This window comes from Bidens hawaiensis, unplaced genomic scaffold (genome assembly GCF_021521415.1).
Source record: "Bidens hawaiensis isolate Kalapana, Puna unplaced genomic scaffold, B.hawaiensis_p1.1 tig00006990_1, whole genome shotgun sequence".
Taxonomy (NCBI): Eukaryota; Viridiplantae; Streptophyta; class Magnoliopsida; order Asterales; family Asteraceae; genus Bidens; species Bidens hawaiensis.
This window is the reverse complement of record NW_027491479.1, coordinates 866,698-937,894: the sequence shown is the minus strand read 5'-3', so window position 1 is coordinate 937,894 and position 71,197 is coordinate 866,698. Positions and strand designations below refer to the sequence as shown.

Here is a 71,197-nt window from a genome sequence, read left to right as displayed (position 1 = left end):
AAAATAAATAAAAAACAATGCAATGATTAAAAAGAACAAAAACAAAATTGACTAATTTTTATTTGCAATCCAGCAAAATTAGTGATATAAATTAAGATTCACAATGTAAAAACACATATGCTTACAACACTTGATAATTGTATATATATAAATGCAGACTTTCAATTGATCAAAGCATATTGCAAGGTAAAAGGTTGGTTAGCAATCTAGTTTATGGGTTAAAAGATCAACATTAACTTTATAGATGGCAAGTGTTTGCTTTGGTTAAAGTAGGGAACAAACTAAAATCAATAGTCAATTAATTTCTTTACACTTTACAGTTTATATGAAAAGATTTTTGACACTGGAACATGGTCTGGTTATGACTTATGAAACTTAGGTCCCATGAACAAATCAAAACCATTTTGATACACCCTTTAAAATTTGATTAATGTCATTTATTTTGGTTCATACTAAACTAATGCACATGTTTGATCAATGTCGTTTTTTCGGTCAATACTAGACTGGGATACTATTAATTTGGACCCTTCTACGTTCATACTCAGCATTATTCTTTCTCGGGTTAGAGTAAAAGTGTGTGCACTTTTGATTACAATGATGAAATACATAAAAGAGATCCAAATATGGTATGTGGTGGCATGAATTTGTTAGCCCGTAATCACATTTGGGTTTGGGCCGACCCATCTGAGCCCATAGGTGGGCCGTGATCAGGTTTAATGGAGCGCAATATCGCGTGGTTGAATCGATAATGATATACTTGTTTTTGATTAGTTAGTGAGATATAATCCTAGTCAATTTAGGCATTGTAATGGTGATCGAATTAGCGTTTTTATCAAGTCTTGTAATCATTATATATACTCGAGCATTTGGGTTGTAATTCCTAAATCGTGTATGTTTTCCCAGTGCATGTCTGCTCATATTCAAATATACTTGCTGGAGTAATAGTTATTAGCTTCAAATATAATTATCTAACATGGAATGATTAGTTGAGAAAGTTACTTACAGTAAATGGTACCAAGGAAAGAAAAATCAATTTCTTTCCCTCATAAGACTTATTTTGTGGAAGTGTCACCCACATATACTTTTGTTTATTTAGTATTAACAATCATCATAGATACATACATGTCACATTTAGGGATATTATGGCACCTTAGGTAAGTCCCAATGCCAAACCTCAAATACCATAAATGTGTTTTTCTGTCATTAGTTATTGATGAATGGAGAACTTATGATTAATGTGTTTCGGTGGAATCAATTCAGGACGGGTGACAATAGGGAAATTTTCATTCGTGCAACCAAAAACAAATTGTTGAGCTCATTATGATGGATTACCTCTTAGGAAGTTTGCGTTTGGGTGACAAATCAAAGCTTAATTTCCAAATGTAAGGATTGATCCTTTCTGATGAGTTATATATTTTCTGACATTATGGTGGTGTTTATGCATTTGCCAATTATATTCATGGCCTTTGGCACTTTTTGGAACAAAAAATATAAATTTTTAGCAGAATTCATAGATGGATACAAAATTTTGGAACAACAACAACAAACGTACCCAGTAAATCCCACAAATAGCAAAAGCTATTCGTAGGGTCTGGGAAGGGTGTGATGCAGGCATACCTTACCTCTATTCATAAGGATAGAGAGGCTGCTTCCAGAAAGACCCTCGGCTCCAAAGCATGCAACATATAAACACACAAGTACCAATAACAAACTTATAGTGATAAAGTGGCACAATCAAATACCAACACATATGAAATCATAGAATCCAAATAGCTATACCAACGCAAGAACAAATATAAGCAAAATCTGCCTAAAATGTAGAAGGGTCTAAGCCTATACGCTAAAACTAAGATACAAAAATGACCTTCTCTAAAAGTCCTTAACCTTAATTCTACGTCTCCATGAACACCTATCATGGATTATGAGGTGCAACTCTAGCAAATCCTGCCTAATCCGCTCCTCCCAAGTCAATTTGGCTCGGCCTCTACTCCTCCTTCCATCTACATTGAAGGTTTCCACTGCTCTAGTTAGCGTTGTTTATTGTCGTCTCTTCACATGCCCATACCATCTCATGCCCATACAAAATTTTGGAACAAAAAAGTTAAAAGGAGAAAAAGGGAAAAAAAACAAAAAATCAAGATTCATATTAAATATTGGTAAAAATATTTGTTGCAGATTCTTAATATCAAATCCCATACCTGCTACCTTTCAAAAGCTCTGGCACTGAACATGTCTTCATGCGTTGTAGTGATGTTTTGAGAGTGTGGTTCTCTTTAGCTTCAACTTGTATCTCACACAAAGCTACACCAGCATCAGGGACCACAAAAAAGACCCAATATATATTACAAAATTGTGTCTCTCTTATGCATAAGCTTTAAACTCAACACACGGTGTTATAGTTCAAAGTCATTATAATCGGTTAAGAGATAGAGCTAGATAGAAGAACTTTACTCAAATCGTCGATAATCATTCTCTCCAACGACCTTTGCGTGCATATACATACGATTAGACTATGCACTAGAACTCTAGAATAATCAGCATTTGCATTTAACCCCCTTTACTTATCTGACATGTAACACACGGGCTCTTCATTCTAACCACTCCCGCATATCTTTCGAGTGCCTCAACAGTTAAGAATAGACGCACACACACACACTTCTTCACACCGCACTAGTCGGGAGGTAGACCATTCTCCTTATGAACACCAGGCAAGACAAAATCAGTAAACCTGATCATACCCGAGATTACACTACAACTACAACAGTAAGCCATGAGACGTTTCCGTGCCATTTAACTCTTTATTTTAAAACAACCCAGCATTGATTTCATATACTCCAAGAATAATAGAGGTGGGCAAATAAACAGGTTAACCGAACTAACCCGAAACTGAACCGGTTTGAAACCGATTATGTAGAAATCGGTTCGAACCTATTGAAACAATATGTTCAAAACCAGTTCCAAACCGGTTAACCGAACGGAAATCGGCCAAAACCTGGACCAAAACCGATCATAGCCTTGTCCAGAAACAGGTTTCAACCCGAACCAAAACCGATAATAAACCGGTTTTGACTTTTGTTGATGATCAAACCAAACCGATTTTGAGTTTTAAACTAGTTTGTGCAGCTTTAGAAAATAAAGAAATAGAATGAAACTAAATATCCTCCTCCCTAATAATAAGGAACACACATAATATTATGTTGATATATCTGTTTTTACCGTTATATTAAGGAAGAAGAAAGGAAAGAAAATATGCCGTCCTGTCCTGTGTCGTGCGGCTGGTTTGGCCCACCATCACCATCATCCCAGCACACAGGCAGACCACCCAAATAATAATCCATAATAATAATAATCTCAACAAACAAACCCACTTTCCTCTCAATTCCAATTCCAATTCCAATTCCAATTTAATCCCAATTCAATCAACCCCTCTCAAGGGTTCCACCCATTTCAATTATGGTCACGAGAGGGGTCAGATCCGATAAAGTCAGAAAAATCTTCCATCAATTCGATTTCAACCGAGATGGTGGTCTTAACAGAGATGAAATGTCTGCCCTAGTTGTCGCCGTAAACCCTAGGGTTAAATTCAGTGACGAACAGATTACCGCCATACTCGATGAGGTTTTCCGTACGTACGCCGACTTTATCGACGGCGACAAGGGTCTTACGTTCGACGGCTTGTTGCGTACGTACGATGACGGTGCCGGTGACGTCGACCGCGATTTTGAAGCCTTGGGGATTCATTTAAAACTCGAGGACGATATCGAAGCTTCGGTTGCGTTGGAAGAAGCTTCGACTTCGTCCGCGGTGGACCGGGTTTCTTCTGCGGGTGCGGGCCCGCAGAAGAAACACCGGACGGCCGCGTGGGCCGCGTCTCCTAACCACGGGATTATTTTTGATGATACGTGGAAGCTTGTTGATGATTTGGAGATATTGATTAAGCGGTTGAAGTCGAAGCAGGCGAAGGACGGGAAGTCGAAAGGCGAAAATGTGGATGTTTATTCGGATCCCGGGTGGTCCCGAGAGCTTGGCCCGTCTTCGGAGATTGAGAAACGGGTTGTGTGGGAGGAGTCGGGGCATGATTACGCGGTTTTCGTTAAGGAGTTGAGCGGGTTGAGGTCTCGGGCTGATGGGTCGAGATCACGAGAGGAAGCGTTTGACGGGCATATGGCGTTGGGTCGGGTTTTATACGATCAGCAGTTGTTTAAAGAGGCGTTGGTTTGTTTCAAACGGGCCTCGGAGCTGCAACCAACGGATGTTCGTCCACATTTTCGGTCGGGGAACTGTTATCATGTTCTTGGTAACCATACGGAAGCGAAAAGCGAGTTCGTTTCGGCTCTTGATGCAGCCGAAGCTGGAGGTAATCAATGGGGTTATTTACTTCCTCAAATTCATGTGAATTTGGGTATTGCACTTGAATTTGAAGGTATGGTTATAAGTGCCTGTGAACATTACAGAGAGGCTGCAATTCTTTGTCCAACTCATTTTAGAGCTTTAAAGCTTTTAGGCAGTGCGTTACTCGGTGTCGGGGAGTATAAAGCAGCGGTTAAAGCGTTAGAAGAAGCGATTTACATGAAAAACGATTACGCGGACGCACATTGCGATTTAGCTTCGGCTCTACACGCGATTGGTGATGATGAGAATGCGATTAAGGAGTTTCAAAAGGCGATTGATTTGAAACCGGGCCATGTTGATGCTTTGTATAATCTTGGTGGGCTTTATATGGATATGGGTCGGTATCAACGGGCTTCAGAAGTGTACACGCGGGTGTTGGGTGTGTGGCCAAATCATTGGCGGGCTCAGCTCAATAAGGGGGTGTCGTTGTTGGGTGCGGGTGAAACCGAAGAGGCTAAAAAGGCTTTGAAAGAAGCATTGAAAATGACTAACAGGATTGAGTTATATGATGCAATTTCTCACTTGAAACAGCTTCATAAAAAGAAAATAACTAATGGGAGCGGGAACGGGGACGCCGCGTTTGTAGTTGTGGAACTGTCACGGTTTAAAACCGTAGGTGAGAAGACGACACTAAGGCAAGAACTTGCTACAGCGCTTAACATTAGAGGGTTTCAAAGAACCACAAGGTTGACCCGATGCGATGTTGACCTTTTAAAGAAGGAAATGAACGAAAACGAGACCCCGTTGTCGTATTCAGGTAACGGGCCACCAGAAAAGGCTATACGTAAGGCGTCTCTAGAGGTTGTGCTTAGGCGGTTGCTTAGTTTTCTAAAGCCCGAAACGTTTGTAGGAGCGGTGAAGGCGATTAATTTAAAAATCCTCACGGTTTTAGATGAGTCGGAATCGGGCCGGGTCGATTTGGGTATATTTTTCGCGGTTCTGGCTCCATTATGTGGTGGTACACCAGATAAACGAAAACGTGTCGCGTTCGATTCGCTTCTATGGCGGACCGTTCCTGAACAACAAGGGGTTAGCGGGCCAGCCCAGATAAAAAAGATCGACGCGTTACGTTATGTTAAGTTATTGCGTGCAATTTACATCCCAACACAAGGTGCAAGTGAACTGTTGGAGATTCATGGAGAAGTCGATACTTCAATGGTGTCGTTTACCGAGTTTGTTGTTATGTTTGATGATCCCGATTGGGGTTTCGGTATCATGTCAACTCTTTTAAAGCTTGAAGTTTGTGATAGGAACCGACATGGTAAACAGTCGTGTGGTGTGTGTCGGTACCCGATAATTGGGTCACGGTTTAAAGAGATGAAATCGCAGTTTAGTCTTTGTAGTCAATGTTATAGTGAAGGGAAAGTGCCGCCGAGTTTCAAGAACGAAGAGTATCGATTTAAAGAGTATGCGAAAGAGAGTGATGCAGTGAAAGATAAGTGCTTGTGGTTTAGTAAAACCTCTTCAGGTACCACTACAGATTAAGGTATAAAAGCCTGTATATTATTCTTTTAGTTGTTTTGTGTGTGATATTATAACTTTGGAATGTGTTGATAATGCTCTAATGCCATGTGTATGTATAATAAATCTTGTATTCTTTGTGTAACAAGTTTTAACATATTCTTTCTCTTGTTTTTGACCCATAAAAGTTTGAATAACGGAACGGGCCGGGTCGGGTTAGGGATGACTTGTGTAAAGGGTTTGTGTTTAATTTTGGTTAGAGGTGACAATTTCTACTTAAAATAGGGCATTTGGTGACATACTAAAGTGGTTATATCTTGTCAATTTGTATATGGTCCAAATAACTAAGGACATATGCAATAAATGAAAAGAGCAGTCTAGATGGAGTACAATTTTTAATGCAAGTTGTACAAGTGGGAAGGTTACTAGGTAGCCAAGAAAAAACAGGAGCATTAATAACAAAGATAAATAACAACCTGTTCCTGTTGGTTTGGTTGGGTCATTTAAAATAAGAATTGTTGACTTGTTGGTAGGGAATGGTACAAGTTTGGTTGCATGATGCACCACAGGATCATATATAAAGATTAAACATGGTGGTTGGCATGATCATGATCATGATCATCTACATTGGTTGGTGATAGTTGATTAGTTTAAACAGAGTCTGACCCACTATTTAATGGGGCTGTATAACAACATTTTATGATTAATTAATCATTATTTAAATGTTAAACCTACCATTATTGATTGTTTATGGTAACAAGGGTCCATATTTGCTTGTCATGGTTGCCGACAACAAGCCACAAGCCAGTACCACAACCATTTTGGAAGGGCACATCATCCTAGTCTGAAAATAGTTTAGAAAGCGGTTTGAATGCAACCGGTCATAATCCAATTGTCAATTTTGGAAAATATATGTTGAAATAGGTATGACACCAAACCAAATTAAATCGTTTAAAACCGAAATACCAAACTAATACTGAACCAGATTATTTTCTTCAAAAACCGGTTTTAAATCTAAACGGGTTTGGGTTGATGCGGTTTTGACTTTGACCAAATTTAACCTAGGCTGAGCAGGTTTTTGACTTCCTGAGACCAATTCTAAACCGATTTGGGATGATCCGGTTTTAATTTTACTTGATCAATCCTAAATCAGTTTAGACTGATCTAGATTTGACTTCCTTGAACCAAATCCGAACCTATTTTAAAACCGAAGTGGTTTGTGCCCACCTCTACCATTTATCAGTATTCACGCATATTTCACCCTAAAAAATGAATCCATCATATGCATGTATTTGTCTTTAAATACATATTTAGATTTTGCTTGTAATGCAGCGCCTTATTCAACGGTTCATATTTAAAATCGTACAAAATTTAAAAGTGCATATGAAAATGAAATATTACATAAGATGAATGGAAGATGGGCCAGTAAAAGCAGCAACTTTCTGAGCTTGTTGAGCTTCACTCTTGTATAACCCCTTCAAATCCTTTTTAGCCCGTCTTGCCTCTCGTTTTTCCTCCTTCACTGCAGCCTGTATCAATAGAATGTCAATAAAACTTGTATAAACCAAACAATTTAAATAATAAAAATATATACCTTTCGCTCTTTTTTTTCTTCCTTTGTTTCTTGACCAAGTTTCTTCCTCGGAAGTGGAACATTCTTAGGTTTAATCTTATCATTAGCAGAAGTCTTACTGTGAGGCAAAAAGTCAACTGGGATCTTTTCTTTTCCTTTAAGAGCAATCACATGAGTTGGATTATTAAACGCATTGTTGACCGTTTCAGTCAACTTCTTTCTCCTACCACCCGGGGCCTCAATCTTCCCAGGGTGGTTATCAAGATTTGAGTAAGTAGTTATAATAGTCTCGCAATCCCACTTTTCAGATTCGTCACTGCTTTCTTCTAGTAGCACGTCCTCTTTGTCATTGTCATTTTCATTTTCAAACTGTTCTGCATATTGCATGCATCGAGGCCTCAGATCAGCTGCGGTTTCTAGTGTAATGGGCTCCTCTTCTATGTTTTTGTCGTTTGAAAGAAGTTTATATTTTCCATCTATTTCTAAAGGTACAGGATTTAGCTTTTCTGCAAGAGCGTCATGACACTCATAATCATCATCATCATATTCAGATGCTGCATCATTATCATATGCAGATTCATCATCTGTACCATATTCCTGAAGCTCGAGCTGTAAAAAAAAGGTAGTCAGCAAGTTTATATATTTAAATGAAAATAAATACCATAAAAAAGGAAAAATATATAAGAAAATATCACCAGATCGAACTGTTCATCCAAGGGTCGACGCTCTCTAGGCTTTGCAGCAACAAAACCGTTATTATGTGAGTGTTTTGCATAATATTCATCTTCTTTGTTGTTTGCAATTGTGGATTCTGAAGTTAAGTTGTTAACGGGTTGAACATCTTCTGATGCATCTGGAAGATTTGCATTGATAGCAAAATTATCTAAAAAGTCTTCAACATCTGAGCCAAAACCTGACTGGTCACTATCGTCTAGCAATGCATCCACTTCGGGATCGATTGCTTTCTGAATTCTTACAGGAACAGTATTGACTGCAATTCCGTAGATTGAATTTTTCACTGCGTCTTCATCATTTGCTTTAGAGACATTGACTCTAGATGCATCGTATGCCTAGAAATGGAAAAAAAATAACTTACCTTCTATATTTCTATGTAACAAACGATAAGTGAAAAATATACCAACAAAGCTGCCTCCGTAAAAAAGAATACTCACAGCTTGCAAACCAAGAAAGTTCTAGGAAAATGTGAATCTATTATTAAATAACCAATTAACCAAACCATAACCAACTTAACCAAACAAAAAAAACTAAGCGATGGTTCTAGTGTTCAACTAAGCAATAACCAATTACTGTAAGCTATGGTTTAGTTATGAGGCACAACCGAACCGATTATACATAAAGTTATTCAAATTTCAAAGTATGTATTGTTCCCCATGGCTTCTATATATGTAATGTTATTCATGGTATCTTACTTTTGTGTGTCAAACACATCAGATACAAATAACCCACAAGTCCACAATCATGCTACCCTCCACCATGCTAGTTCTCTCTATGTTTGCCACATGTCCATATTACTAAAGTGGAAATTCAAGATTAATAAATACAACACCCTAATTATTAACATAACATTATATCTAATACCACAAAGTTTTCAACTTAATGCTAGCTGATCTCTATCCATGCAGACAGGTGAACATGGTGAAAAGGGCATTCTTTTTTAAAAGGAATGCAATGGGTTTTGGGGGTTTGAGCGATGCAATGGGTATTACCAAACCCATAAGTTAATAAGTCACAAGATCATCACTTATAAAAACTCCTTATTTAGCCTTGTTGATAAGTCAAAATCTAGCATTATGGTTGCCAAACACTTTATAAACCTAAGCACTCAGTCCCTTGGTTAGAATATCGGTACCAATAATATTGGCGATATTGGACCGTTATATCACCGATATTCCCGTTTTAAGTATTAATTATCAATTTTTTAGCGTTCAATGTTAGTATTTTAAGTCTTAATCAGTTCCTACTTGCTAGGATTGTTAGTGTTTTGCAAGTTGCAAAAGGTTAATTTATTAATAGTAGGAGAGTATACTAAATTACTAGCGTGAAATTGCTATATATTTGAATTTTACATGATATTAAAATTACCAGTATCTCAACCAATATCTCAGATATCGGTCTGATATTTTTCAGCATTAACTGCTTATTTATAAACCTAAAAGAACTTTTATAAACATGCATACCTTATCAAACACCCCCAAAGTATATGTTTGCAAGGGTATGTATAACTATAAGTATAATCCCTATTGGCTATGCAACTTGCAAGTAAAATCCATAGTCTAAATTAACATAAAAATAAAAACTTGGATTCAAAATAAATTCTTAATTAGCATAAAAAACAAACCTTGACATCACGAGGCAGCTGGTTCAAACTGGCCTTAGGATTCTGATAAAACGAAGAGCCACCACCAGCAACCCTAATCTCCCTCAAATGAGCCAAATAATTATACCCATCATCCGGAAACCCTAACTCCACTATCTCACGCCTCACATCATCCGGCAACCGACCCGCCCGGCCGTCAATTTCGTCGCCGCTGTAATCGTCGGGAGCGTCGTCGAATATTCCGTTACCGTCATCATCAGCCTGCTCGTCGAAAAAGGGTGTCTCTGAGTTGCCGTCAACTCTGACGAATACGCGGTCGCCGGAGGGTGATTCGGAGTAATTGGGGTCGGAGGAGTCGCGTGAGATCAGTTGGAAGGTGGCGGCTTTCTTCTTGTCGATGAATTTCTTCTTCTTCCCCATGATGAATTTGGTGGATTTGCAGAAGAGGAGATTTTAGGAGTATGTATAATTAGGGTTTTAGGGAAATGAATTGGGCTTATTATCTCCAACTCATGGGTCGGGTTTATAATTATAGTCTCGGACTCTCGGCTTTGGTTCAAGTGTGTCAACCCATACTCGAATGTGCCCGATTATGCTTTATTAGATCTCTGTGTAATGGGGCAACATGTGGGAGTTTTTTGGGCGTCATTCGGCTACAACACCGCCCGACGATATAGATTTGTCGCCAGTTACATGTTGAAAATAATAATAATTATAAATTAAAAGGGGGGCGATTTTAGGCTTGAACATCACTATACTACTAAAATAAAAAGCGTCCCTATACTGAAGTGATGCCACGTGTCGAAAATCCCCCTCTATTTTGTAGCCCTTCACTATACATAGCCTAAGACCCTAGTCATTCAAACAAACAAAAAGTAAAATAAAATTTATTAAGGCACTACGAGTGCTTCTCTAAAGTACCAATCCTTCACTCTCATAGTAGGGATGGGGAAATGACCCAAGCCCGACGGGATACCCGAAACTCGAAATATCTGGGACGGGTATGCCCGAAGACCGACAGGTATTGGGATGATATGGGGTTAGTTTTGAAAAAATTTCGCTGATACAGGCCAGGTACGGGATTTGGTGATACCCGAAAATTTTAATTATTAATTTCATTATTTCTTAACCTTTAATAACACTTTATTTTCGTAGGTTCACTATATGAAAAAAATTTATTTTATATTTAAGATTTGTATTTAAAAATATTATTTATGTTTGATATGTTATCAAGCTTATAGATAAAGATATAAAAATTATAATTATTTATTTATGATAACGTTTCTATGTATGTAATGTCATATTTTAATTTGTGATAGTTTATATTTAAATAAAAACTAGTGGGTTTACTCGCGCTTCGCGGCTTGGGCGCTAAATTGACGGTTATCGGTACATGTTATTGGCTTGTTCGTTAGGTTACATCCGTAACTAAATTTCGCAAATCCGTAGTGTATTTTCAAACAATAACTACTAACATTATTATTGTATGTCTTCTTTATTTCTTACAACCGGTCCCAATTTATCTCCTTATTATTTCACCATATTAAGAGTAAAATTAACCTCTTGGTAAAAATTTAAACAAACAAATCGAGACGAACCAAATGACAATGAAACAAAAAAGATGCAATGAAAATTACAAGAAACACACAAATGAAAATTTTGAAAGAAATGCAAATTACACTGAAAATTACAACATACAAATGCAATGTTGTTTAATGTATATATCGGGTCTCAGATGAAGCTAGGCTCATCATCATTGACTTATTGCCGTCGCTAAGAAGGCTCAGATAAGTATACAAGTATCATCATCGCCTTCAAAATACAAAAGTTATCTTCATTAAGATAGATAGCCTGTCGCCGCCACAAACGGCCAGAGCCGCCGGCAACGCAACGCCCAGTCACACTGTCACCATCTTCGACTCAAACCAAAAAGGTTCTAAGGCAGAAACAAAGGACAACAAAAGCACCGCCATGCAATTCCGCCGTGGCCATAGATGCCTGGCTACGGATGTTGCAAAAACGAAAGAGGAACGACACGTATAACAACAACTGGTAACATTAGTATGCCTTAGCTAACTATCGATAGCTGTAGAATAGTAACAAAATGTGAGAGAACACCAACTACTCAAGCCGCAATAAACGGCCAGAACCCGGCAACAACTGGGCAGCACCCAGTCAGATTCTCACCACCATCGAATGAAAGCAAAAGGTTCAAAGCGATAAACGGAGAATAGAAAGCGTCGCACTTTCCGCCGCCGCCATAGACAGCCGGAGCCGCCGGCAACGACGGGGCAACACCATCTTTTTGTTTCTCAATGTTGTGACATTCGTCAATTACTGGTCTTGTTTGTATTCGTTTATTATGTAAACCGACCCGATTTGTAAACCGAAGCTTATGTTATAATCAAAATGATGGATTTATGTTACAATATTGTTTCACACTTGTTGGGTCATGAAAACATCCTATTTTTATTTTTATTTATTTATTTATTTATTTATTATTTATTTATTTATTTGTTGTTTTGTGTTTTTGTCTTGATCCATTTTGCATGAAAACTCTTGTGTCTCACACCCATATTTGACCACCAACATTACCCTATATATACACCACATTTCCTCTTCATTTTCCCTTGCTACAACTCAAAAAAAAAAAACCCTCTCAAACATCAAAGATTCAAGGTTATCTTCTTAAGTGTTCTTGAAGGATTTTGGTCTTTCATCTTAATTAGTTTATGTAGCCTTATTAATACTTGTTTATGGTTGTGCAACATATATATAATATACACCCCTTGTTTACCTTTGGTAGTTACTTCTCCGATTCCGGTCGGTGAGGTTTCGGACCCCATAAGGCAAGGCTTCATTAAGGACTTCGTGTCCTTGATATATATACATCTATATAACTTGTTCATACATATTAATCTTGCTTATTTTAGTTTGTTGGTCATGTTTACAAGTTCCATGGTTATGGGATTTTAAAAGTCTATGCTTCGGTTTAACCGTAAATAGCTCTAAACCGTAAACCGAACTTTGTTACTAGTTTTGTTTGTTTAAACATACTTAGTGTTAGATCTAAGTTTCTAAAATCATTTTTACAAATTCTATGGTTATGGGTTTGTAGAATCTTACCTCGGTCTTAACCCGAAACACGATCCGAACCGAAAACCGAACTTTTGTTTAAAGACTTTATTGTTAACTTTTGGTATTTTTTTATTTGTACATTATTATACAAGTTCTTTAGTGTTTGGACATGTGGAAACCATCTATGAACTTGTTGTGAGATGGAAACCGAACCAAACCGATTCTTGCTCGCTTAAGACACACAAGTGTGTTTTTTAAGCCATCAAGACTTGTATATTTCTTTAAAAATAGTTACAAATTGATTTTTAAATATTTTCTTAAGTACTTGGAAATGTTGGATCCAACTTGATCTCATAACAAAGTTTGGACCGACAAAACCGAACACTCGCTTAACGTGCGTTGTTAGTTCTAAAACAATGGAACTACATACCTGGTTAGGTCTTATTAAATTTTATTGAGTTATCTCATAACATTCAATATTTTGGAAAGTTGACTTTGGGTTTGACCAGTTATCAAGACCCGAACCGACAACCCGAACACTCGATAAAAAAAAACCGTTTTAGTATCTTTATTCCAAAGGGATTTGCATTCTTTCATTTTACCCACCTTATTACTTAACATAGGTTGATTAAATATTAATGTTAGATACTTTAACCCGGTTTCGAGCAAACTTACATTTTTAAAGGGTTATTATTATAAATTATTAAATAATCACATTTTAAACCTTGAACTTTAATTATTTACATTTCTCAACATTTATTTTGTTTAAAGACCTTCAAGACAACCTTTCTAAATTCAAGACTTCTTTTCTTTTTAGGCATTGTGCGTTAAACTCGTCGTTCCGACAAATCTCCAAATTATCATCTTTCAAGTTTACCACTTGAAGGTGAGTACTCATACCCCATTTTCCATCTTTTATTTTGGGGGTGACATTTCATACTTATTCAACAAAATGCTTTATATTTGAATCTTAAACCACAAACGTAGTTGTATACTTTACCTAAATAATTGCTCGATTTGGTGTTCTATGCTTATATGCCTATGTGTTTATCGCTTTTGGTTGGTGGAACTATAAAATCCTAGACTATTTGGCATCCCCTTATAGCAAGGTGTCGTTAACGTAATGCAATTAACGATAACTATAAAATCCTAGACTATTTGGCATCCCCTTATAGCTAGGTGTCGCTAATGTGTTTAGCGTATCTATTTATCCAAATTACCACTTTTATTTATCGTTTCGTATGCAAGTTTTGTGGCTATCTTTATTATATACTAATATGATTAAACTTATGAATTGCTCACCGGCCTTTGTGTTGACAAACTTTATTTTATGAAATGTTGCAGGTTTGCATCTTGGTTGATTTATGATTGTGAAGAAAACGACATCAAAGACCTTAGGATATTAGTAAAAATGAACAATATCAATTTGCCATATTTTGTGATATCTTGTTTATGGTTATTTTATGGATAATTGTTATGTGACATTTTCGATGTTGTGAAATGAAATGAGTTTATTAAATACTGTCACTTTAATTAGTGTCATGTGCTTATGGACAATCGTTACACCTCGGCATGTTCCGCCGCCTTTGGTCGGGGTGTGACAGATTGGTATCAGAGCCATGACAATAGGATAGGTGGTTAGACGTAACGACCTAGTATTGTTATGCTTAGGGTCCTATATGTGTGCTCATACGTGTTTACTCTATTTTGATTGTTCATATCGCATATTCTTTATAAACTTGTTTAAAATTCACCAATATCCCAAATGTTCACATACACACACTTTCATAGTATTTCCAAGGTATCCTTACCTTAAAACGCAAAAAGTAGATTTTCATTGTGTTTTATGGATTACAAGATTAACTTGGATCCCGTTGTTTATAATCCCTTAAAGGTTGCATTTATATCGGGTTCGTAGCCCTCATAGGAAGCGAGACATTATAAAACGACCATTTGACAAAAAGATTCCAAGAATCGAAGGTGATTTACTTACCTGGAATGGTGGGATTATAGTGCTCGTTTTATAGGCCACAAACCATGTTATACATGTCAATACTTTAAGTAGTCGAATGCGAGCGTTCCGGTCGCCATCCTAATTTTTCGGTGTCAAAACAATAGAACTACGGTGATTCGTGGACTAGTGCTTTGACATGACGTTGTATCCCGATTTATGGTGTTATTATCGTTATTTGAGTCGAAAACATGAAAAAAAAATTGCGGTGATTCGTGCACATGTTTAGACTCCAACGTTGTGTTTTATAATTTTTTTTTTTTGAGTTGGAATATCAAATCATGGTGGTTCATGTACGATTTTCTGACTCTATAAACCTCAAAATCTCAAATTTTTAAGCTTTAACCCCTCAAAATCTCAAAATCATTTACGATTGTTTCCAGTTTGTTGTTTATATACAAAGATTTATATTTTATCTAACACTAACATCTACTCCTCACTAACTCTAGGATTCACAATCAAAAAGAAAATTTAACTTCACCTTATTCTTATTTTATACACTCTCATATCCATTTCTTTTTTACCTAAAATTTATTCCATTTCTTTATAATCTTTTAGCATGCCTCCACTAAGACCGCGCAAGAGCACCAACCGACGTATGGCTGCTTTTATCATCAAGCAAATGGCCGCTGTGATTCTCGAACTTGTAACTCAAATCCAAGCTACCCAACCTCCTCCACCCGTTGTTGCACCCGTTGAACCCAAATCCGTATCCTACCCATATAAGCAATTTACTAGTGCCAACCCAACCGAATTCTGGGGTACGAACTGTGCGACTACCTTTTTGCAATGGTTCGAGTCTATGGAGAATGTGTTTAGATATAGCGAGTGCCCCGAAGCGAAAAAGACAAATTTCGCTTCAAGCATGCTTAGAAAAACCGCTCTAACATGGTGGGGGTAGTGTCATGCATCTCCAAGGGTCGGAAACGGCTATGGCTCTTCCATGGTCCGACCTCAAGGCACTCATGATGAAGAAGTTTTGTCCCAAACACGAACTTCAAAAGCTTGAAGAGGAATTTTGGAACCTCAAGCAAGATAGTGGTGATAACGCCGCTTACTCACTCCGTTTCCACGAGTTGAGCATTCTTGTCCCTCATTTGGTTACCCCGGCTGAGCGTGAGCTTGACAAATACATTGGGGGTTTACCTATGCAAATCCGGGACTCAGTCATGAGTAGCAAACCCGTGAATCTTGAGGATGCCATTACTCTAGCCGGTGCGCTATCGGAGAATCATGTGAAAGCGGGTACCCTAACCCTCAAGAAACCAAACGAAAAAGCCAAACCCGAGCCCGCACCACAAGCCAAGGTTGAACCCGCACCACAAGCCATTAACTACTCCAACTCTTCCCGTCACAACAATAACAACAACAACAAGAAACCCAAAACCAACTACCGAAACTATGCTGTTACCCAACCCCAACCTCAACAAAAAACCCAAATTCCACCCCAAACCCGAAAACCCTATACCGGTACCGCCCCACTATGCAACATTTGCCAACTCCATCACCCACCAAACATGCCTTGTCGCCATTGTACCATTTGTAACCGACTTGGTCATCTCAACACCACATGCCCATCCGCACAACGAACCCAACCTAACCAACCAAGAACTTTTCCCCAAAATACTCAACACCGATATGCACCTTACCCACCAAACCAACCTCAACAACCCCGAGCTTGCTACAATTGCGGTGACCCTAACCATTTCCGCAACAATTGTCCTCGCCTCATCCTTACTAACCAAACCATGACCGCACCTTACTACCAAACTCAAGCTTACCAAGTTCAAACCTACCAACCTTAACTTTCCCAACACAATGCACCACTCATCCAACCCATCCAAGCACCACCTCATCCACCACCGCAAGCACCTCAAGTCAACCAAGGCAATCAAGGACGAGCTTTCATGATGAATGTTAATCAAGCTCAAGCGGCAAACGATGTTGTGAACGGTATGTTTTTAGTGAACCAACATTTGGCTTCCATTTTATTCGATACAGGTGCCGATAGAAGTTTCATTTCTTTGAAATTTGAGTCAAAAATTGCCGTGTCTCGAACCAAGCTTTCCCGGTCGTTTTCTGTTGAAGTCGCCAATGGGAACTCCATCACCATAAATTCCGTCGTCTGCGATTGTACTCTCGTTCTTGCTAACCATAAATTCTCCATCAATCTCATCCCGATGCAAATGGGAAGTTTCGATGTCATAGTAGGCATGGATTGGTTATCTTTGCACCGTGCCGAAGTTGTTTGCATCGATAAATTCATTCGCATTTCGCTTGTTAACGGTAAAATCCTTAAGGTCTTCGGAAAAGCTACTTCGAGAAGGCTTAATCTCATGTCGTGCTCTCAATCGCAAAAATACTTACGCCAAAAGTATGCTTCGCTCCTGGCTCTCTTGGCGACAAAAGACAAAAAGGAAAGGAAAATCCAAGATATTTCTATTGTTCGTGATTTCCTCGATGTCTTTCCCGATGATGTCACCGGCTTTCCACCCGTTCGTCCGATTGAATTTCGAATCGAACTTGTGCCCGGCGCGATGCCTGTGGCCAAGGCTCTTTACCGTTTAGCCCCGTCAGAAATGCAAGAATTATCGAACCAACTCGAAGAACTTTCCAATAAAGGTTTCATTCGTCCTAGCTCTTCTCCTTGGGGCGCTCCTGTTCTCTTCGTGAAAAAGAAGGATGGTTCGTTTCGTATGTGCATCGATTATAGGGAACTTAATAAACTCACCATTAAAAATCGTTATCCCTTGCCACGAATCGACGACCTGTTCGACCAACTTCAAGGCGCAACTTGCTTCTCCAAAATCGATCTTCGATCAGGTTATCATCAATTGCGTGTTCACGAAGAAGACATTCCAAAAACCGCTTTCCGTACTCGATATGGACATTTCAAATTTTTGGTTATGCCCTTCGGGTTAACAAATGCACCTGCGGTGTTTATAGACCTCATGAACTGCGTTTGCAAACCATTCATCGATAAATTCGTTATTGTCTTTATTGATGACATTCTCATCTTTTCCAAATCCAAAGCCGAACATGAGCATCATTTGCGTTCCATTCTCGAACTTCTTAGAAACGAACGACTTTATGCCAAGTTCTCCAAATGCGAATTTTGGCTGGAGCAAGTTCAATTTTTGGGACATATCGTAAACAACAAAGGTATTCATGTTGATCCCGCTAAAATTGAGGCCGTTAAGGATTGGAAAACTCCAACGACTCCCACGGAAATTCGATCCTTCCTCGGTTTAGCCGGATATTATCGACGTTTCATTCGAAACTTTTCCAAGATCTCTTTGCCTCTTACCTCCCTTACTCATAAAGGAAAACAATTTGATTGGGGTTCGAAGCAAGAAAAAGCCTTTTGTACTCTCAAGGACATGCTTGCAATGCTCCCATTTTAACCCTTCCCGATGGAAACGACGATTTCGTGATATTTTGCGATGCCTCTCATCAAGGTCTTGGTTGTGTCCTCATGCAACGAGGTCAAGTCATCGCTTACGCATCAAGGCAACTTAAGGTCAACGAGAAGAACTACACGACTCATGATCTCAAACTTGGTGCCGTTGTTTTCGCTCTAAAAATCTGGAGACATTAGCTTTATGGTACGAAATGTGTGGTTTTTACCGATCATAAAAGCCTTCAACACAGTTTTGACCAAAAAGATCTCAATATGAGACAACGACGATGGGCCGAATTACTTAGTGATTACGATTGCGAAATTCGTTACCATCCCGGTAAAGCGAATGTTGTCGCCGACGCCCTAAGTTGAAAGGTTAATGTTAAATCCGTTCTGCTTCTAAGCGTTGTCATTCAAACCGATCTTCAAATTTGAATCTTCCAAGCTCAACGTACCTCCGTTGAAGAAGGTAACATGTATGACGAAATGTCATGTGGAGCCGAACTTCAACTCGAAACCAAACCCGATGGTCTTTTGTACTTTCTCAATCGTTTGTGGGTTCCAAATCGCGATGACCTTCGTACTTGTATACTCGACGAATCTCACAATTCGCGGTATTCCGTTCATCCCGGTGCGGATAAGATGTATTTCGATCTTCGTGCTACCTTTTGGTGGCCGGGTATGAAAAAGGACGTAGCGTTATTCGTATCTAAATGTCTTACTTGCTCAAAAGTTAAAGCCGAACATCAAAACCTTTTGGTCTACTCGAGCAACCACCGATTCCCGTTTGGAAATGGGAAGACATTGCTATGGACTTTATCACTAAATTACCCAACACCCAAAAGGGCAACGATAGCATTTGGGTGATCATCGATCGTTTGACCAAATCTGCTCATTTCATTCCGATCCGCGAGAAGTATTCTGTCGAGCAGCTTGCTCAAATCTATGTTCGAGAAATCGTGTGCCGACACGGTTTACCATTGACTATTATCTTTGACCGTGATGCTCATTATACCTCTCATTTTTGGCGTTCACTTCAAGAAGTTTTGGGAACACGTCTCGATCCTAGCACCGCTTATCATCCTCAAACGGACGGTCAATCCGAACGTACAATACAAACTCTCGAGGATATGCTACGAGCATGTGTTCTTGATTTCGGTGGGAATTGGGATTCTCACATTCCGTTCATTGAGTTTTCTTATAACAATAGCTACCATTCGAGCATTGAGATGGCTCCTTTCGAAGCTCTTTACGGTCGTAAATGTCGTTCTCCGATAAGTTGGAACGAAGTCGGTGAAGCTCAAATCACGGGACCCGAAATGGTTCAAGAAGCCACCGACGTTATTGATCGAATCCGTAAGAACCTCCTAGCCGCTAGAAGTCGTCAAAAGAGTTACGCCGACAAACGACGAAAACCGATCGAATTTAATGTTGGCGATCTTGTCCTTCTAAAAGTATCTCCTTGGAAGGGGGTAGCCCGTTTTGGAAAGAAGGGTAAACTAGCTCCCGTTTCGTTGGTCCTTTTAAAATCCTTGAGCGTGTTGGAAAAGTAGCTTATCGACTCGAACTACCGAAAGAACTTACCGGTATTCATCCGACATTTCATGTTTCAAATCTTAAAAAGTGCTTAGCCGAGGGTAATCTCCATATACCTCTCGACGAAGTACATGTCGATGAGTCGATGGTCTTGGTTGAACGACCCGTTGAGATCATGGATCGCAACGAGAAGAGAACCAAGCGTAGCCGTATTCGGTTAGTCAAAGTTCGATGGGAATCACGGCGCGGCGCGGAATTCACTTGGGAGCGAGAAGACAAAATGAAAGAGAAGTATCCACATTTGTTCGCAGCATCGTCTTCGTCTTAATTTCGGGACGAAATTTCCTAAAGTAGGGGATACTGTGACATTCGTCAATTTCGAGTCTTGTTTGTATTCGTTTTTGTATTTGTTTATTATGTAAACCGACCCGATTTGTAAACCGAAGCTTATGTTATAATCAAAATGATGGATTTATGTTACAATATTGTTTCACACTTGTTGGGTCTTGAAAACATCATATTTTTATTTTTATTTATTTATTATTTATTTATTTATTTATTTTTTTTTTGTGTTTTTGTCTTGATCCATTTTGCATGAAAACTCTTGTGTCTCACACCCATATTTGACCACCAACATTACCCTATATATACACCACCTTTCCTCTTCATTTTCCCTTGCTACAACTCCAAAAAAAAAAAACTCTCTCAAACATCAAAGATTCAAGGTTATCTTCTTAAGTGTTCTTGAAGGATTTTGGTCTTTCATCTTAATTAGTTTATGTAGCCTTATTAATACTTGTTTATGGTTGTGCAACATATATATAATATACACCCCTTGTTTACCTTTGGTAGTTACTTCTCCGATTCCGGTCGGTGAGGTTTCGGACCCCATAAGGCAAGGCTTCATGGAGGACTTCGTGTCCTTGATATATATACATATATATAACTTGTTCATACATATTAATCTTGCTTATTTTAGTTTGTTGGTCATGTTTACAAGTTCCATGGTTATGGGATTTTAAAAGTCTATGCTTCGGTTTAACCGTAAATAGCTCTAAACCGTAAACCGAACTTTGTTACTAGTTTTGTTTGTTTAAACATACTTAGTGTTAGATCTAAGTTTCTAAAATCATTTTTACAAATTCTATGGTTATGGGTTTGTAGAATCTTACCTCGGTCTTAACCCGAAACACGATCCGAACCGAAAACCGAACTTTTGTTTAAAGACTTTATTGTTAACTTTTGGTATTTTTTTATTTGTACATTATTATACAAGTTCTTTAGTGTTTGGACATGTGGAAACCATCTATGAACTTGTGGTGAGATGGAAACCGAACCAAACCGATTCTTGCTCGCTTAAGACACACAAGTGTGTTTTTTTAAGCCATCAAGACTTGTATATTTTTTTAAAAATAGTTACAAATTGATTTTTAAATATTTTCTTAAGTACTTGGAAATGTTGGATCCAACTTGATCTCATAACAAAGTTTGGACCGACAAAACCGAACACTCGCTTAACGTGCGTTGTTAGTTCTAAAACAATGGAACTACATACCTGGTTAAGTCTTATTAAATTTTATTGAGTTATCTCATAACATTCAATATTTTGGAAAGTTGACTTTGGGTTTGACCAGTTATCAAGACCCGAACCGACAACCCGAACACTCGATAAAAAAAACCCGTTTTAGTATCTTTATTCCAAAGGGATTTGCATTCTTTCATTTTACCCACCTTATTACTTAACATAGGTTGAGTAAATATTAAGGTTAGATACTTTAACCCGGTTTCGAGCAAACTTACATTTTTAAAGGGTTATTATTATAAATTCTTAAATAGTCACATTTTAAACCTTGAACTTTAATTATTTACATTTCTCAACATTTATTTTGTTTAAAGACCTTCAAGACAACCTTTCTAAATTCAAGACTTCTTTTCTTTTTAGGCATTGTGCGTTAAACTCGTCGTTCCGACAAATCTCCAAATTATCATCTTTCAAGTTTACCACTTGAAGGTGAGTACTTCATACCCCATTTTCCATCTTTTATTTTGGGGGTGACATTTCATACTTATTCAACAAAATGCTTTATATTTGAATCTTAAACCACAAACGTAGTTGTATACTTTACCTAAATAATTGCTAGATTTGGTGTTCTGTGCTTATATGCCTATGTGTTTATCGCTTTTGGTTGGTGGAACTATAAAATCCTAGACTATTTGGCATCCCCTTATAGCAAGGTGTCGTTAACGTAATGCAATTAACGATAACTATAAAATCCTAGACTATTTGGCATCCCCTTATAGCTAGGTGTCGCTAATGTGTTTAGCGTATCTATTTATCCAAATTACCACTTTTATTTATCGTTTCGTATGCAAGTTTTGTGGCTATCTTTATTATATACTAATATGATTAAACTTATGAATTGCTCACCGACCTTTGTGTTGACAAACTTTATTTTATGAAATGTTGCAGGTTTGCATCTTGGTTGATTTATGATTGTGAAGAAAACGACATCAAAGACCTTAGGATATTAGTAAAAATGAACAATATCAATTTGCCATATTTTGTGATATCTTGTTTATGGTTATTTTATGGATAATTGTTATGTGACATTTTCGATGTTGTGAAATGAAATGAGTTTATTAAATACTGTCACTTTAATTAGTGTCATGTGCTTATGGACAATCGTTACACCTCGGCATGTTCCGCCGCCTTTGGTCGGGGTGTGACAAATGTAAAACCCACAATTGCTCTCTCTCTTTCAGTGTTTCACTTTCTCTCTGTACATGCAGTCACAGATCATCGACGGCAGCCATGGAGTCGCCGGAAAAGAAAGGAATAAAAGATAAAGCTAGAGCCTTAAGTTTTTAGAGAGAGAGAGCGAAAGCTTCAACATGTAAATAGGAATGAAGATGAGAGATTGATAAACAAAAAGGTTAGAATCTTGCTGAGAAGGACACGTGTACCAAAAGCTGGCAACACCAGTTTGCTTTAAGTGATTGTAACTCATGCATAAAAATAGATAGGGATAGAACAGTAGCAAATTGTGAGAGAGCAGCAACTTTCAAATTAATAGTTATATCATATATATACAATATAATGGTAAAAATTATATTTGAAAATTCTAACGAAATTTTTTTAACAAACTAGCGGGTATACCCGATACCCGACGGGTAATGGGCTTGGTATATGTCTAAATTTTATAACCGAGTACTGCAACATCTCGGACTTTCCATATTTGTATTCATTTACATTTAACCCGATTCGGGAACGTTATTCGGATCTTTATTATTAATAAAATCAAACATTTATAAGTATTTCTCGATGTATTTTCATTTCCTATCATTTACTAGTTGATTTGAAGTTAAGTTGAAGAACACATAGAAAGACCTTAGGAAATAAAAATAAAGTTTTACTACTCTATTATTTAGTTTGGAATTATTTATTTGTTTCGAATTGCTATTTTTATATTTTCAAACTTGTGCACTTTATTTGAAATTGAAATGAATAAATTAAATAGATATTATCATATTTCATATATGTATGATAGTACCTTGTAACCACGTTTCGCATCCTGACACTTCCGCCTTAGGTTGGGGTGTGACAGGTACAGTATGGGATTAGCTGTTCCTGGCCCGAACCCCGCCCATTGCCATCCCTACCTCAGAGTCTCGGCTCATTTTTACTTGTCTACTACCCTGATTTACGCTTGAACTACAATTTTAGTGACACCACTCTTCTTTCAAACACCCTATACCATTTCATTTTCGTTTTAATTATTTTTATTAAACTATCATTTAAATATCGAGTTCATTTGAAAGAAAAAATTAAATTTATTAAAACATTAAATAAAAATACTAAAATGAAGAAAAAAAAATTAATTCCCTCAACATCCGGCACTACATCTGAAGTGCCGGTGTCGGATCGTTAAATCGCATGGGTTGACTGACTGGATGATTTTTTAGAACGTTCCATGCTGCCATATGGTTAAATTGATCACATAATCGTTTCACGTAAATACTCGAACCAAAACCTTAATATAAATCTAAGTGTCGGAATAATATTGATTTAGCCGAACTTGATTAATAATAAAAACATAAAATATAGGCTCATGTATGCCTAGGTGTTAGCAACCACATGTGTGATGAGCCATTAGCAGTTAGGGACGAAGTAAATATGCGGGTCGGTCGGGTCGGTTCAACTACCTATTTCGATACCCGTGAAAGTAGCTAAGGATAAATCCATGCATCTCATTCTACCCATGTTTATCTCCATGCAAGTTGTTATTTTATTATTTTAATTTAGTTTTTGTTTGTTTCACTTTTATTAAATTATTAGCAAGCAGTGGCTAGATTTTATATCCTAAAGATTAGGAACGTGGGTGGTTTTATTTTCATTATTCTCTGTATAATCGGACTCTAATGGATGATGGTTGTAGATGGCGAATCGCATAAGTATATTCTTGTTTATCTGGCGCGATTAGTTTCAAACCGGCGCCTGCGCCTTCATTACAGGAAGCGCCATCTGTGTATAAAAACTTGGGTGGCAATTTTGACCAAAACCGTTTCAAATGGGTCAATTTGGATTGTTTTAAAAATCATATGGGTTGGTTTGGGTCATAGATTTTAATAAGATGGGTCAAAATGGGTCACTTAAAGTTCCACCTTCTTATTTTCGGGTCAAAATGGGTCGACAAATTTAAATAAATGGGTCCATTTGGGTTAGTGTTTTAAGGAAATGTGGCAAGCTTGGTTTGAAACGGCTTTTGGATTGGAACGAGTTCGGTTTAGGTTTCGAGCCGACATGAGCTTTCGCACTGGACGGGTTGGGTTTTGATATCCTTTGTTTCTTTTTGGTCGGTTTCGGAGCACTGGACGGGTTGAGTTTCGGTTTCTTTTGTTTGTTTTTGGTCGGTTTCGGATTCGTTTTCGGCTTTTTGTTTCGTTCTTGTCTGTTATTTCAGTTTCATTTCTGTTCTGTTTCAGTTTTTAGTTTCGTTTAGGTCGATTTTTTCGGTTTTGATTAATTCGGTTCATTTTTGGTTTATGTTTCGTTTCCGTCGGCTTTCGGTTTCAGTTCATTTCTTGGGTTTTTTTTTATTTTTTAAGAACGAGGACAACGACGCAAACGTTTTAGTTTTTTTACATTTTTCGTTTTTTATTTGTATTTTGAGTTATGCTTTTTTTATTAATTTTTTTGGGAGGGGTTTTTTATTCAAAACAATTCAAAAAAAAAAACCATAACTCAAAATATAAATCAAAAACGAAAAATGTAAAAAAACTAAAACGTTTGCGTCTTTACCCTCGTTCTTAAAAAAAAGTAAAAATAAAATAAAATAATAAAAAACCGATTTGACCCGTTTTGACCCGTTCCGACCTTGACCCATTCCGACCCGGACCCGTTCTGACCCAAACCTTTTGACCCAAACCCGTTCCGACCCGAACCAAAACAACCCTTTTTTTAGTTGACCCATTCCGACCCTAACCCGTTTCGACCCTTGACTCGTTTCGACCCAACCCAACCCATTTGCCACCCCTAATAAAAACCATGTGTCTTCCGAGATGCCTACTGGGAGTCCAGTGATTTCTCTCTGTGCGTCCTCAACCATGTCCTCTGGAATTTCCGTTAGAAAGTCGGCTAGTACTTGACCTTTAATGGTTGGGCGTGGCTTGTACGTGATGGTATGTTCACCCAATGCAATGGCCCAGCGCGCTAGTCTGCCCGATAATTTCGGTCAGCAACACCTGTTGGATATTGTAGCCTGTGAGAACTGTTATCGGGTGTCCATTAAAATATCGGCATAGCAGGCGTGAGGCGTGGACTAGCGCTAGTATTAGCTTTTCCAAGATCGAATACCTAGACTCTGGATATGTTAAGACCCTGCTGATGTAGTAAATCGGCGTCTGAAGGTGATCACGTTCAACCATTAAGTCGGCACCAATGGCGCGCGCGTTCGCCGAAAGATACAAGATCTAGGGGTGTTCACGGTCCGGTTTTGACGGTTTTTAGGTCAAACCGCTAGCCAAACCGTTAGTAACGGTTTTTATTATCGAAAACCAAAACCGAACCGTAGAAAATTAAAACCGAACCAAACCGAACCGTTACTAACGGTTTGGTTCAGGTTTGGTTTCACGGTTTGGACTTGCCAAGCCTTTAGAAAATATAAAATTCAAAGCTTATTCAAAATGGACTTAATGTATAGAAGTGGAAGAACAATATATATATGTGTACGCATATGTTAACATGTGGATGGAGTTTTGGAATTAATAGGCAGTAATGATATTAATGTTCGGATGTTACATTACTGTGAAGCAGTTATGCAGCAATGTTATTAACAATTTCTATATGAACCTGGAAGTAGATTAAAAAAGTTCATGGAATATGGGATTAGATTGGAAGCCCATAAAAACTTCTATTAAAAACTTCAATACATATTCTAAAATATTGTTATATAAAAATATATATATATATATATAAGACTTAAACATATAGTGTCAAATCTTACGGTTCGGTTCGATTTTATACGGCCGGTTTCCGGTATAAACCGTAAACCAAACCGTTCGCCACGGTTTGAAATTTTTGAAACCGACCGACCAGAAGTTAAAAGAAAAAACCGACCGTGAAACCAAACCGATGACCGGTTTGGACGGTTTCACGGTTTGAAACCAAACCGTGAACACCCCTAACAAGATCAGAGGCTCCTCTGGGAGAGGCGATGTTAACGTAGGGAGACTGATAAGGCATTGCTTGATATCCTGAAATGCTGCTTCCGCCTCTGGCGTCCATTTAAACTTTGATTTTTTGAGGCAGTTGCGCAGGGCGTCAACAAAGGGTGTTGACTTGGAAGCATGGTGCGATAAGAAACGATTGATGGCCACTAGGCGACCATTCAACGTTTGCACATCTTTGATCTTCGTTGGTGACGACATGTCCAGGATGGCCTGAACCTTTTCCGGGTTTACCTGCATCCCGTTCTTGGTGACGATAACACCCATAAACTTGCCATCCCCTGCGCCAAAAGTGCATTTGCCAGGATTAAGCTTCATATTGACTTCGCCCAACCGATCGAAAGTTTGTGGATGTCGCGCAGCATATCATCTTCCTCTTTGCTTTTGATAACAATGTCATCCACGTAAATTTCCAAATTTTTTCCAATTTGTTTTTTGAATGCCCCGTCCATTAGCCGCTGGCAGGTAGCGCCCGCATTTTTGAGGCCGAAATGCATCTTGGTGTAGCAATAAATGTTTGTATCAGTGCGGAAGGCAGTCTTATCTTCGTCATGCGGGGCCATCTTAATCTGGTGATAACCTTTGTACACATCCAGAAAACACTTGATGCGGTACGGCACGAGGGAGTCAATCTTGAGGTCGATCTCCGGCAGAGGATAACAATCCTTTGGACATGCTTTGTTCAAATCCTTGAAATCAATGCACATACACCAAGCGCCGTTACTCTTCTTGACCATGACCGGGTTGGCAACCCAGGTTTGGTATCGGATAGGATGGATAATGCCAGCCTTTAGAAGGTCTTGCACTTGTTCATTTATGGCATAAACGCGCTCTTAACCCATGGTTCAGCGTTTTTGTACTACAGGCTCAGCGTTTCTGTAAGTATTCAAACTATGCTGCGACATGTGGTGTGGCACGCCAGTCATATCATATGGTTGCCATGCTAATACATCTATGTATTCTGTCAAAAGCTGCTTTAAGCGCTGGCATGTCGCGTCAGAGATAGCGCTGCCGATGGTAATTGTTTGATCCGAAAATTTTGGATTGAGAATCCACTTGACTAGTCTGTCGCGCGTCGCTGGAGGTGGTGGAAGTTGACCGGTACGTGGATGGCTAGCAACGGCGCATCGTCGGTCAGACTTTATAAACGCGACACCGGTTGGTGTGGGGAAACCAATGGCGCCATGTGGCGGGGACGGAATGGCGTTGAAGGCCGCCATGGCCTCACATCCCAAGATAATGTTATAGGTAGATGTAGTTGGGAGTACCAGGAAGTCGAAAACTTTAGAGCAAGAGTGCACCCCATCAGTCAGGGTTACTTCGAATTGTATTTGCCCCAACGGATATACCACCTCATTTGAAACTCCTGAAATAAGCGTGTTCACTTCTACCAAACGTGCTTGGTCTTCCGGGCTAAGCTCCCAAAAGTAGTGCTCATACATGATTTCAGAAGTACTCCCAGTATCGACCAGCGCATTACGGGTTCGACACTTACCGATGACTGTAGTAATGACAAGCGGGCGATTATGTGAGGGACCGCCAGGAATAACTGGGAACACCACTGGTGCTTCTCGCCAAGACTCATAAAGGTGTCTCCTCTTATGCCAGTTTTTCTGTGCGGGTATGCCTTGCATCATGCAGCTGAGATTTTTAATTCGCTTTAAAGCGGACACTCGTTCAGGGTTAGCATCACTATATCTGGCATTCTTAGCTAGGTGCGCCAACTTGCCATTTCTGACTGCCGTTTCAATTTCATCCTTCAGATGGTAGCAATCATCAGTATGCTTTATGAAAGTCACAATACTTATTCTTGTCTACCTTGCCGCGATGCTCAATTTTTCTTGGCTGCCTGTAGTCGAACTTTTCAGTGGCCAGTACCTGACTAGGAGTTTTGGTAATCGGTGTCCATATGCGCGGCAGTGCCTGGGACTTCTCCCGTGAATTCTTTGGAGTGAAATTGCTAGGATAAGTTTTGTCACCAGAAGAGCTCTGTGGTTGAATGCGTGACCAGACAGAGTTGTTTTTGTTTTTCTTGGGATCTTGAGGGCGGGAGTTGTCTTGCCCCTGAATCCTGTTTTGGATATTTTCTTTCTCAATGAGCTTCTCGTTGCGCGCGAAGATGCGCGCAGCCTCCATAATTCTGGACCAAGTTTTGGGCATGCCGTCTTTTCTCACAAGACATCGGCGCAATTCCTCGCTGCGCGCGTCTTGTAAAAAGGCCACGCGCATCAACTGCTCACTAATACCACCAATAGTGAGTGCCTCTTGGTAAAGCGAGTGATGTAATCTTCAAGATCTTCATTCTGTTTGCGGACGCAATGTATAATGTCATCAGGCTCACGATCATAACGCCTTTGCTGGCGAAAGTGTTCAGAGAATAACTCGGTGAGTTCATTATTGCCATCAATTTTGCCAGCCGGTAGACTTTCAAACAAGACACGCGCAGTGCCAGTGAGACTCTGCGCAAATATGTGGCACCACACTAGTAATGACCACTGATGTAATCCACCTGTCACCAAAAAAACTCTGCAAAAAATCCTCCGGATCAGTAGTACCATCGTACTTGCCCAAACCCGCAAGAGTTTTTTGTTTTTGGGATCACAGCCTCAGCAATGCGCTTAGTAAATTTGGAGTGGTGTAAAAGAGCAGCTGGTTTGTATGGCGCATTAAGATCCACCTGCTTCTGCTGCTTAGGATTATACGGCGCATACAAGTCATCATCACCAGTTTTTGGGAGAGGAGTTCTCGAGACTGACCGTTTGGCCGTCTTGATAGTTTTCTGAGAGCTAGGTGTGCGCCGAGGGCTCCTAGCTTCTTCTTCAGAATTGCTATGAGAACTATCACCCTCATCATCGGTCTCCATGTCTTCGAACGTCCTCCCGCCCCCCTCAAGGTCCTTTCCACAAGCTCGAGAGCTGGTGGGGTGCCTATCGGTCTCTGGCGAGAAACGTCGTTGGTGAACTGCAGGTTTGTGGTAACCTGCGCAAGTTTTTGAGCTTTAATCATCGCCTCAAATTTGGCATTTTTAATGCCTTCTGTTGCTGGAGCAACCACAGACCTGGATCCAATGGAGCCTCCTCCGTGTGAACTGGATCCTTGGTGGCAGAGGGTTCCTGGAATGTGACGTTTGGATCTATGGCTTTAGCCGTTTTTTGACGTGTTACCAAAAGGGGTCCGAGTGGTCCGCCGACCCTGTGGGTGCAAGCGGGCGCCGGAAACCTCATCAGTGGCCTCGTTGATCAGTGTGTTGGTAGGGTCTTGGTTACCAGCCATTACAAAAGAACGGAAGGAAGGAAAAAACGGTGAAACAGAGGAGAAAAAACGGGAAATGATGCCGTTTGTGCTCAGCTAAGAGCGGATGGTGCCAATGAAGAGTCAAGTGATCGGAATCTCAATCGGATCCCACCACTGTTCTATTTGTCTAGAGATGTTTCACCAGAGAAAGCCTTCAGAACCTGCACAAGAGAAAGACACAGCGCCAGTAAGCCTCATTACGGGAAGACGAGGTGGGGGGGGGGTGCTTCCCGTAACCACCCTCCGGCGTGAGAATAAGTAAAACTTGTAGAAAGCTAAAAGATGATTTAGTGACAGGATAGAGATGAATATGTGTTCTGACCTCATAGGTGGAGGTAGCACTCCTATTTATAGAAGAATGTTTAGGGTTTCATGGGCTAGTGTGTCATACCTGCCGAGGTGGCACCCCTGATTGGGCTGTCCTTTTAGGTGCCTTAAGACCCCGTACAGGTGTCCTATTGCCAATGTAGCTTTATGACTTTTCTTCAAGAAAAGGTCCAAATGTACTTGGGCTGCGTGCGCCGATGTGGGCACGCATGCATTTATATGTGCTGGCGCTCTCAAGCGTGCTGGCACTTAACTGCGCGCTGGTGCCTTTATGCGCAGCAAACGTAGTTATATGTTATTCTCTTATTCTCATACGCCTTTGTTGAGCTCTTCGGGTTGTATGATTGCAACCTCGGGGCTTTGTTTATGGGCCTCGTGGGCCCTTAACCTAGGTGGGTTCTTTTCTGCCCTCCTTTGTGGTTATTTGTGGACATGATCCGACCCGTTCATATTAGGATTCGGGTACATATCCCTTCAATTATGCTTGAGAAAAGTTTAAATGTGTTAATTCATTTTTTTGGGTGAATTAATATTCTGCCTTTGCTAACTCGATTTTGGCCGATCGAGAAGGTGATCTAAGGCACCGTGGTTCCGGTTATTGGTGGTGTATCTACATCCAACAACTAGACACGTAGCCCTACCATTATCTTGGGTGGTGAATCTGTATCCCAAAGGTAGCCATAGCACTATCCAATTTCCGTTACGTACTCCAATACACAATAGTAGGTGTAGGCTTCATGTTGTTGATTGTTAATCACTCATTCAAGTTATGATTTTATAAAGCACTTGAAATCATCGACTCTCTAAAAAGAAGGCAATACTTGTGGTAGTTACGATAACATGTTGTTGTATTTGAGAAACATGAACGACGATATTTAACAATCAACCAATATCCACATTCAAGAATAGATTGATAATTTCATCATTGAGTGAAGTAACAAGTGTAATTTCATTTTTATAATGTCATGAGATTTATGTAAAACATTCTCGATCTTTAGCTCCTAATACACTATAAAAAAATCACATTAATCTCACCGTTTTAGAAAACGTAATTAGTACCTACATCACAGCTAGTCAACTGCTATATGATTAGGCTGTGGTGGTGTGAAAAATAGGATGTAAAAACTGTCACATATACACTATGTCACGGTATACATGTATACCACACCACCACAACTCAAAAGATAGAAAAACTAACATTATGATTTGGTAAATCTAGACAGTTGCATGTGGGATGCTCACCTTTTGTGGTCAACATTAAAGTCAAAGCTTATTCTCAAAATATCCATATCAACTTCTCAGGTAGAATATATTCGCATGAAAAGATACACACATATAACATGAACCCATGCTGTATGCCACACTGTCTTTCCTCATCTTTTCAATCATTCATCATAAAATATTCCTTATACTTCTAACACTAAAATCTTTTAACTATTAATTATAGTTGTTACAACAATGACGTTTCTAGAAATTTTTATTTCAATTTGAAAACGAATCATGCAAAAACCAAATTAAATAAATGCAAATTACATTATTGAAAGCGGGCCAAAAAATAGATAGAATGAAATTTGAACAAGACTTAAAACAACTGAAATTGTGCTTTTCAGATTTAACGTCTTTCTGAAGTTTAGTACTTTTAAAGTCTTAAATGCTTCCTTAAATTAAAATACGTATCTTTTATTTAACTTGTGTATCATCCTGCTTTTATCTTTCTATTTTTAACGTTATATGAGATCTAAAGTTATTCACATACCTATTGATAATAGACAAAACTAAGCAAATGAACTTTAGCTTAATTTACATTGGAGGAGAATTATGTGAAGATTTGGGTTGGAGGCCAAAAATCGCAACCTGGTTTTACTGCAATAGGTCTTTGGGCGATGAGATTTCCTCGGAACAGGAGATGGTAGGCTTGGGCTACCCAGCGTTGTCTGCGATCGCGAGCCTATGAGGTCATCTTTTGTCATTGGATAATTACCTCTGAACAACAGATGGTAGCCTAGCTTATTCGTTGGTCGTTCAAAAGAAAAAAAAGATAATAGACAAAATTATAGATGTTTTTTTCACTACTTTTAGGTTACATCGATCGTTAATGTTTAAAAACACTAACTCTATTAGTTTTTTAGATTAACTCATTACATGTGCAAAAACATATGAAGACCTTATAGTCTTTGAAAGATGATGGATTGAATATGATTATAGAACATCAAATGGAAATGTGTTAACTAGGGTAATAAATGTAGGAGGAGACGATATGGTTGGGCATGCTTATTAGAAAATAGAAAATAAACAGATAATTTTAGATACCTACATATATATAACTAATTATATACGGTTCTTGGACATGGACACATGGTAATCCATTTTTAAAATCATGACGTACTTTTATGAATACTCAGTGTTAAGAGTACTAGATGCGCCCACCACGTGCAAAATGTATGTTTCCAAAAAACCGTTTTACGTGTATTGTTTTTAAAACAAGTAGTTCAGCAACCTTACTTGACTGGTTTTTTAGTAATAGTAAGCTAGGCTCTCAACAATACAATTATTCATAGAAGTTAATTTTAATATCGTGTAAATATATAAAATAGTATAAATTAGATCTATAAATGTTATCATTATAAAATATGACTAATTTTATACTTCGGTTAACAACCGGCTAAAAAGGTTTGTATGCTCTCAAGTTTCACTTAAGGAAGGACATGAAAGGAAATAAAAAGAGGTTTGTTTTCTTGAATTTTATTTAAGAAAATGGAGAAATAAAAAGATGTGCTCTTGAGTTTTGAGTTTCATTTAGAAAACAAATTAAGGAAAGGAAAGAAAAATGGAAGTTTTGTTCCAAATGACTTGGAGTCTTGTAGATTATGTGATTTGAAGTTGTGTAGATTAGACATGTAGTAAACGGTACATGACTACTACATTCATTGACTATGAGAAGATAAAATAATAAATGTTTTGGGAATCATATAGTAAACTTGAGAATAGGATTCGGATGAATTTTTTAAGATGTAATTTTTTTATCTGTCAAACGGATAAAACGTAAGAAAAAGTTAAAATAACTGTTTCTATCTATAAAGGAAGTACAATATTAACAAGCCCCTTGATGCATTATTATTTTCTTGCTAAATTAGCGATGAAACAAAACTCACTTAGACAAAAACAAAAATATGATACAAAACACGAACCGATCACGATGCGTTTACGGTTTACTATCTATAAATTCTTGATCTTTTGAAGTTCGTCGTCATCGGAGGGCCGATCTGAGGAACAGTAAAGCAATTACCGTCTTCTAATTCCCTTTTCTCGTTTGATTTCATGGGCTTATTGATATTAATCGGAGCAAAAAAAGGCGACGACTCGTTAATCATCTGACTTCCAAAATACATATTTGTAAAAGGTTGAAGCTGATACGGATTTTGAAGCAGTGGTTGTGGCGGAGGAGGAGCTGCTGGCGGCGGCGGCGCTTGTGGAACCCAAATCCCTATTGTTTCGGGCGATAAGCAATCATTCAAGCTTCCTTTAAAAACCTTGTTGTCCCAAAACACCGCCAAATCGTCGTCATCAATCTATAAGTTATAAGATAAACAAAACCCATAAGCATTATGATAAAGAAAACCCCGCAAGTATTGTATGTTACCGATAACATTATTGATGGCCATTTATAATTATTTATACAAGTAGATAATAAATATGATTACCCATAAATCTAACCAAATCATGTCTTATAGTTATGGACTTATGATAATTATTTAACAATTTCTCTAAAATAAATAATTTCACGATTATCGATTTATCGGATTAACATAAACCAATTAACCAAAAACCTATGTTTTTTTAATTTAATAATAAAAAGATTTCTAAATAATTACTGACCTTTGAAAAATTATTAGGAGCAGAATCAAGAAAATCCTCAACATGCCAACCGGGTAGTGTCTCAATCAAGTAGTCCGATATGCTACTCGCTGTAGTAGATCCATGACCCGACCCGTTTATCTTTTGGGTTTGGTTTACGACCGGAGCAGAGACAGCAACAGGCTTATTAATACTAACCGGTTCTCGTTCACGCGACTTGGGTTTTTGGTCAGGAACGACGCCGTTTGTGGTGGTGGGTGTTAAGGCCACAGAAGAAAGCTTAACGCCGGTGAGAAGAAACCGGCAGTGGTTCATCGTGTGCTCGTTGACTTTATGAATTGCTACATCACAGTTTTTGCATAGGATTGCTCTGTCCTGTTGACAGAATAACAAAGCTTTCTCCTCCTGTTAAATTTTAATCAAATAATAATAATAATAATAATAGCTTCGATTGGAATTTAAAACAAAAAAAAACATCTGATTTCACACCATCAAATGACTATTCATAAAACACTCGGCAGACGTGATGATAAAAAGGTGTCAAACTTTTAAAATCAAACATCTTGAGCAATATCCGGACGATTGTTCAGACATAGAGGTTGAGCTTTGAAAATTATTAGTTAAAACTTAAAATGGTCCTTTGGATGAATTTGTACGACAACAATATTTATTTTTTGTTAAGAACCTCCGTTTGGATAATATCCGGATACACGTCCTGATCCTAGATGGTCAAGCTTTAAAAATTTTTGGTTAAAACGGCGAACATATTTGAAAGCCTTTTGTCAGAACGTCCGTTTGAACAATATCCGAAAAGACGTCCTGATCCCAAACGGTCAAACTTCAAAAGGTTTTGGTTAAAAGGGCCGACCAAATTTGAAAGCTTTTTGTTAGAACTGCTGTCTAGATAATATACGGACGGCTGCTCTGATCCCAGATGATCCAACATTGAAACTTTTGGTTAAAACGACCTACCATATTTAAAAACTTTTTGTTAGAACCCCCATTTGGAAAATATCTGTACGGCCGTTCTGTGTCCAGGCGGTCAAACTTCAAAAAGTTTTGGTTAAAACGGCCTACCATATTTACAAGTCTCTTTGTTAGGTTGAGGGGTGTGGGGCTTCAACGGGGGCGCTAGAGCCCCTCCGCTCGCGTCCCCAGGCGCTAACACCACACCACCGGGGCGCTAGCGGGGGCGCTAACGGGGCGCTAGCGCGAAAAAACATGCAGGCGTGAGCTGGTTAGCGGGAGAAGAGAGAGAGGAGCACACCTTTTGAGGTATTTTGGACCGTTGGGAGCCGAAAAAAACAAAAAAAAAATATATTTTCTATATAGGTTTACGGAAAAGAGCCGTTGAGCTCATATTAAATTAAAAAAAAAATATTTTCTTAAACTATAAATATATACCTTTATAAAATATACTTCATTTCACAATTATACACCTTTCCTCCTAAAATCCTCTCAAAACTAACACAAAAAAAATGTCGTTGTTTGAATATGTTTATAAAAAAATAAAAAAAAAAATTTTCGCTGGAGCCCCTCCACACCAGGGGCCAGGGCTCCAACGGGGGCTCCAACAACCCCCTTATCCAGTTTCTCTCTCTGCCACAAGTCATAATATTATTGGTTGGAGCCCCCACTAAAGCCCCCCACACCCCTCAGCCTTATAAAAATATCCAGACGTCCGTACTAACCACACAAGGTCAAACTTTGAATTCTTCTTTCAAAGCGGCCGTCAGCATGGGATTAGACTGACCCTGACCCTAAAACTAGATGTTAAGTTTACCTGGCAGATATCACATAGTGGGGAGTTGTTAGGGGAAGGAGGGAGGAGGGAGCAACGGTGGTGTTTTCCGGCGAGGGTGTTGGCATGGTGAACGCGGTGGTCGCAGGCGGCGCAAAGGGCGGCGTCGTCGGCCGGACAGAACACGGACGCTTCGTCTTTGTTACAGACGTCGCAGTTGATCTTCATTTTACTACTGTAACACATGCGGAGACCAATCTTTATAAGTGGATATCGGACGGCAAAATTACACAAATGCCCCTCTCATCATGTCCTGTAGATATCTCATGCTACATTTTATAATCACTATAAAATTATGAGAAACTTTAAGTACAACTAATCTATATTTAGTTTTTGTTAGTGGTGAATAGAAGTATTTAAAAATTTGACATGAATTGAATTTCTTATTCTTTAAATATTCACAAATATTAAAGTAATTTTCTTTTTGGTTTAGGTTGAATTAAAGTTAAATATCGCGTTTGGATCATGGCGTTGATTGATTTAGTCTATTTGAGCATTATATACTTTCAAATACGTGTATTGGTTTAATATATGGCATTAATTTAGTCACATACTTTTTATAGGTATTTTGGTCATTGCAATTGCAAGCACAATATACTTTTGGTCAAAAACCCCAACCCCTGAACACAATCTGGCAATCATCTTCCCCCTTGACACACCACGCATTTACAACGATTCAAAGAAGTCCGATTTTGACAAGAAACTCAGTTCGAAGGAAGTTTGGTCTTTTTCATAGTGTTCATTGCTTTTGGGTGGGGATTACTTATGATTAATTTGCTCAAATATTCCCACTTCATCAGAAGTTTGGTATTATTAATGTTGTTTGTGATTTTTTAGTGAATATTGCTACCCATGAATTGCTCGATTATTTCAAGAAACCCATTTTGTTGTCGAAAGGTTTCGAAAGAATACCTTAGTTCATTTAACAACAACATTCTTTTTAGTGGCTCATTTTTAGGGTTTTTTTAAAACCGGATAAAAACAGAAATATTTATAAAATAAAGGAATTAAAAGTGTAACTTTCAAAGGCTTAAAGTTAAAACATCCGTTTTATAACGTTTACATCAGATGTCCGTCATAAACCATTTTTGAAAGCTGATAATTTTAACAAAACTTTTAATGAGTTATGGATAAAAATGTAACTTATAAAAATAATATGTTCACAGGAAACAGTATTTGATTATTTATTTTGTAGGGATCTGGAATTTGGGACGATGATGGGAGTCTTATCCTGGACATGTGGGTGGGACGTATTTGGAAATATCTTTTAACTTTTAACATAACTTTTAGTTAAGCCAGGGGGCTGAATGTAACATGTTACCCTATTTTATGGAGAAATGGGTTACCATCATCCATGTCCATGTGCGTCCTGAGTAGTGGCCAATTCCTGAATATTGGAACTACAACCATGCACTATTTTATTTTATTCTATTTTATTTTGCTTTGTTTTCAAATAACGATGTTTTATAGCTTTTATTATGAAAAGAAACATAAGCCAAGCAATGCTAGATAGTAGATCCCAGGCAACACAACAATTTCAAGTTAAATCCCTATCAATCCTTCCATGATCAAATTTGTGATTTAGCTCTATTGCGCACCCAAAGAAATACAAGAGTTTTTGATGCCACCCACCAGGTTAAATTAGCGAAAATACTTGATTTATTATTAAACACCAGGTAATTTCGAGCCATACATAAGCACCAAAACATAACAAGGATAACAGCGTGGAACACCTTCGCCTTCTTTTTAGAGAAGCTGGAATACCTAAAAAGCTACAGAAGATCTCTAATACTAAAAACATAAATAGAAGGAACCTTGCACTAAAGAGAAATAACGCCATGTAAGCAATCTAATTAGCGGCTATATTCCTCTTCGGCAATGAAACTAGAGTCGGAACTCAGAAGTTTCTCTAAAACCTTCTTAATTCGGCACTTAATTGTTAATTGAGCCAAACTTTTCATTCTAATATGAAAATCAAATTATTTAACTGTTTTAAGTTTAAATAGAATTTAAAAATATGTTCCCATCAAAATAAATGCGATGCTTCATAGAATTTTGCACCAACATTTTCTATTACATTTTATTTATTTAAAACGGTATCAATTATACCTAGTTTTAATTATAAGATGTATGCGTGTGAGTTTATATCTTTCTCTTTATATTAGATTACAAGAGTTTCAAAGTGTAAAGATAAAACAACGATCATACCTAGTAAAATCTCACTAATAGTTAAACTGTTAGCAGGGTATGGAGAGAGTGAGATATAAGCAAACCATACCTCCATCCCAAAGAATAAAGAGTCTGCTTTCAGAGAGACCTCACCTCCGACTCCAAAACCATATGCATGAGACCAAATAAGAAACAAGTTCAACATTAAAACTTTAGACCATAAAGGAAAAACATATACCTATAATAGATAAATAAATAAATCAGTAAAAGTAAAATAATTAAAGTAGCCGGATTAAAAATAGATAAATAAAAATAGTGATATTAGTAATGAATAATAAATATATGTTATAAAATACTAATTTAAGAATACGATATTATAAAAATATATCATTTGTCACTCGAAATAAGGTGAATAAAAGCCCCCATGATATAATTATAATCAAAAGCCTACATTTCTCCTACAAATCCTTAACATTGATTCTATGTCTACAAGAATTCCTATCCTCAACAATGCCCTTAGAGATGTGCAAATCTAGCTAATCATGCTTAATTATCTCGGCCCAAGTCAATTTGGGACGTCCTCTATCCCTCTTCCACTCTATATTAATAGTTTCTACGGATCTAACAGGAGCCGTCGTTTGTCTTCTCTTCACATGTCCACACCATCTCAATCTCCCATATCTTATTTATCTGATATGTTAGTCACCCCTAATCTCTCTCGAAAAACACCATATCTTATTCGGTCCAATATTGTGTGCCCACGCATCCACCTTAGCATTCTCATCTCTAATACCTCTAGCTTACGTGCATTTTACTTCTTGATAGCCCAACAATCTGTTTTATATAGCATCGCAGGTCTAACTGCGATCCTACAAAATTTACCCTTTAGACTAGTTGGGAATCGCCTGTTGCACAAAACTGCTGTAGCTGCCCTCCAATTACTCCATCCTACTTGGACACGGTGGACCACGCCACTAACTATTTCCCCATCACTCTAGACAAACGATCTTAGAAACTTGAACTTCTTTACCTGCGGAACAACTTGGTCTTCAATGGTGATCTGGATCTCCTCATCATCGTTTAACCCGCCAAAGTCACAATTAAGATACTCGGTCTTAGAGCGACTAATTCTTAAACCTTCCGTTTTTAAAGTTGCTCGCCACTCTTCTAACCTCATGTCTAAATCTTGTTTTTTCTTTGCCAAAGATGATAGTTAATGAAATGGATAAATATAAAATTTTAAGTTTTAGAAAAAGTTATATTTGATATTATTTTTTTGGTCTCACCGATGATGTTAATGTTGCTTTAGACAACCTCCAAATGAAGTAAATACTTCGTCAGCGATGACACAATTTATTTGGTAGATACATTATGTCCCCACCTCTTTTAGTACATTTTGATTTTAGTTTTTTTTGTACTTATATTAAAGAAACGAAATGTTATGTTGATAGTTGATTTTGAAAGTGTCTTTGTTTCATGCAGACTATGTGTTCCATGAAATGACTAAATGAAAGAAAAAGTTTGAAATCGTTTTATGTAGGGATATCTTCATGTCATTGAATTTTCTACTAAAGCAGATGATTGCACACATTTTATTTGATTTAGCTTAAATTTTGGCTTTACATATTTGACAACGGAATCATATGAAGTATATAGAACAACGACGTGATGGATTGAGCAAGATGCTTGATTTCTTTAGGGGCTTGAATTTTTAAATAGGAGGGCCCGAAAATATTAGAACTTTTTTTGAACTCCGTGCAGGTGACCCAATGCACTTCTGTCACATCTCGACTACCAACCACGGAAGCGTAAAACGAGAATGTAACAGACACATCTGGTATCAACCACATTGTTTATAAAGAAACTTTACAAACTAATTTATAATATATTGCATTGTTCTATCTTCGGTTACAAACTAGGTGGTAAAATCACAACCAGTCTGCTATACTATTTACTTAAATACACTTGCTTCTATTCACGCAGCATCAACCACATTCTATACACGTAGCACATCATCAAGTTATTCCAATTTTGGTATACCTGAAAAACAGTTTAAAACGAGCCAACTACAAATAGTTGGTGAGTTTCACGAGTTTCAGTAAATCAATTATGCGTAACCATAAAAATCGTAGTTCGTATATATTTATGTATGCATGTATGTATGTGATGTAATTATGTTAAGCTATAGTGAAACCTTGACTGTTCGTTCGAGCTGCGTGCCTCCATTTCCCACGCACAATCAACCACTGCCCCCCCATCTGTCCACAACATGCCCCAATTAGCTATGTCTAACACTACATAGCATGTTTGTATAATTATGGTCATGTGCAAACGGCGTTATGTGTGACACGGCAACCAGGCCGATTCCGTTTGGGTTTGTCAAACCAATAGCACTATTCACAAGCCACCGGCTCGAAGTTAATCACTGTGTTAGTGGGGACTTTCATGTGTTAGCATTTAGATAATTCACATCATCATATGTTTCAGGTATATGGATATTAACAAACATGCTTTTCACCCCAAAAGTTCGTAAAACAGTTTAGAAAGAGGGGTCATGAAACTCACTGTTTAGAAGGTATTCAGTATGGTGTCAGCTCGTAGTTCGTTTTGCTTGCTATCACTCAAATCCTATAATCAATATTATAATATTATTATAATCTTCATACTAAACTGCGCTGCATATCTAGTATGGGTATAGCTGTCACGCCTAGAACATGCCAGTAGTCTTAGATTAACGAACAAACGAATAACCAAATGAGTCTGGTAACGACCCAGATATCCCGTGGGGAATCTATAAGTGATTTACATATGTTATAAGCTAATATATTGATATTATGGCCTTAGTACAATAGCAAACTAGTTAAACGAAAAGATACTCGCTTAACTACTCCCTATAACTTTAAACGCAAAAGTTAGTTCCGAAACAAGTATTGTATCATCCATTAATCTAAAAAAGACTTACAAAATATTTATTTGAGATGTTTTAAGCGATCCGTAAAAATATTTTGAATTTTTACAACCAAATAGTATGTTTTTCTAAAATTACAAGAAATTGACTGAAAAACACTCGTTTTTGCGTTGTTTGTCGTACTCGATATATTTTTCTCGCCAAAAACCGAACCTAAAATAAACTTAGACTCGGGATTTCACGTTCAGGCAAGTATAACGAGACAAATGGGCCAAAGTGGGGCCCAAAAAGGTTTCGGCCGCCAACTTGGAACAAATCCCCCTTTATATAATTAACAATTTTGTAACATTCGTTACTTTTCAAACCCGAAAACCCGACCCGATTCGAATTTTTGAACTTTTTTTTCAAGTATTTAAATAGATGTATTTATGTTCGTCAACCTTTGATGTTCAATGCTCATTAAATGATTGGTACGTTTATTCATTTACAAAAATCCCGAGTCATATCGTTAACCGAGCCTTACAGATTAAACTTACAAATCATTAGAACATAAATATAAAATCTATTTTAAAAGTCCAAGGGCCTTTATGTAAAATTAAAGTTTAATTCAGTTTTAAAGAATTATAAATCTTCAGGGGCTGGTTGTGTAAAATGCTAAAAATTTAAAAACAGTCCCAACCCACCCCGTCCCTTTCCCCGTTTTTCCGGCCACCATCGCCGGTGGCGGCGCCGGAGGTCCCAAAACACCCCTAAACCTCATACGTTGACCCGAGATTTGTTATTTAACGCATATTTTGTCGATATTATACCATGATTAACTGATTAATTGCGTCTAAACACCGCGAATCATCCCGTGATGCTCGCCGGATTATTCGAATATCAAAATTAATGTAATTAGCGCGCATACGTTCCTACAACTAGTATAAATAGGACCCGGACCTTCTTTGTAACCCGCTCACACCTCTCTTTCTCAATAATTTTCTCTATAATAACCATATTATTCCGGCGAGGTTTCGGCTCCGGCAACGTCTCGTTCTCAGTCAAATTAACATCCTTTAAGCTAATTATTATATGCAATTGATTAGTTTTGATCCAACAAACAAAACCCCTAAACTTAATTGGGCAAACAATGAACAGATTAATCGAATTTGAATTAGGGTTTCTATGGGAAGAAGATGAACTTCATGTTAAAATATATAATTTTTTTTTCTGTTCTAAGTTCAAGATATAAGCTGGAGCAGTTGGTTGGTCTGTCTGCATATGGACATAAGGACCCGGGGTCAGGCCTTTTTTTTGTATTTTCTTTTAACAGCTTGTTTAGTTATATTAATTAAATGATTTATGTATTTAAAAATCATTATAAATCAATAAAACCACTTTTAAACTATACAATTTTTTTTTATAAATAAGTATAAGTTTTATCTCACCATTTTCCATGTAAAAACCAACTTCCAAACCCGTTAAAACGTTAAAAAAATGAGTTTAAATTTCGTTACATTAGATTCAATTCATTAACCTTAAAATTTATTAAGCTTATATTTCATTAATCCGTTAATATTAATTGGTTTGTTAACTTTATTTCGTTAACCATGATTCTTTTGAGTTTAATTCGTTAGTTTTAATCCGTTAAACTTTGATTCGGTAAAGATAATTTGGTAAACTATAATTCAATTAGTTAGCTGAAAATATTTTTAAATCGTTAAAGTTAGTTTATAAACCGTTAGCTTATTGCATCGACTTTATATTCCTTTTCGTTAGATATTTTTAAACGCTAAATTAATAATTGTACTAGATAAATTTCTCGTTTAAAATCCGTACATTGTAACTCACATAGTAGTGTTAAGATTATAATATTAAAACAATTCTTAGTTCGTTAAAATTCCGTTAAAGCCTAAAAATAATATTAAATTAATTCATGCCTTAAAATAATAAAAGCTAAATAAAACAATAATATATTTCCAATAAAATTAGACAATAATTAACTTTAATACTCCCGTTAGATAGTCTTTAAATATGCGATTTTATTTTATTTATAGTTCGAGAAGTTCAATCGTTTCGGATTCTTTAATGCACTTTCGGTTGCTTCGGTTTCGTTATTGTGCTTTCGGCTTTTATTACAAGTTTGTCTTCGATTTCGAGGTGAGTTTTTCACCACCCCTTTTTAATGTTTTATTGTTTTGGGGTAGCATATGTATCAATATTAAAATTCAAGTATTGATTTCTTCTATTACAAAACTACAATTCGTATATGGACATGTGTGTTACTTGTATTATTTGCACGAATATTACTTGCACGTTGGGAAGCCTTATTAAGTATGATCATACGCCCCCCTTTGTACTCCGGTCCATTTGTATCGAGTGGAAAAGGGCCTCATTATCCAAGTACGTTGGTTGTTACCAATTGGGAAGGACCCTACTTGCGCGATTACCCAAGTACGTTGGTTGTTACCAACTGGAAAGGACTTACTTGCGCGTTTATCACTTATCCATGAATTGTATGATTTTTATATATGTATATAAAAACTGTGGGAACTCACCAGCTATGTTCATAGCTGACTTTATTTTATACATATGTTACAGGTGTAAAGATACGAGGATGAAAGTTAGAAGACACATAGTATGCCTATAGGATATTCAAATAACAACTTATCATTTATTTATTTATTGTTTCAACTTGTATTATTTGATAAACTTGTGTTACATGATGATTTGAATAAAATAATGCTATTATGGTCATCTAATAGTGTCACGTGTGTTTGAGCAATCTGTACGTCACACTCAGGCGTTTTCGCTTTAGCCGGGGTGTTAAAAATTTTAGCTTCAATATTAAGTCATTTGCAAAATATCCAGACCCAAGAAGCTGCTTAAACCTCTGTTCTTCCAATATCCAGCAAAAACCTAAAGGTAAAGCTCACTTTTGATCAAAACTAACTTGATTTAAACATGTTTATGCACATAAAACATAGTTTGATTACCAAAAATTACTTCTAACCATGCAAAAACCTTAAAAATGATCCAAAAATATATTTTGATCCTAAACATAGTTAGAAATCAGAATCAAACACTTTTTTTGGCCATAAACATGGATTAGGAGGTTTAAATCGTGTTTTTACGGTTCAAAAGTTTGGTTTGAAACCTTAACCGAAACCCTTTGCTTGAAGGCTGATTTATTGATAATACATGCTTGGTTTTGTAACATAGGACCTGTAGTTACTCTAGCTAGAATGCCAAGAACCCGGACAAGTGAGAAAAGGGTTGAAACAGTCGAAAACCGCAAAGGTATTACTAAAGTACTCGTTTATGGGATGTTTAGGATTAGATTGTAACGTGCTTGTGTTTAGCTTGTGAAAATTTGTTCGCACATCAGGGACCATATGAATGAGTCCATGTCCAAATTTGGTTATTTTTCAACAATTCGAGAATATTTGGTGATTTTATTACCGTTTAGGGACGTTTGTTTGAAAACAAAAAAAACTTAAACTGCTTGAAAAATTATGAAATTTTGTGGAGAACTCCGGTATTTCATAATATGATTACATATAAAATTTGGAGTCAATTGGAGAACCCTAGCTATGGTTTCTGGATTCGCTTTTATTCGAGTTTTAATGATCGTTTTTTGGCTCAAAAAGGTAAATTGGCAAAATTTTTAAGTTCTAAAAATTTTACAGGCTATTTTAGAAGTCATTTGGATCACTAAAAAAAATTATAGGATTTTTCGGAAGTCGTTTGGTATAAACGGATGATTTACAGGTTAAAAATAGCATATAAAATGATTTTTTATAAATTAATAAATAAGTAAAAATTCCCAAAAATATTTTTATAAAAATCTAAATATTTTAATTGGTAAGTGTATAAATTTTTGTGATTAAACGATAAATGGATAATGTGCTAATTTGAAAGCTAAACAAATTCAATTCTGATAAAAACCGACAGGTTTGTGAATAACAAACTTGTTGGAATGTCAGAACATCAACCGTGATCAAATATCATATTTTTGGGTTAATTAAATAAAACCGAGTGAAACGATCAACTTGGCTCAGTAGGTGAAACAAAGCCAAGTTTGATTTTCAACATTAGACATTGAACAACGTCACAAACTAAGACTATTGACATGTTTTGGGCATGACAGCTATACCCAGACTAGATATACAGCCCGGTTTAGTTTGTAGACTATAATAATAATAAAATATTAAAATTATATAATATTGATTATAGGGACTAAGTGATAGCAAGTGAAACGAACCACTAGTTGATATCGTACTGAGTACCTACTAAACCGTGAGTTTCATGACCCATCTTTTAAACTGTTTACGAACTTTTGGGTGAAAAGCATGTTTATGTACACCTATCTATCTGAAAACATGTTATAATGTGAATTATGTAAGTGCTAATACATGAGAAGTCCCCTGATTGATAAGTTAGATTGAGATGGCACGAATGCCGAAACTATGAAACTATACATGCCTACATGTTTATATAAACACGCTATGTAGTGTTAGGCATAGCAAATTAGGGAATAACGTGGTCTATGATGGCCATGAGAATAACGTGGCCTGTGATGGCCATGGGAATAACGTGGTTTGTGATGGCCATGGGAATAACGTAGGCAGTGGAGGCCACGAGATTAACGTGGGCAGTGGAGGCCACGTGGTACGAACGAACAGTCGAGGTTTCACCCGTAACTTGCCGTAAATTTATCACATGCATACAAATATACATACATACGTACGTACATACAAACTATGATTTTATGGTTACGCGTAAGTGATTTATTAAAACTCATGAAACTCACCAACTATTTGTAGTTGACCTGTTTTAACATGCTTTTAAGGTGTACCGAAATTGGAATAAATTGATGATGTGCTACGTGTTACGGATTATGATCAATGCTGTGTGAATAGATACAAGTGTATTAGTAAGGAGTGGAACAATTTAGTAGACTGTTTTTGTTTTGTATCACCTAGCTTGTAAACGAAGATAGAACAATATAACATAATGTAAATTAGTTTGTAATGTTTCTCTATAAAACAATGTGATTGATACCAGAGGTGTCTGTTATATTCCCGTTTTATGCTTCCGTATTTTCTAGTCGGGGTGCGACAGAAGTTGGTATCTGTCACACCACGACTAACAAATGTGGAAGCGTAAAACGAGAATGTAACAGACACCTCTGGTATCAAACACATTGTTTATAAAGAAACATTACAAACTAACTTACAATATTTACATTGTACTATCTTCTTTTACTGCCAGCTGGCCCAACCCCGCCATACGGAGCCCTTAACCGCCTCCAAGTTATCTCCAGTTCCGAGGAAAACCCACCCGAATGAAGACCCACTGGTTATAAAACCCAGACGCCCTTAGGATCGAACTGGAGATCACAAAGATCCCGGTCTTTCTTCATTGAGCCACCCATGTCCTCCTCAAAGTGTTGCCGGTGGGGATTAACCATGAGTCTCTATTGTGAAACTCAAGCTTTTTAGCACTACACCATATTAAAAAGGACGAAAATATTAGAACTAGATATTAAGTTTGTACACATAAAAACCAAAATTTTTCACCAAATAATATCATAAATCCTCAATAAATAATAATAATAATATTATTATTATTCCGGTCTGGGCTATCAAATAATAATAATAATAACCAATTTTTTTAGTTGGTTTGGTTTGGGCTATCAAAAATCATATATTACCATTCCGAGCCCAAAAATATTAGTGAAAATATATGGGCTATATTTATCAAATATATATGAGCTGAATTTAGATATTCTGAGCTCAAAAACAGGAGAGGCCGGACCCCTCCTCGAGTCCTCGCCCCTTTATAATTCCGCCCATGATTTTTATACTGAGATGAAATTCATGGTTCTTTTTGTTGTTCATGTTGGGATAAAATTCATGATTCCTTAGTATGGTTGATGAAATGAAAATATGTTTGTTATTTTTTTTATAACTTTATAGAATGTTGTTTACGTGCCACCCATATTCTTTGATACAATACTCATGTTAAGAGTAATATAGTTTTGCTGATTATGGAGTGAAAGAGCGTAACAATTTAATATGTAAAGGTTATGTGGCCAAAGTCGAAGAACTGAAAGTTTCTATAGCCTTTGGACTGAAAATACCCGATTTAAGTCAACTTGGGCTTTCACTTTTTGGTGGTGGTCAAACATAATTTGCTGGGATTTGAAGGAAAGTGAGAGAGATCATTACATTAAGCTTGGAAATTGTGCTCATTGAAGCTTCCAATTAAACACAACCAAATGTATTTCTCGTTTTATTGTTGAACCATTTTGAGCTTTTCATGGTGGTTATGCTATTTTATTTAGCTTCAGTTTGCCGTTAGTGGCAAAGTTTCCGTGCTGAATTGTGGAATTATTTTTTCGTCATTACCATGTTCTGGTTCTAGGGGTGGAGTGGGTTTTCTAAGTATATTTTTTTAATGTGATTTGAAACACCGACGGGCTACTGACTTATCCGATTATCTCGGTTTCACTCGTAGACAGAAACCTCTCATAGGTGAAAAAATCTTTGACTCAACTCTTTGTTTTTTTTTTCTTGTTTTTTTTAGTCATGTGTGAGAGTGAACCCAGTACATCCCTCTTTTTAAATTGAAGTTTTTGAGCGTTTAATCTTAACCACTTGGACTTGGATCATAGGCAGTGACTCACACAAATTGACTAAAGATTCAATAATAATGCATAATTTTTTATGGGAAAATTCCCAAAATAAACATTTATGAAAACAAATTTCTAATTTTAGGTATCATTTGCAAAAAATTTCAGAAATAGATACTATAAACTAGTCGTGACGAGTAGTTTGTAGAACCAATTAAAACTTGTCGCGTGTCCTTAAACTAACCGTAACGAGCACATTCACCAATCATTTACTCGTCACGACTAAATAAGTTTAATGCATCGTAATCAACGCCCACGAGCAATTCATAAGTCCTTTAGTCTTGACGAGTAGATTATAAAGTTAAACTAGTCGCGACGAGTTAACTACTAATGAACTACTCGTGTAGGGAATATAAACCAGGTAAACTAGTCGTCGCGACTAAAGGACTTATGAATTATTCATGGGCGTTGATTACGAGGCATGCAACTTATTTAGTCGTGACGAGTAAATGATTAGTGAACGTGTTCGTTACGGTTAGTTTAAAGGAACGTGGCAAATTCTAATTGGTTTCAACAAACTTCTCGTCACGACTAGTTTATAATACATATTTCTAGAATATTTTGCAAATGTTACCTGAAACTAGAAATTTTTGTCATAAATACTTATTTTGGGAATTTTCAAATTTTTTATTAACAAGTACATATGATAGTTATATAATGATATTTTGATTCATTTCATGCTAGAAACCTTCAACTTCAAATCCCCCACCCAAAGATATATTACATAGTTTGAAACTTTCTTACAGAAGCACATAAAAATTCAACAAAACTCAAAAGGCATTCTCATATGAGTCATACTCGATGATGTAGTTCCAACTTTTGTGATTATCCAACTTTTATGATAAATCACAAGTGGTTAATTTAAACATAAACACATATTTCTCCTTATGCTGACGCCATCATCCAAATATATAGGATGCTAGCTACTTGATACATATATCTCATATCAAAACGTTACCAGTATCACGAACCACCGGCCTTTAGATCCATTCTTGATTCATATAGAGCTATCTTGATATGCTCGGTTGCATTTGAGCAATAATATACATCCGCCATGTAAATTCCAACAAATTATTTGTTGATCGAGTTTGTTCACTTGTTGAAGCAAATTAATCGTTGTGTTTATTTCTTTTAATTGCTTACACTTGCTTAGCTATACATGTATTCAGTTCAATTAAATACTATCACCGGCTTAATTTAGGGGCCTAAAGCAAATAGTAAAATGAGAGATTTTTTTGTAAAAAAGATTTTTTTTTACTTAGAAACATAACACGTGGGAATATGATCATAGTAAATTTTTTTACAAATTTTAAAAGACACAAAATTACATAATTCCAACTTAAAATTGGAGAGATTGAGAGAATGTATGTGTGAGTTGTATATGAACATGAAGAATCAAATGCAAGACATAATCAAAACCCAAAAAACTGGGGACCTTGAGTTTCAACTTATTTTCTTCTGCACTCGTGTCGCCCCTATTATATACCATAGTTAATAATCAATGTCCGTTAGAGTTCATAGTCTGTTTTGAGTTAAAATTCTTTGGCTAGTCCAGTTGTTGAGAGCAGTCTCTTAACCCTATTAAGTCAAGTACTCAAATCTAGTTTCTTCACTTGTTTAGGCTTCACCCAAAATTATAATAGAAAACCACCAACTAGTTAAGTATTAATTAACCACACACATCATCAATCACAACACAAAAAAAGTGGAGGGGTGCTTGGATACAACTAATTAATGTCTTTAAAAGCTTATAGAAGGATAGATTTGGTACATGCTAGCCATGCAAGGAATAGGTGGTCAGATCCGATGCAGCAGCATGAAGATCATTAGGATGATTAGGCTGCAGTCGCAGAGTGAGGATGCGTGATGCAACAGCCATATGTGGCGGGTATCCATACAAGGCTTCATACTCTCCTGCATCTTCTATCATCCCGTATTGCGGATCCTCTCCTCTTATATCCTAATTAACATTCATTTCAATAAACTGATTATATAACCCTAAGGAACCTATATTTATCGAGTCATGCTTGTAAACTAGTAAAGTAACAGGCTTAAGCAATTCATTTAATGTTCAACATTTGAAAGAGTTGAAGTTTTGAGAGCTTACAAATTCATGCATTAGCTTTTTGTATACATCTTGAGCACTTCTCACCTGAAAGAAAGAAAGAAACAAAGAAAGAAAAATGCATGATTTGGAAAGAGTTTTATAATAGAAACTTAATCCAAGTATTTTTGATATGGTGTACAAAGTTACCTTCTTCTTGCAAGTCTCCAACTTATTACCAATCACTTTGAGCTGCATTTTTTTGTTCCAATAAAAGTTCGCTATCAGCTTTAACTATTACAGAATTTCCCTTTCGATGAAAATATCAAATGCTAATATTAATATCAACGCTTACATGACGGAATCGTGAAAATTTTATTTGAGACGTTAGGTCGCAAGTTACAATTAATAAAAGAATAATGATAAAGCTAACCAACTACTAATAATAATATTAAAACGTCACTAAATATCCTAATTCTTAAAGAAGAGAAAATAAATATAACAGATAACATCGGCTAGCAATGTTGCAAATTCTATTGCGAATTTTGCAACAAAAGACAATGGTTAGAAGATTATAAAGAAATTAAAAGAAAGTGACCTTGCGTTCGCGGACAATGCATACAGCTTCTTCACATCTCAGCCTCCACCACCGTCTACTCCCGGCCGCCGTGCTCCGCCGTCATGCGGTGCTCCGCGCCGTTCTCCACCGCCGTGCTCCGCCTCCGTGATGCACCGCTGCCGTTCTCATCCACAATCAACTTCTTCCACAGGTTTTTCCTTTCTTTTATTTCTAAAATACCAAATCTGATATGGGTTCTTTGATTCTTTGATTCTGGTAATTATTATTATTATCTATTTATTTTTTTAATTTCTTTTATCAATCAGTGCATTCATGTCACTAAAATTATATGGATTTTATGTGAAGAGGTGATGAGCTACAGTATAATTTCTGATTCATTGATTTTTGTAGTATCTTGTGGTTTGATGTAAAAAAATTTGGTAGATACACTGTTTGTTATAATGCTTTGATTAACCTTTGGTAGAAAATAGTATTTTGTAGGGGTGTTCACGGTCCGGTTTGAACGGTTTTTGGGTTAAACCGTGACCAAACTGTTAGTACCGGTTTTTGGTAATTGAAAATCGAAACCAAACCATAACAATCAAAACCGAACCGTTACTAACGGTTTGGTCCGGTTCGGTTTCACGGTTTAATGAATAGCTTAAAAAGGTTTGAAATGCACTTCAATTTGTACTTCTATTTACACTACATTTTTGTTTGTAATGTGTAAATAGGAAATGGCTCGACTTAGTTTACAAACTCGCAAACGTATCCAAAGGAATATGACACTGACTATGGCATGGTGGAACCAACTTATTACAACAGTTTCTTTGCTTGTACTTTCACTTTACATGTTGATAGTCAAATACAAAATGGATAAACCACGCATTCGACACTTTACAACAAAAACAGATCGATATTCCATATTGTATAGGTATGTTTATGAGAGTGACATTATGTCTATATCTCAAATTAGGATGAATCGAGCTTGTTTTAGTAAATTGTGCGACATGCTTAAAACATTTGGAGGATTAAAAGCAAATAGGAATATAGACATTGATGAACAAGTAGCCATCTTTCTTCACACCATAGCTCATAATGTTAAGAATCGGGTCATGATATGTCGTTTTCATCGGTCGGGAGACACAATTAGTAGATGTGTTTCTAGAGTTTGTAATGCAATGATTAGATTGCATTCACGTTTGCTGAAGAAGCCCGAACCTGTTCCTGAGAATTCTACTGATCATAAGTGGAAATGGTTCAAGGTATTATGCAATCATTATACTTTTTTTTTTGATAACTTGCATTAGGGATTAGATATGTATAGTAACACCTTTTTTGTACGTTTTGATTTTAGAATTGTTTAGGGGCTTTGGATGGAACATACATAAAATGTTTAGTGCCTAGTGAAGAAAAACCTAAATATAGAACAAGAAAAGGAGAGATTGCTATGAATGTGTTAGGCGTGTGTTCACAAGATATGCAATTTATATTTGTGTTACCCGGCTGGGAAGGGTCGACGGCTGATGGTAGAGTTCTTCGAGATGCTCTTGACAGGCCACATGGATTGAAAGTTTCAAGGCCGGGTATGTAACAATATAGATATTATTTAGGTGTATAGAATATATATAGTAAATTGAGGTAGCTTTGGTGTTTATTAACTATAATGTATTTTAGGTTATTATTTGGTGGATGAGGGATACACAAATGGAGAAGGTTTCCTTGCCCCTTATAGATGCCAAAGATATCATTTAAATGATTGGCGTGATGGACACCAACCCACTAATCCAAAAGAATTGTTTAACATGAAACATTCGTCAGCAAAAAATGTTATAGAAAGATGTTTTGGTATTTTAAAGGCAAGGTGGGCAATTTTGAGAGATCACTCGTACTATCCCATTACCAAAAGAATAGGATCATAATGGCATGTTGTTTGCTTCATAACTTTATAAGGAGAGAAATGCCAATAGATCCATTTGGTAATGAGGACGATAACGATGACGAGGAAGAGACCGAGGTCGAACGTAATTGCGGAAGAAGATGGTGGGGAAGACGAAGATAATATAACTTATATTAGAACTTCAAATGAGTGGACAACATTTAGAAACAATCTTGCCCAAAGCATGTTTGACTCTTGGAGTGCTACCAATTGATTAAGAATGTCTTAGAAATCAATTGCTTATGCTATTTTTGTGTTGATTATGTTATTTGGTGATGTTGAATTATTAAACACTTGCTTATGATATTTTGTGTTGATTATGCTATTTTGGTGGTATTGGATGATTAAATACTTTTTTGTAATGTTTTTTTTTGTTTAGCTTTTTATGATATTTATGTGATGCTTATATTATTGTGTTATTGTATTGTTTGTGCTAATTTTAAATACTATATATATATATATGTTTTAGTTAATGTTTTTCTATAGAAATGAAGAGCAGTGGTCGAAAATATCGAGGGTGGAGTGTTGAAGAAGATGCAAAATTTATTGAGGCCTTTGTAGACATGATTAACACGAAGGGATTTAAATCCGACAATGGCTTTAGAACCGGGTACTTGCAACATCTTGAATCATCATTGAAAGAATCACTTCCCAGAACGGACCTTTTGGCTAGACCGCACATCGAATCAAGAGTCAAAACAATGGAAAGAGATTGGGCAGTCGTTCATGAGATGCTAAACACTAGTGGATTTGGTTATGATAAAGAACATAATTGTGTAACCGCTGAAGCTCCTATGTGGGAAGCTTATGTTGAGGTATATGTTACATTTTAATGTTATTAACATTTTTTATTTGGTTAATCATAAAATGTATTGATGTTTTGTTATTATAATATTATCTTGTCAATAGAAACATCCAACGGCAGATAAATGGAAACGTAAAATTCTTCCTCATTATGAAGAAATGTGTGTTATTTTTGGAAATGATCGAGCTCAAGGTAATAGAGCCAAAAGTGTGGCCGAGATGGAAGAAGAGGCGAATAGGGAAGAACTAGAGGACCAAAGGGATGATGAATTTGATGAGTTTAGTCATAATGAAGGCACTAATGCAAGTGTTCAAGTTGAAGAAATTTCAAGTGGTCGAGGTAAGAAGAGGAAACGTGCAAGCCAAGCTAATTCTTTGTTTCAAAATTTCAATGATGCGGTTGTTTTATTTGGTGATCGTCTTAAGGAAACGTCGACCGAATTGAGTGAAGGGATAAAGTATGAACTTGAGAAAGAAAAGAAAACAACAATGATCACTTCCGAGATTAAAAAAATGACATCTTTGTCTCAATTGGAAAAGTTTAAAGCTATTGAAGAAATCAAAAGTGACTATAATAGGGTGTCGACCTTTTGGGATTTGGGTGAAGAAGAAAGAGAGGATTGGGTAAGGTTTTTGTTGTCTAAGTGAAAGTTTGGTGATGTCATATGTTCGTATTTTGGTACTTTTATTAGTGGCGTTTACAACTTGTCATCATATGTTAGAACGACTTTTATCCGCATTTTAAAAACTTTCTAATCGTATGTTTGAATATTGGTTTTAGTATGATATGTTTTAATTAGTAGATGCAACAATATGCAAAATTATTATTGGTCTAGACATGTATGATGAAGATGGGTGATAAGGGTTTTTGGACTTAATCGAATCAAATGTTTATTTATGGTGTTGTTATGATGTTTTATTGTGTGATAAGCATAAAAACATATATATTCTTTTTTTTTATTATTTTGTTAAATTTTTTTAATAGTTCTATATTTTTATATTAGTTTTATTTTTTTTTAAAATTATTTTTGGATTTTTTATATATATTTTTATGTTTATTATTATTATCTTTTTGATTTTTATATATATATTTTTTTTTATTTTTAAATAAATTTTTGTTTTTTAATCAAAATTTTTATATTTATTTTTTAGATTTTTTTAAATTATTACTTTCTTTTTGTTATTTTATTATTTATATGTTAGTAGTTTGAAGGGAAATGAATAGAATGAAGAAGATTCCAATTCCAATACATATTAACCAACCAAACACATGATTGTGATTCTCAAACAATCCATTCCATTCCAATTCCAAATCCTTTAAAAAAAGTCCGTGAAACGAACAGGCCCGAAGAAAACTTAAATGAGACACTTTGAAATTAAAAGCAGATCATTAAATACTTAAACTAAAGACATAAATAAACACGCAAGTTAAGGTAATCAGTAATTTGCGCGTTTTACTCTGAAGGAGATTTTTTGTGGAACGCCCACGAATATTTTAAATGGGATACTGGCTAAATTATTTACATCGGGATACACTCGACTTTCGATTAGGAGAAAACCCTCACATAAGGCCAATGCCTGTGAAGGCACGACAGTGTGTTGAGGTAAAATCCGTTCAAGGATCCAATTAGTGAACGCCGCATATTCGCCGAGTTTCCCACCACCATCCGGTGCCACCAAAACTAAATGATGGGGCAGGAATCGAACCGGGGTAACAAGGAATACTAAGTCTCTTCCTTACCATTACCATTCCACCACTAGCTGGTTGGCTTACACTAAAGGGGAATAATTTAGAAATTGCTAAAATTTGGTAAAAAATTTAAGTGCTGAAATTCGAGCCTTAAATGATGGAATTTTGGGTTCGCCAATTAGGCATTCCATATTATCCTAGTTATCGAGACCTTTCCGTCCACTACTTATGAGCTCCATCCGTAAAAGATCCAAATCCTCTAATAGTCTTACAAGTTATAATCTATATTTTCAGACTTAACTAAGAAATGGTACCTATATCTTACACTCTTCCAGTTATAGATTATCTACTTTAGGGTTCTTTATTCTAGAACTTTTTTTTTTCTAGTGAACTACTATCTATATTGAGATTCAAGACACATAGAAATAGAGGTAAAAATTAAGACAAATGAATTAATTCATTCTTTCACTATAACTTAATTTATGTAAAAAAGCTCTTAAATCAAAGTATATATATTCATGATTTTTATGAGCAAAGCTTTAACATGAAGCAATGTGTTTTGTCCATAAGGAACAACCAGAAACCCTAAATTAAAGATACGTGTAACAATAAAATAAACAACCTCATAATGTGAGCTCCAAAGATCTATTCCAGACGCTTTCTGATACTGATCAAAGAACTGCTTCGTCCTAATAAAAAAACAAAACATAACAAAATCAAATAACTAATTACCAAACATAAACCTAGATTAATTAAGAAGCAAACTAGGGTTTCTAGAGAGAGAATTATAACGTACGTAACCGAAGGGCTTATGTACTCATGAAGCTTCTCAGTGCAAGACACCATAATAATGGAGACTTTAGCATCACACAACACGTGAGTTCATTAGCCTTCTTGAACAATCCATTTCTTCTCTTGGAGTATGTTACCTGCCTGTTGGTTGAGTTCTCAATCTTCTTGATCTGGATCTTGCCTCTAGCCATGTTTGCTATAGTGGTTGTTTGTGTAGCTGTGATATGAAGAAGCAAAAGATTGAAGAGATATGGAAGATAAGAGAGAGAAGGGAAAGGACATAAGAAAGAAAGTGAAGAGGAAGCGTTTCCAGAAATGGGAAGTATTACTGGAAACGTGAAAGAGTCAGACAAAGGTGAAAAAGCTTACTTTTCTCTTTTGTCACTTTGGTTTTAACATTTTATTATTATTATTGATCGAATTAATAAAGGTAAAAAGAAAAATAAATTAAACAACAAAATATTGTGCCTTCTTCTACTATTCAAATTCCATGATTGTATTAGGTTCGATTTGTAGGGCTAATATTATATATTATTAATAGGATAACGTATGTTTTTAGTTGGTGTATTACATTCTCAGTATGTTTATTTTGTAAGTCTTAGAAAAATTAAGACCTTATAAAAGAGACATTTTACCCATTTCTTCATATAACACTAAAAGACACAACTCTCTAATTGAAAATAAAGTTTCTTTCCTCACTTCATCTTTTTCTCTCTTTTATATTTACAAACTAAGATTCAAGATCTGAGTGTTGTTGGTGATTTTCGCTAACTAACAACACGAATGGATCCGAGTTAAGTTGTGAGATTCATCTAGTGGCAGAGCCAGGAATTTTTTCTTATGGGTTTGGGAATTTTTTAGTGTTTGATTTTTTTTCCAGTGTCAAAGTTTCGGGCCCAAATGGTTCGGTCGGGTTGGGTCGATCATTGGGTCCGATAAATAAAATATAATATCACTATCATAACAAAAATACATCGTTAACAATCAATAAATTAAAAAGTCATATTAAATAAAAAGATATTACATATCATAATTCTCTATGTGTTTTATGTTTTGAAAACGATATCTTTAATCTTGACTTTAGAAAAGAACTCATTTTTAATATAACAAATATAAGTATTATTCATATAATTGTCACCCAAATAATTACGTAAATCCGTCTTCACGTGCTTCATTGAAAAAAAATATATCACAAATGATAGACCAACGGATATTGGTTGTTGGCGATTGTTGAAACCTTGAGGTGAACCGGCAAAGACGATGAGGCAATGGTCGTTTGGTCGACAAAAAGAAGTTGATTGGTTGCTGAGATGATGGCCACTGTTTTTGTTTGTGTATTTATTTATTTATTATTTATGTATTATGTCTAAAAATGTTAATTGGGTTGGGTTTATTGACCCATTATATGCGTAATTTTGGGCTTTTTAATAATCTATATATGGATTATTATTGGCCCATATATGATGTTTGTTAACAAAATTTATAGTTTCTTTAAAAGCTTTGTCATTTACAAAAAGAATATTCATTACTAAAAGAATATAACTACATTTTTCACAAACAATGAGTTCGAATATATCTTTTTAGAATGATTTTGGGTTCGCTCATCGAAAACGAATGGGTTTGCTCGTTAATTCGGCACTATATGTTATATATAAAACCGAAAAAATATCGGGTTCGGCCGAACCCGGTGGGAGTAATGTGGCTACGCCACTGGATTCATCTAGAGGACCTATAAGTGGTATCTGAGCTTTCGGCTCGATTTTTTGTGGTTTTCGGATCAAATTTTTCGGATTTTGATCTTTGTTTTTGTTGGATTTGAGGTTGTTTCTCGTGTTATCAACTTCTTTGGGGTACTTTACACCTCAGAAATACACGAAAATCATCAAATTTGGTTGAAAAACTCAGATATAAGCCGATTTGGTGGTTTTTAGACTAAAGTCGATCTTTTTGACTTTATTGGTAGTTTAGGTGTTATCTTAAAAAAAAAAGAAAAAAAAATACTGCAGCAAATCGAGTCGAGTCGAGTAATGTAGCAGTCGAGTCGAGTATTGTAGTAGTCGAGTCGAGTACCGTAGCAATCGAGTCGAGTCGAGCTACTGTAGCAACCCGAGTCAAATTACTATAGCAATAATGTAGCGTTACTATAGCAAATTACTATAGCGTTATTGTAGCAAAAAACAAAAAAAAAAAGAAAAAAAGAGAAAACGAAGTTTGACTCGAATTAAAAAAAAATCAACTCAAATTTTTTCTAATCAATTTTTTTAAATTAAAAGAAAAAAATTGACTCAAATTTTTTTTAGTCGAAAATATTTTAAGTCGAAAAAAAAGGCCGACTCAATTTTTTTAAATCGAGTTAAAAAAAAAATCTTACGATCTTGAGCTTGAAGGAAATCTGGATATGGGAGAAAGCCGCAAAGAAATGTTAAAAGGAGAATTTGACATGTTTAAACATATTTAAGGAGAATTGGTTGCCTCTTTCATCAACAGATTTAAGTCACTAATCACTAAAATGAGAAGTGTTTATATCATAAATGGCTTGTCTGAGATTAACAAGAAGCTGTTGGATTCATGCCTTACGCATGGAACAGTAGTGTGGACACCGTCAAGAGAACCACAAACCTGAATACCATAACACTCTCAGAATTGACTTCTACCATCAAGTCTTTTGAATTAATGGATGTTAAGCTCTAAATGAATGTAAAGCCCCGGTCCCAGGTGCCCTACTTTGGCGTTGGATTTACTCATAAACACAGTTATAAATGTCAGAGTTAATTAAAATTTTTTCGCGGAATAATAAAAAGTCAATCATTCATTACATAACTAAACATTTGTGTTTAAAACATCCAATTGTCTTAACTTAAAACATTAAATAGAGCATCGGGTCTTCTTTTTCTAGATGCCAGCCACTTAGTCCATACCATGTGCCATCCTCAGCCAACTCCTTGTGCATACTAAAAGTTAGCTACATTGAGTGAGTTTTAGTTAATCAGGCAACATACATTACATTTCCACACTTGCATATACGTATCCGGAGATATACCTTTCACATTTATATTCTTTCATATTTTCATAATTCATGTTTATACTTTCATACTTTCTTGTTCTAATACTTACTAACTCATACATAACTATCTCTACGTTATAAAGAGCATTTCGCCCTATTTCCTCGAGTATTATTAAGGCCCGGTTCCCTTCTACCTTGGAAAATTTTAGGGTCTGTTTCCCTTCTGCCTCGGATATTGTTAGGGTCCAGTTTCTTTCTGCCTCGGATATTATTAGACTCCGGTTCCCTTTTTCATCGAATAACCATACAACTATACGTCTACCTCGGATATCATTAGAGTCCGGTTCCCTTTTTTGCATCGAATAACCATACGACCATACATTAGATACACATATATTCATATACGTTTACTAGTGTACTACTAATCCTTATTACATTCATTCATCACTTCAACATCATTAATATATCACAGACATTCATATAGCATACACTTACCACTTAGGGATAAGTGTATTAACTTAAACACATATGAGTATATACACAACCCGAAAAACATAACAGAGGAAAGGGGCTAGAAAGTCACCTAAATCCTCTTTTGGAATTGATTGTGATGTCTCTCTTCAGCTGGGCACGGCTAACTGTGTACAAATTACAAGCATCACTTAATTACTCTAACTATATCATAATTCTAGGGTAGGGAAGCCCCTAACAAACGAGGGTCTGGGGGCAGCGCCCCTAGCAGCGGGGTTCTAGGGGCGGCAGCTCCTAGCAGGGTCCAAGGAGCAGAGCCCCTGGCTGGGGTCGAGTTAAGTTAAGTTGTACAACCAGTCTGATCGCATATGAAACTAATTGCATGGATGCAATCCAATCGCATCGCATGGAGCAATCCAATCACATCGCACGAATGCAATCAAATCGTCTCGCACGGTTTATAATCCAATCGCATCGCATTCTTTAATGAATCGCATCGCATTTCTATGCGATGCGATTCTGTTCTTTGCATTCCGGATTTTGTTGTTGTCTTCATGTTACCATTCTTTAAGCTATTTTGCCCTTTAACCAACCTTTATGACCCATTTTACTATCCTAATGAGTTCTGGGTCGTAGAAACTTTGTCCACTTGCTTTTACATGACCCAATTGTTACTCGAATCACGACCGTGAACTCGTTTTTCATCGAGTTTATGTTTTTCTACCACTGCAAGGTTCGATTTGCCTTCATATCAAATCTTAAGACCGAGGTCTAAAACTTGCCCTTTACATCAAAAGTATACCATATGGGTTTCGGTTTGGTTCGGATCTGGACCAACCCGTGGATCTAGATGTGTTTTCTTTTTGTTTTACGTACATGATGATAATAACATATATTACATTGTGTTAAAAAATTTATTATTACACTGAGTTTTCAAGAATTTTCTCAACTCAAGTGAAATTTCTTAATAACCTTTCTGTTATTCCACTTTACCACTATATGCTAGAGCATTCTCAATGGGTTCTCCATGTTCAAATCTAAAATTACATTAAAAATCACTATTTTTCTCTCATGTTCAATTAAATAATGTTTTTTATGCATTTATTATTACTTTTCTCTCTCTTTTATTCACAATCACTTTAAAAAAATATTAAAAAGTTATTGAGGATGAACAGTGGTCTCCGAATTTAACTATGAACCATAACATATTTTTTCTTTCCTTTACTCACAACCACGTTAATCACACCCTAAAAAAATGAAGAATACACTCACATATAGGGGTGCAAACGAGCTGAGCTGCTCGCGAGCTACTTGAGATCGGCTCGTTAACAAGCTCGATCGAGCCGAGCTTAGTCAAGCCCGAGCCCGAGTTCGAGCCCAAAATTAAGCTCGTTTAATAAACGAGCCCGAGCTTCACTTACCGAGCTAGAGCCGGGTCGCTAGCATAAACGATCCCGTCATTTATATGATCTTTTAGAATATGTTTTTAATAACTATTAATATATATATATATATATATAATGTTATGAAAAAATAAATAAAAATAACTAAATAATATATATATTATTTTATACATAAACTTATAATGGAAAAATATATATAAAAATAATTATAATTATATAAAAAATAATTAATAAATAGTAAACGAGTCGAGCCCGAGCTGAGCTCGAGCTTGAAAATCTACTAACGAGCTGAGCTCGAGCTTTGAAATTAGAGCTCGAAACGAGCCGAGCTCGAGCTCTGTGTAATTTAAACGAGCCGAGCTCGAGCCTAGTTAAGCTCGGGCTCAGCTCGGCTCGTTTACACCCCTGCTCACATAATATCGAGAAACCATCGTGAATGTTGATAAGCTTAATAGTTAATCACAGGTGTCTTATCTCCTTTCTTTATCATCCAAATAATAATTTAATGATTGAAATAATAATTTGGTAATAGGTAATATATGAATACAATAAAGTGTAGTGCCATCGGTGTACATTTAAAATTATTATTATTACTAGGATATAGACCCGTGCGCTGCATGGGTGGAAAATATTTAAACGTGAATAAAAAAGATGTTTAAAAATTGAATGATCTTTGATTTTTAACCAGGTATCAGCAGAACAATATTGTTAATAATAGCTATTTGTTATTTATCAATTGTCAACGTATTAAGAAGAAAAATAATTAGTGAATATATTATCTAGGCACCAGAGTTTATGTTTTATAAAACTAAGAATCATAAAAAATTTATTATTCCTCATGCCTGCATCCAACAAAACATATACAAATTTATCAAAAGAGTTACGTTTGTACAAAATAGACCAAGTCAGTTTAAAACAGTTATGGTCCAAAATAACTAATGTTTATTTGAGTGATTAGTGTGTCATTTTTCCAATACCAAAATACAATTTGAACAATTTATATATGTTTCAAAATTTTACCTATTAATATAATACATCACATAACCAGACGGTCAAATTAATGCGACCAGCTAAAAGTAAAGTGCACTTCCAGATTGAAATTCTTCAAAATCTATATAGTACGGCATTTAGTTTTTTAGTTTATAGTCATAAAGTAGAATTATGCAAAAAAGTAAGATATCCAGTGCATTGCCAAAAACCAAATAACTGGTTTTATTGGTTATAGTTGACAGACAATTTTTATTCACAGAAAATATCCCGGGTCAAAGAAAAGTTACAAGTCTTGCGGGTCACATAATGTGTTTGGGTTTTTAATCAATATTTGCAAGATGGTAGATACGGTTTGACTTCTTACAGTCAACGCTGAGTTTGTTTGCTACAGGAGGTATTATGGGAAATATGATTTAGTGTTGTTTCGATTCAGATGTTCGGACAATATTTGAAGCTCATGTAGTGAGATTAAATTTGACAAATAATCACAGTAAGAGAAAACCACTATAAATGTTCAAATAATATTATATACATCGTAAGAATTAACACACAAATTCCAGTTCTCCATTCATTTTAACACAAGAACCACCTTTTGTTTATGGCTTTCAAGAAAATCGCCATTTATCAAATGACTCGGGCTTCGTTTATACATCATGCATTCTTTCCTCAAACTCTAGGTTAAAATAAAATAAATTTAAATCAATTCTAAATTCTCTCATGGTAATGCAAGACATAATTAGCAAAAGATAATACTATCGATCGACCAACAATCATATTGAAAAAAGTATATATCGGATTTACCATTGAATGTAGTATTTGTTTCCAAATATTGTGGTTGAATTAACTTCCTTATTGTTAAGTGTTGGCTCACCAGATCCCACTTATTGAAGCTAACATGTATCCATTTGAAATCCTCTGCATTTCATGAATGCAGAGATGCCATTTACTTTATAAAGAGCACATTCAACTGATAATATAAAATGCATTAAACATTTAATGCATTACAAAACTGAGGGAGCCAAACCACACCCCAAATCCAAACCGATGAATCATATACTCATTAAAAGTTTGATTTTAAAAGTGAAAGTAAAGCATACCAGTAAGTCAAAATACCAAAAAAAGTCAATGAATCAGACTGCAATTGCAGCATCTTCATCATCTGTATAGTACTTTCACCAAAACTCCATGAATAGATGTTAAATCGGTTCTTAAACATGCTTCTATGAGTGTGGTTAAAGGCATGGCGGACCCATCTTTCGGGATACCCATTAATACATGAGATGACACCTAAATATACATTACGCATTTTAGTTCAAAATATGTTTTATGATTTAGTGCTACGAAAAAAAAAGTGATAAAATTATGTGATAAACTGATAATATAATATACAATAAGATTACACATGATATTTTTGTCCTCCCTAGATTTATTGTATACTGTTATTCATAACAATAAGTAGGATTAAAAAAAAGACATCTTACAGGACAAAAAGAGATTTGACTGCATAGATCGTATTTCTTCTTAGTGGTACTTAAATGTGAATGTTTTACTTTGTCGTTCGTCAAATATGATGCACACCAACCCTTCTTTAATTGTTGATCCAACCTATAAACCAAAACTTATCATCATTACATAAGCATTTGTTTAAAAAAAAAACCGTGTCAAGCAACACGTATGGACATAAAAAAATTATCCTTTCACACACCTACACATATGAATACACTCACCTGCAACATACATATACTACACATACATACAGATTTTGATCTGCACATATATACAATGCATTTTCATAAATTAGCATTTTGACCTTAACATAAACTACTAATTTAATCAACACTTAAATTAATGTTTTGCCCCTGCACAAAATTGATACTTTCATCCAAAATTACATGTTAATTATTAATTAAAATGTAAAAGGAGGCAAAATTAACACTGAATATTAATAAAAATTGAAATAAAATTTTAAAACATCATTATAACAATCTTAATGCTCACGCAAATAGGTTTTAGTCAACTTTATCTGAACAACAAAAAGAAATTTCACTTTTCACAAATTCTACATGCTAAATATGGTAACACCATATATACAGATGTAATAATAATAATAATAATAATAATGATAAAATTAAAATTAAAAAAAACACTAATAGCTTCATACTCAGTTATCTGAAGCATAAAAAGAACCACCTAAATCATATCATGAGTCTAAAGAAAACACATATATTAATTGAAAGGTGAAAACATAGTGTTTGGACCATAAATATACATAACAATGAGATGTAATTATATGTTAGGTAAAGAAATTTTGAATGAAGAACTTACATTGCTTTGAAGAGAGTAACTTAAGATGCAGATACTGAAAACAATGCAAAAAATCTATCTTTGCATGTATCTTATATATTAAATAGTAAACTTTGTAAAAATAGAAAGAGTTTAAATGTCATAATAATTTGAAGAATAATTATACGCAAAACTTAAGGAAATTTAAAAGTCAGCGCCTGTTATTTTTAGGAGAAATAGTATTTTCAAATTTCAAATCATTAAAATTAAATATATCCAAAGCTTGTTATTTTAAATAAATTTTCATATATTTAAATAGTATAAAGATAACCTTTAACATACTATAATAAGATCTTTAATGAATTCGGATATATTGATCAACATTATTTTTATAACTTAATTTTTGGGATGTCCTAATATGAGATAATTAATTACAGAAATAAGTTATAAGGGGATAGTGAATATGGGGCCGTTATATACCCAAGTTAGATGCAAAACTATCAAAACTACGTAGTTTTGATTAAATCTAATTAAATTCCTTATTTCCCATTTTTCCTTTTATCATTCCAACCCTAATTTTCCCCATCGATGATGTTTCTTCTACACGGTGGCCATCTTCTTCTTCTCTGATCCTCCTCTGCGTTTATGATTAAGGTTAGTGAATAACGAATTCTAAATATATGACTAAACCCTTATTTCCCTTATTCCTCCCCATCAAAATCGATCCTCTAAGGAACGCGATGGTTTGCTAACAACCTAATTAGATCAATGTTATTCAATCCGTCGATTAGCTAACAATCTATCTCCTACATCCAAGTTCGTTCTGTTTCCCAAATTGATTCAATCAGGGTCGGCTTTATATTAGGTTAGAACACTCTTTTTTATTTTATTATTTAGTTCAAAATTTTTTTATTTAAACTTTTGTTTTTTAATTGTGTATTTGCTACTTGTTTATATTGAAATTCGAGTCCATACTTATTCTTTTGTTTCTTCAAATTGTTGTTGCAGCAGTTATGTAAGACAAATTATGCCAAAATTGAAGTTACTTAATTTCAGAGATTAAATCATAAAGCTATGGATATTAGAAGAAAACCTACCACCTGTTTGCAGTAACGTTGCTTGGGTTGGGTCTAATGAGTTGAGTTCGGTGATAGCTAAAGTGGAATTTGGATAAAAAAGAGTCCAAACTGACCTTTTTTTTCTTGTGTCAAAGTTGACCACATACAGACCTAACGGGAGTCTAGAATTTGATAAGAAATGTCATAACTTCTTTGTTTTTCTTACATTTGCATACTTATGATTTTAACTTTTAATGCACCAACAGTATACTTTGTGTTATGTTTTGTTTCTGTTTTTATATTGTTATAACGAACTGGTATGGAAAAATAACTTCTTTTACACCTCAATGCTTAAGGACATGACAGCTGCAACAATGAATACAACCATGCAAAACATTACCAATTATCTTAACGAGCGAGGCTAAACAAACAAGCTCGACTCAAAACATGACGAGAGCAGGCAATGTTCAACTGGTGTACATTGATTCTGGTAACATTTGTTTACACAAACACCATAAATTTAATACCTCCAACAATAGCCCATTACCATGTACAGTTTAAAGAAAGCACTTACATGTAGGGATGAGCTTGGTACCGACCGGTACCGATAACGAATATACCGATCCCGAAAATCACAAATTCTTGGTACCAGCACCGAAATATTCGCTTCGGTATCGATACCGTACGGTACCGTACCGATCCCAAAATTCAAAACTTTGGTACCGATTCGGTACCAACGGCACCAATCGGTACCGGTACAGATACCGAATTTGTTCATCCCAATTACATGTTCTTTAGCATTACTGTTTAGTCACACAAAAAAGGGATAAATTGATGAGATTAAAACCAACACGGCCAAAAAAGGGATGAATCTGAATATCTTGTTGTTCATCCTAAATCTGAATTATATGAAATTTACTTGTAGTTGTTTTTGAGTCTTGAGACGCTTGTCTAATATAACACCATTTTCATTATATGCCTTGTTAACAGCTACTTGAATACATATTCAAGTCTGTTATATATATTCCTTCTCATTTTTGTAGGGCATAACAACAACATTCCACTGTGTATAATTGGCCCATAACTTGTCAAAATATAGTGTATAAGCATATATAAACATCATTGATATCACATCATGATCCATAATATTCTGATTAACTTCATTATCGTGGCATATTAAGCTTGAAAATGCAGTTTTGGCCATTCAAGCAGGTTATCGTTTATGGCCCGTTTCATACTTATTCTGTATATTACAGGCCCGTTTTCTTCTAAATTTCTATATCACAGATCCGTTTTATCTAAATTACTATATTTTGGCCCGTTTAATATTTAACCTCTATACTTTGACCTGTTTCACTAATTCCTATATTTTGACCTTTTTCAAATTAAATTGGTCATTTTCACCTGTAATTTTTGCTCCCTTCTGACCTATTTAAATTAGAAGTTGCTGCATATCGACCTGCTTAAATTTAAAGTTGCTTCGTATTGACCAGTTTAAATTCAAAGTGCTGCATTTTTACTGAAATAAAAATAGATCCACCATACTGAAAAAAAACCAAAATCTTAGTACTACTCAACTTATAATTAAACAGTAGAGTACTCAAATAACCATAAACGTTAGATGCATCTTCAAGCCTATTCATAAATCATCCTTCTCTTTCTAGTAAAGATTCCTTCTCCTAAAAGAAAAAATAAATTACGTGAATTATATTAACTAAAAAATTGGTCACTAATTATTAACAAACGCGGATCTTACCTTCCTTTTCGAGCATCCGCTAATGTAATTGCCCAGTTCCTTGCAGTAAGAACATTTTCTCTTTTTTGGTGCTTCTAGGGATGATTTGATTCTAGTTGCATTTTTGAGACGGCCTTTAGTTTTAGTATTAAATGGTGGATCACGAACAGAAATTTGAGGCATCGAATTCACTTGCGAACTTCCCACATTGGAATCTTCTAGGGATGATTTGATTCTAGTTGTACTTTTAGGACGACCTTTAGTTTTAGTATTAACTAGTGGATCACGAATAGAAATTTGAGGCATCATGTTTACTTGTGAACTTTCCACATTAGAATCCAGTGAAGCAATCTCAGACTGTATTGAATTTGCTCGAATGCTTTGTTCTTCTAAAAACTTCAACAACATGGTATTTAGTTTTCGTATCTCAGACAGAGAGTCTTTTGCTTGTTCGGTCGCTTTTCTAAATTTGATTGACCACGCCATAAAGTTAATGCACTGACCTCATTCCCACTATGTCTGTCTTCGATCCCAATAGTGCAATCAGTCAACTTATATCTAGTATCAAGTGTCCACCTAGGTAAAATATAATAATCAGGAAGGGTTTGGACATTTTTTTTTTCTTCAATACATATAAGATATGTTTGCATAACATCCCATATGTTTCAAACTTTGAACATGAACAAGTAACATCTAACTTATCTGAGAGACGGAACTTAACATTCCTCCAATATATTTTATCAATATTCAGTTGTCCAACCTTATAGTTGATTTCTTCTAAACTCTTGCTTATTGTCTCATGAGTTAAATTGAAGGTAGCTTGGGTCCATTCATTCATGAATACTTTAAAGCGCTGTTTAGTGTAACGTGAACCTGCTTTTGCCTCTATCGGATTCACAGATGAAAAATTCGGCTTAGAATTCATGCACCTAAAGTCTTCATCTTCTTCGGTAGCCCTTCGAGCCTCAACAACTTTATCATATTGTACTACAAACTCATTCAACATGGTATTTGAATTCACATAACCATCAAAGAAAGAATGAATGCTCTCGCTTCTTCCACTTGATGTCATGCCAGCAAAAAAACAATCTTTCAAGAAGGCTTTAGCCCATAATTTGCGTTGCTTATACATCTCTGTTAACCAACTTCCACTTTCAAAATTATATTTAGCACATAAAGATTCTCAACGAGTTTCAAATTCTTCAATTGTATCACTTTTTTTTTCCATTGTTTGTGATCTTCCTCAAAGTCACTATAATGAACTTCAAGACCTCAAAGATGTTCGGTCTCATGTTTCTTAATATGCCATGAACAATAACGATGCCGAGTGTTTGGAAAAACTGTTTTGATTGCATTGCAAATAGCTTTATCTTAATCTGTAATTATCGCTAATGGATGCTTATCAAACATGCACTTTATGAAAGTTTGAAATAACCATTCAAAAGTATCTTGTTTTTCGTTTTCCAATAGTGCACCACCAAAAAGTATAGACTAGCCATGATGATTAACCCTGACAAATGGTGCAAATGGCATCTTAAATTTGTTAGTCATGTATGTGACATCAAAAACCACAACGTCTCTAAATTTTATATACGAGTCTCTTGATCTCCCGTCAGCGCAGAAAATATTTCGTGGAGACCCATCATCAAATAAATCCACTACAAAATAAAGGTTAGGATCTTCTAGTAATTTATCTTGAAAATGTTTAATAAGCCCGTAAAACTCCTTACCTTTGTATTGTTTTCGTTGATCGGCTAAGACGTCGGAACATTGCTTTGATGTAACATCATTTTCATCTGGATTTTTCATGGTATTTATGACTTTCTTGATTTGACAAGGTTTCAACCCGAATTGACTTAGTTCCGCCATTAGAGATTTGCAAACCAATGAGCGGTGAAATTTCCCCTGAGACCGGTGTTTCATTACTTTAGTTGGAGTAATAGTCAGTTCATGATTGTGTGAATCGTTAAAAATATCCACGAACCATTTCCCATATTTACCTTTTGAAATCTGAATGCATGCTTTGCATCCGGTCCTTAAATCCCTACGACGTTTTTTAGCATTTTCCATGGAACTTTTACACTTCAAATCTTTAAAACCTTCTTTGTTGCATACATAGTATTTTCGGTAATGCTCATTTGTTGTCTTATTTTTATAAACCGTATGAATACGTATTCCAAATCCATGTGAAAACGCATAGCGATTGTAAAAATCATAAGCATCATCAGGAGTATCGAAAACCATTTCCTTTGCATCATTAGCCTCTTCCTCATGCCTAGAATCAATGTCTCTTTCAACATTTGAATCGCTATTAATGACCAAAAGCCCTTCTGAATCAATACAATCAATTAGATTTGTTTCAAAAGCTTCCTCATGGACTTCTAAATCCATTGATTTGTATCTATCATACATTAACAAAAGATAAAACTGATATTTAGTTGGTGTGAAACGAATTAATAGTATGAAAAAATAAGCAAAGAAAATTGATATCTATAATTGAAGAACCATATTCTTCACATCCAACTAGAAACAAGAAAGTGAATATTATTTAAAAATGATAATAATGATGACAAAACTATTCAGAAGAAAGTGAACCATATTCTTCACAATCCAACATGCATAAAATTGATATTCTAGTAATGACGAAAAAAACTCTATTCAAATGCAAATCAACAAAACTGTTTTGTAGTTCTGTTTACACATACATAATTAATTTAGAATTTGTTTTTCACTAACCTTAATCATAAACGCAGAGGAGGATCAGAGAAGAAGAAGATGGCCACCGTATAGAAGAAACATCATCGATGGGGAAAATTAGGGTTGGAATGATAAAAGGAAAAATGGGAAATAAGGGATTTAATTAGATTTAATCAAAACTACATAGTTTTGATAGTTTTGCATCTAACTTGGGTATATAACAGCCCCATATTCACCATCCCCAAGTTATAAACATAAAATATACAAATATAATAACAAAATAAAGTTTAACTTAAAGCACAAAAATGGCCTCTGTTTTAACTAGGAAAAAAAAGGAAAACAAAATCCATTGAATATACAATCTCTAAATTATGATAAACAAAGCGATGGATTTATTTGTTATAATCTTAAACAGCAATTGTATGGTGATTCCTCTAAAAACCTTAGTGCCAAATGAGTTAATAAGTAAAAAACCTATTTTTCTGAAGAAAAAAAAACTCAAAACTTAAAAACCCTAAATTGATTCAATCTACAAACTCTAAATTAACCTAAAAAGATTGATGGTTATACAGTTATGTTAACATACACGAAATATGTTAGGTCACTTTTGTATGTTTTAGTCTTTTGTATTGGTTCGGTTATGTATTTGAGGCCGATTGGTCATTTTGTATGTATTGGGCCACGGTCCATTGTAAAGATGACCATTGGGCCTTAATGAATATAACTCATGCTTCTCATGCATGCCACCCAATAAATAGGGAGCATGCCATGAGAAAAACAACCTTTTTGCAAAAAAAAAAAAAAATTCTCTCTCTCTAACAATTCTCATCTCTTGGCCTTTTCTCTCTCACTAATATTTCTTCATCCGAAAATAATCTCTAGATCCGAGACCTCTTGGTTGCTTAGTGTGATTTCCGCTAGCACTAAGTTAGGTTGATCAAAAGACGTTGTTAGATCCACCCGAATAGGGACCTACAATTGGTATCAGAGCTTCGGCTCACTAGTTGAGGGTTTTTGGATCACAACCTTGGGTGTTGTTCTTGAGAAGAAGAAAACAAGTGCTCTTTACAAGAAGGTTCACAAAAACCTCAAAAACAAGAAAAATACAAAAAGAATTGGGCAAAAACTTCATAAAAATGTCTTAGAAAGTGTTCCTGGTAAAAATATCAAGTCTAGATCTAAGAAGTTTTGGGTTAAAAGGTGTTAAAGCTTGGGTTATGGGTTCAAAAAGCTGGTCAAAATTAATTAGAAACAATTTCGCTTCTCATGGCATGAAAGTTTGTGCAAACAACCTTTGACCTTGTACTGATAAGGTTAGGTGAAAACAGATCCCGATGAAGATTTCTTCTAGAAGGTTGGATTCATTGCGCTTCGCTTGGATTCATTTCGCTTCGCTTGGATCCGTTTCGCTTCGCTTAAATCTGTTTAGCTTCGCTTAAATCTGTTTAGCTTCGCTTAGATCTGTTTCGCTACGCTTAGATCTGCTTCGCTTGAAGCAGTTTTGTGCGAAAAAGTTGACTGTTTTGAAGATTAAGCTTTGTTAAAGGCTTGTAACTGCTTAGACCATTGCTAGCACTGATTCAGAGTTGTTGAAGGGTTATTTGCTTTTGGAAAACCAAGTGGGAACACCTACAAAGCCTCCAAAATATATGACCTTGGAAGATAACTTTGCAGATTTCAAATGGAGATTTATGAATTATATCTCATTGACTGAGACCGATTTAATGAGATGTTTTGAACAAGGTCCTCATGTTTCCGTGACTCGCATTGATGCTGGGGAACAACTTAAGACTCCATAAAACTATGATCAAGCAAACAGGGACCTGTTGGCGCAAGATAAGAAAGCCTATCTCATATTGACTGTCTGTCTTTCAAACGAAATCTCTGAAATTCTTCGTGAACACACAAGTGCCAAGGGTCTGTGGGAAGCACTTGTTGAAAAGGTTGAGGGCAATGCCGAAATTAGGGAAAACAAAAAGGCCCTGTTAAAAGAAGAGTTCAATATGTTTAATCATCGTCAAAGTGAAGCTGTTTTAGAGTTGGTAAAGAGATTTGAGAAGTTGATGGTTAGAATTAGGGCTGCAAGTGTCAACATTGCAAATGCTGAGGTCAACCACAAGTTGATGAATTCATTGCCATACAGCTGGAGTACCAATACTGTCACAATCAAGAGAACTACCAAT

At 36.0% G+C, this 71,197-nt stretch overlaps 5 protein-coding genes and 1 pseudogene across 5 annotated transcripts; 2 read left to right on the top strand and 4 right to left on the bottom strand.

The window, feature by feature from the left end:
* The first annotated feature begins 3,451 nt into the window (after positions 1–3,451).
* Positions 3,452–5,969, top strand: LOC143634115 (putative TPR repeat-containing protein At2g32450). The gene has a single exon (XM_077102279.1). It carries the CDS (start codon positions 3,454–3,456, stop codon positions 5,875–5,877), a length of 2,424 nt encoding a protein of 807 aa, XP_076958394.1. The 5' UTR covers positions 3,452–3,453; the 3' UTR covers positions 5,878–5,969.
* A 1,281-nt stretch (positions 5,970–7,250) lies between these two features.
* On the bottom strand, positions 7,251–10,184 carry LOC143634099 (uncharacterized). Its single transcript, XM_077102268.1, has 4 exons — positions 9,786–10,184; positions 8,122–8,496; positions 7,448–8,035; positions 7,251–7,382 (listed from the first exon to the last, which is right to left on the bottom strand). The coding sequence occupies exons 1-4, from the start codon at positions 10,182–10,184 to the stop codon at positions 7,251–7,253; spliced, it is 1,494 nt and encodes a 497-aa protein (XP_076958383.1).
* Positions 10,185–33,348: 23,164 nt separating this feature from the next.
* Positions 33,349–35,960, bottom strand: LOC143634098 (B-box zinc finger protein 21-like). Its single transcript, XM_077102267.1, has 3 exons — positions 35,775–35,960; positions 34,013–34,396; positions 33,349–33,705 (listed from the first exon to the last, which is right to left on the bottom strand). The coding sequence occupies exons 1-3, from the start codon at positions 35,958–35,960 to the stop codon at positions 33,349–33,351; spliced, it is 927 nt and encodes a 308-aa protein (XP_076958382.1).
* A 13,308-nt stretch (positions 35,961–49,268) lies between these two features.
* LOC143634073 (floral homeotic protein DEFICIENS-like) lies at positions 49,269–55,564 on the bottom strand (annotated as a pseudogene).
* LOC143634097 (uncharacterized) lies at positions 52,651–53,541 on the top strand. Its single transcript, XM_077102266.1, has 2 exons — positions 52,651–52,902; positions 52,997–53,541. Exons 1-2 carry the CDS (start codon positions 52,651–52,653, stop codon positions 53,537–53,539), a joined length of 795 nt encoding a protein of 264 aa, XP_076958381.1. The 3' UTR covers positions 53,540–53,541.
* Positions 55,565–67,808: 12,244 nt separating the features above from the next.
* On the bottom strand, positions 67,809–68,708 carry LOC143634072 (protein FAR1-RELATED SEQUENCE 8-like). The gene has a single exon (XM_077102250.1). The coding sequence runs from the start codon at positions 68,706–68,708 to the stop codon at positions 67,809–67,811; it is 900 nt and encodes a 299-aa protein (XP_076958365.1).
* Positions 68,709–71,197: the final 2,489 nt, after the last annotated feature.

Excerpts from the sequence above, each read along its gene's own strand:
- LOC143634115 (XM_077102279.1), top strand. The coding sequence starts at position 3,454 with ATGGTCACGAGAGGGGTCAGATCCGATAAAGTCAGAAAAATCTTCCAT.
- LOC143634099 (XM_077102268.1), bottom strand. The coding sequence starts at position 10,184 with ATGGGGAAGAAGAAGAAATTCATCGACAAGAAGAAAGCCGCCACCTTC. Across the intron at positions 8,497-9,785 it reads AGCTGCCTCGTGATGTCAAG|GCATACGATGCATCTAGAGT; the intron begins GTTTGTTTTTTA and ends TTCCATTTCTAG. Across the intron at positions 8,036-8,121 it reads TGGATGAACAGTTCGATCTG|CTCGAGCTTCAGGAATATGG; the intron begins GTGATATTTTCT and ends TTTTTTTTACAG.
- LOC143634098 (XM_077102267.1), bottom strand. The coding sequence starts at position 35,960 with ATGAAGATCAACTGCGACGTCTGTAACAAAGACGAAGCGTCCGTGTTC. Across the intron at positions 34,397-35,774 it reads CACTATGTGATATCTGCCAG|GAGGAGAAAGCTTTGTTATT; the intron begins GTAAACTTAACA and ends AAAATTTAACAG. Across the intron at positions 33,706-34,012 it reads CTCCTAATAATTTTTCAAAG|ATTGATGACGACGATTTGGC; the intron begins GTCAGTAATTAT and ends TATAACTTATAG.
- LOC143634097 (XM_077102266.1), top strand. The coding sequence starts at position 52,651 with ATGATTAACACGAAGGGATTTAAATCCGACAATGGCTTTAGAACCGGG. Across the intron at positions 52,903-52,996 it reads TGTGGGAAGCTTATGTTGAG|AAACATCCAACGGCAGATAA; the intron begins GTATATGTTACA and ends TCTTGTCAATAG.
- LOC143634072 (XM_077102250.1), bottom strand. The coding sequence starts at position 68,708 with ATGGATTTAGAAGTCCATGAGGAAGCTTTTGAAACAAATCTAATTGAT.